The 72089-nt window shown below is 44.1% G+C and overlaps 2 protein-coding genes across 3 annotated transcripts; both read left to right on the forward strand.

Moving 5' to 3' along the window:
* The first annotated feature begins 4560 nt into the window (after window positions 1–4560).
* On the forward strand, window positions 4561–14266 carry Ibsp (integrin binding sialoprotein). Its single transcript, XM_032916335.1, has 6 exons — window positions 4561–4622; window positions 4713–4763; window positions 4854–4931; window positions 8720–8785; window positions 12109–12273; window positions 12823–14266. Exons 1-6 carry the CDS (start codon window positions 4569–4571, stop codon window positions 13366–13368), a joined length of 960 nt encoding a protein of 319 aa, XP_032772226.1. The 5' UTR covers window positions 4561–4568; the 3' UTR covers window positions 13369–14266.
* A 9344-nt stretch (window positions 14267–23610) lies between these two features.
* Mepe (matrix extracellular phosphoglycoprotein) lies at window positions 23611–33152 on the forward strand. Of its 2 annotated transcripts, none has more exons than XM_032916754.1 (2): window positions 23611–23664; window positions 31610–33152. In XM_032916754.1, the coding sequence occupies exons 1-2, from the start codon at window positions 23611–23613 to the stop codon at window positions 32861–32863; spliced, it is 1308 nt and encodes a 435-aa protein (XP_032772645.1). In that variant the 3' UTR covers window positions 32864–33152. The 2 variants fall into 2 exon arrangements, with proteins under 2 accessions (XP_032772645.1, XP_032772644.1); XM_032916753.1 differs by lacking the exon at window positions 23611–23664 and adding an exon at window positions 28995–29072.
* The last annotated feature ends 38937 nt before the right edge of the window (window positions 33153–72089 follow it).

Below are 72089 nucleotides of genomic sequence, written 5' to 3' on the forward strand. Positions count from 1 at the left end.
TGCCCTGTAAAATTCACCCACTACCTCTGGCTTTTACAATCTTGCTGTCCCCTCTTCCACACAGATCCCTCAGTCCCATTGGACTGAGCGCTCTCAAGTCTCTCATTCTCCATGCATCGTCTGGCTGGCCGTGGGTCTCAGCATTGTTTCTCATCTACTGCAAGACTAGGCTTTTCTGATGAGGAGTGAGCCTAATGAGGTGTCCTGGTCGGAGGGTCATTATTGCACTCATTAGAAGCCATGTCAGTCACTCAGCGGAGTATTAGTAGTGGGTTTCCCCTGGAGCTCACAACCAGCCTGGTCTCAGGTTCTTAGCACCATGAGCAATTCCACCTTCATTAACATACTTCCCCTCGTGACACCTTTGGACCTTGTGTGTGTTTGAGTTTCTGTGCCCTCCACCTGCACTTCTCTCCACACACAATGGTGAGCCTTCTTAAGCAAGTGCTGGGTTTCTTGTTTAGCTCCCCATGTCCTATAGAACACTTTGGTTTGGTAGAAAACTGAGCGATTCTAACCTTGCTCAACTGAGCTTATGGGGTTGAACTGAATGAAAGATTCTTATCCAATTCCTCCTTTGTGGCTCTCTCTCTCTCCCCCTCCCTCCTTCCTCCTTCTCTCTCTCTCTCTCTCTCTCTCTCTCTCTCTCTGTGTCTCTCTCTGTCTCTGTCTGTCTGTCTCTCTCTCTCTGTGTCTCTCTCTGTCTCTGTCTCTCTCTGTGTGTCTCTCTGTCTCTGTCTCTCTCTCTGTGTGTCTCTCTGTCTCTGTCTCTCTCTGTGTGTCTCTCTGTCTCTCTGTCTCTCTCTCTCTCATTTTTTAAATGCCAAAATACTTTTCTTCAGCTAAAGAAAGAACCATCTGAAGAACGTAGCTGAGTCACTAGGACCTGGGTGACAATGGCATTTATTGATTTCTGTAAAGTAAAGGCCAACGGAGAAAAACACAGTGGCAGTATAAAGATGTACGAAGTACGAAGGCAGACTTCCCTTCGCAAGCTTAGGGAACATTCAGCCTGCCTACGTACTCGGGAAGTTTATTTTCCAGTGATCCTTTCAATGGCCGTGGAACTGCTTTCTGGCAGTGCTAGTAAATCTTCTCTCCTCAGAGGGAAAGATACATAGGAAGAGGACTTAGAAATAAGCCTGAGAGTATACAGCGAGTGATGACCTCACGCGCACAACGAAAGGCCACGTCCCGGATGATGCCAACTACTTTGTTCGATGAGAGTTAAATCAGCTTCTTGGTCTGAGCCTCAAATGTTGTAGCTTTCACAGTCAGCACAGTTAGCAAAGCCTTGGCAGTCCGGCTGGCTTTACAATACCAATTCTGACTTACCAGCCTCTGAAATGCATTTCAGAAAGGAATATAAAGGGATCTTCACTGAAACACCTCTTGTCATCAACTTGTTTCCTAATTCAGTGCTTTTAGGCTCGGGCAGTGCTGTGTTTAACAGCGGCCAGTTTTCCTTTCTTTCAACATAGTAAAAGACCTGTATCATTGTGAAAGTTTAAATGCTTAAGTCGTTTGCCATCTAGTTTATTTGAAATGCAGTGTATTATTATAGATATTCAGAACTCTAACTACCGTCTTCTCCTCAGCCTTCAATTAAATCCCACAATGCGACCTCTTGGCAGCAGGCGCGCCTTTCATGTTTATTCAACTGAGGCTGAGTCTTGAAAACGTGTTGGAATTGGGGATTTTCTGGTGAGAACCCACAGCCTGACGTCGCACCGGCCATGACCGTGATTGGCTGCTGAGAGGAGGAGAAGGGTTTATAGGTCAGCAAGAGTGAGTGAATGGATGAGCGGCAGCCGGGAGAACAATCCGTGCCACTCACTCACTCGCTCTCTCCAGCCAGGACTGCGGAAGGGTAAGGTAATGGGCCAGCACCTCACAGCCAGGCGCCTCAGGCTTCCTGTGTGGCTTTGGCTTGGAATTTGTCGTTGAAGCATGGATCTTACTGCTTGGTGCACAATGGCTCTGGTTGAACTTTTGCTTGTTGTGAAATGGGACCTCTGAGTTTAGGTTCTTACGGAAGGCCAGGCTGGGTAACGTAAACATGCAGTTAAACTGCTCAGATTGGTACCGGGAACTAGAAAATGGTGCGTCTTCCTCTATCTCTGCACATCATGGCCACCTGCTTTGTTGTTTTCTTTCTCACGCTGATGCATTCAAGGTAACCTAACTGCTGTGCTGTTAACGTCTGTAAATTGCTCGCACATATGCATTTGCTGTAAATTATGCCCGATGTGTACTTGGGTAAGACACAACATCTTTTCAATATGTTCCGTGTTCAATTTCAAAGCGCTCATGTCCTATAGCTCTAAAATCAATATGGAAATGTATACTGCTACAGATGTAAGTGATTTTGCCGGCTCATGTATATTTAAGTGCTTACTGTGATCCATTGCAAGTGTTTGAGTCCCCCGAGTCAGCAGCGGCCACCACAGAAGTCTGGTGTGTGAGGAACCAAAGCATAAAGAAGGCGAGGTTAACATGGTGGCCCTCTGAGGTTCTCGGCTCTCACTTGCTGCCTTTGTGTATAAAATATGCTCATCCAGGTCATGCTTTCATTCCCGTTAGGTCATGCTTTCTTGTGAGAAATTTTATAATCACAGCTCTGCCTACAGTTCTATATATTTAAGTTTCTAGTTCTTTCAATATTACATCACATTCTTAGGAAGCTATAAAGCAACATTCTTCAAGTTCCTCCTCCTCTTCCTCCTTCTCTTCCTCTTCCTCCTCATCTCCCACCTCCTCTTCCTCTCTTCCTCCCCTTCTTCCCCCTCCTCCTCTTCCTCCTCCTCTTCCCCTCCTCCTCTTCCTCCTCTTCCTCCTCCTCTTTCCCTCCCCCTCTTCCTCTTCTTCCCCTCTTCCTCTTCCTCCTCCTTTCTCATTGCTATTGTTTTTGTTTTAGTTTTTTAATACAGAATCTCATATAGCTCATGCTTGGTTCAAATTTAGTAAGTAGCCAAGGGTGTCCTTGAACTCTGGATTCTCCTGCATCTACCTCCTAAGTATAAGCACAGCACCAGGACTGGCTACATCAATCTTCGTAAACAGGTGGACTGAACCCTTCTGCTCTCTAAATTTGTTAAACTATTCTCTCTCTCTCTCTCTCTCTCTCTCTCTCTCTCTCTCTCTCTCTCCTTCCTCCTTTCTCTTTTTTGTTTACACGCAAATAAGAATGATTCCAACACTCAAGTTGGAGAGGAGTGTGAAAAAATATATACATCAAATCAAAATTCCCACACCAGTGTGCCTCATGCCTTACTCTGCACAGTGAATATTTTAGTATCTAATACTCAGGGTAGACGTAGTCAACATTAGTGACCAGGATTTTTTAAAAAAAGAATCCCTCACAGAGTATAATGCCTGACATGGGCTTTGCCATCCCCGTTACATCAGTGAATTGTCTCCATGTATGAAGCAACCCCTGTCAGAGTGTGAGAGCTGTCGTGTTCCAGCTAGGTTTGTTCAACTTCTAGAGGAAGGATTTTTACAATAGAATTTTAGGGTAACATTCACTGTCACTTCTATTTATGATGGGGCTGTATGGAAGTGGGGAACTGTTGCTGTACCCCAAGACTGTCCACCCACCGAGAGTTGTTCCCTAGAACGTCTATACTGATCACAGTGCTCCACGCCTAATAGATGAAAACCTTAAATGGAGCTGAGGAAACCCAGTTGGAGGAGAGTTATCTGATACCTCCAGACGAGACTCTGAAGAGTTCTTCCTCAGACTACAAGAGTGGCATTGCACAGATTATGATGTGCTTTTCTCTCTCCTCCTTTCTCTTCTCTCCTCTTCCCTTTTCCTTCTCCCTTCTTACCTGCATCTTTCCCTTCCCTTCCTCTCTTTTCTTTCACCTCTCTCTCCTTCCCTCCCTCCTCTCTCCCTCCCCCTTTCCTTCTTTCTCTTCCTCTCCCCATCTCTCCCTTTCTCCCCGTCTCCCTCCCTCTCTCTTGCAGGCCCCAAGCCAACTATGAAGTATCCAAAGGCATTCATAGGAAAAAGGCTCCTGCTACCTATTTTAAGAATTAACTTTCAGTTTAGAAATCCATGCACAGGAACTGGAAACTTCCTGTAGTCCACTGTGTAAATGAACCGTTTCAAAACATTTGAGCTTTGCTTGGTTTCTAACTATTAGCAACTGAACAGGGCACACAGCTGCACTCTCAAGATGGCTGGTGTGACTGATGCCCCCTTGTTAGTGCTACTTGGGGTTGATGCACTCCCATGTGAAGCATCCTGAGTGTTTAGATCTAGGTACAGGGATCCAATGTCCTTACCTGACAAACCACAGAAAGACAAGTCAAATATGGAGCTCAGAGGTGTTCAGACACATCTACAGAATAACCAGAAGGACTTTGAAAATAAACAGAGTTTTTCAGGGCTGGGGGGCGGGGTCAAACGCCGGTCCCCACATGTGGCAGGCATGTACTCACACATCTCAAATGAGAATTAGACAAATTAAGATCAACCGAATCATTTATGAGCAAACCATGCACTGTGTTTTAATACGCGCTAATTTGATCCCTTCTTCAATGGCAGAAGAAATTGCAAAATGAAGACTGCTTTAATCTTGCTCTGCATTTTGGGGATGGCAAGTGCTTTCTCGGTAAGTTCATCGTGGAAAAACCTGTGTTTTCAGTAGTCACACACTTTTGGGCAAACGGGGTTTGTAACCGTAAAATGTTGTTGCCAACAGATGAAAAATTTCCATAGAAGAATCAAAGCAGAGGATTCTGAAGAAAATGGGGTAAGTGATTTCAGTCAGCCTCTCTGGCCTTTGCTCATTCCAGTGTAACTGTACACTAAACATGGCGATACCATCCTTCTATTTGTGCAGGTTTTTAAGTACCGGCCACGCTACTTTCTTTATAAGCACGCCTACTTTTATCCTCCTCTGAAACGGTTTCCAGTCCAGGTCAGTGCAAAACTTAATTCTCCTTCCCACTTGTGAAGCTTGTATTCCAGGGATCAGACTTAACACTCAAACATCTGGGTTCACTCTCAACACAATCCACCCAGGCAGACTTCTTGCTATGAAAGCCTGAGTTTACTATTAAACAAACAAACAAACACCTAAGTTTTCTTTCAACACAAGAGAGACAGCACACAGAGTTAAAGCATTGGGACACGCAGAGCTCAAGTGCTCAGCCAATCTGCGGATGAAAGCGAACCATTTTATCAGCCCTTGTCAATGAAGCCAGTGATAAGATCACTAATTGTCATTGGTTGATTCAGTGCTGTCAGCCAGCTGATCACCTCTGACCTTTCAGCATCTTCTGAACATGGGACAAGCTACATTCACAGGTAACAGTTGCCTTAGTCCCTCAGTGTCAGTGATAATGTTGATCCCCGGGACCCTTTCCTTGTAGATGGTAGAGCTGTAGGTCTACATGGAACATAATGATGGGACCTGACCCAAGCACTTCAGAGGCCACAGACAGGCAAATGTCGGAAGCCGGCGGGGGAAACACATCTCTAAAATTTGTAAACTAGAAGGGAAAATAACCGAAGTTAAAAATGAGACATCCCATTTTTGACGGGCTATTTGTGAAAAAAAGGCCTTTGAATACTGCAGGGTGTGGTATTGGTTCTAAATTCACGGCAAGCTAGGGTGACACTATTTTTGTCACTGTACAGTTTGGGTCCGGAGCACCAATTATGTAGCATTTGACCCAGGACTTCCAAGGCATTGAAAGCGGCAGACTGCTGAGAATTCTACCCTACGGCAGTGCTTGGCTCCAAATCTCACCATGTGTCAGGCTAACCCCTCTCTAACTCATGCAATGATAGGAAATCATAATCCTCAAGTATTTCTAGCGCCATTATAATGATAGGGAGCTTGTGAGGCCACAGAAATATGAGCATGAATGATACAAGAGTTGTGGGTTTTCAGAATTGTCTACCATTCTTTGGTTCACCCCAGGCCCAGAAATAAGCAGCGCCCATTTGGAACCTTGCTCCCTTCCTAAAACAGAAATGATACAAATTCTAGTTTGTACGTAGCCGGGCAACTTTTCTGGAATATCTAAGATTTAGATATAGCCATTTCCTCCTGTTTTCTCTTTTATAGGTATGTATCCACAGTGTACTGACACTGGTAAAGTGACAACTGTTTATCCCTGATAGACTCAAAGTCCATAGAAGTCAACTACACCGTTGTTGCAAATTATATACATAGAGTATTGGATACGTTAAGTAGAACTTGTGAGATAGTTGTTTTAAAGTAAAAAATAGAATGTCTTCTAACACACCTTCTGAGACATTTGTGACAAGCCCCTGTATTACAAAGTCTCACTTCTCCTGACTTATAATGGCGTCTATTTATCATCCAAAGCTGTCATCCTGAACCCGTGCACTGCCTTTCATTGACTTTGGAATTCATGCTTTGGTGAATGCATCTGTTTATGGGCAGTCATCCATAAATATCAACCAGCACATAATGCATCAGATGGCTGGCAAAGCCACCCATGGGTCGGCTAAAGACAGTTTCTCTGCTGCCATAGAAGCAAAACCATCCTAATTTAACATCCTAGCATATTTCAATAAGAAATCACATCTTATGATTAAGATGATATTGATTACTGTGCCAACTTATAGAGGATGAGATTCAATTTTTTATCTTTTATCATATTTAGCAAGCATACCAAGGTGGTTTTCAGAATTGTCTTCCATTAAGGCGTCTGTCCATCTGCCTTCTATCTTTCTATGTATCATCTATCATGTATCTATCTATCTATCTATCTATCTATCTATCTATCTATCTATCTATCATCTATCAATCATCTAACTTTCTATCATCTATCTATCTGTCAACTATGTATCTTTGCATCTATCTATATATCTATAATCTGTCATGTATCTATCATCTATCTATCTACCATCTATCTATCATGTATCTTTTGTCTATCTATGTATCTATCATCTATCAATCATCTATCTATCTATCTATCTACCTATCTATCATCTATTAATCATCTTTCTATCATCTATCTATCATCTATGTATCTTTGTATCTATCTATATATCTATAATCTATCTGTCATGTATCTATCATCTATCTATCTACCATCTATCTATCATGTATCTATTGTCTATCTATGTATCTATCATCTATCTATCTATCTATCTATCTATCTATCTATCTATCTATGTATCATCTTTCATGTCTCTATAAATTCACTGAAGACTCTGGAGGAATCAATAAGACTGATAAATTGATGTTAAATAAAAGAAAGGAAAGTGATTGAAAACCATAACAAAGTAAGATGCACGCCCTAAGGCATTCATATAGCTTTTAAATGGTTCCCAGCACTCACACGAACAGTAGATGCTGGTTGAGTTAGGGGGAAATTAGAGGGAAGGAACCATGAAAAATACCCAACACACTCCCAGCTGAGACAAACAGCTCCGGTTATATAAATATATGGCCCTCTATATTTGATTCAATAAATGGCTTATTTTATACCCCTCTGGGTGTGGAACAGCACAACTACCAGGTCATGGCAGTGCAGGGAAGGTCTAATGGTTCTTTTTCCACCCAAAGTTATTACTGGCCAAAGACAACACACGCTCCCTTTCCTTGGCAAGATGACGTAGCCTCCTGAAGAATGAGGCCAACAGGGACCAGGGAGCAGTATGAGTCTTTTCTCCTACCCCAGAAGATCTAGGTCTTTCTAAATAATGTTCTCCAAACAGAATGTTTTCAGCTCATCAGAATCTAAGCTAAGATTGACAGGCAGGAAATAACAGATTCTGGTCTAGGTGTGGATTCAATTCCTAAGGTCACTGGGGCTAGGTGCAGAATAAGAAGGAAGATGTAGTTTGGGTTATCTCCAGTAGAAAGAGCAAGCATTTCCTTTCAGGTGTTAGAGGTTTTGATGGAAGGTTAGACTTATATTTAGTTTTAAAAATCTCAGAATTAGGATAAGTCTAACGTGTAGAGCATTTACCCTGAGTTTGAGCCACAGCACTGCAAGAATACAACAAAAACTATAAACACGCCAACATTAAAGACCCCAGGCAAGCTCTTTGCCCCATGCTTTATGTGTAGAACACTTGGTTTAATTTATCCTCACCACACCAAATTGTAAGTGCTTTAAAAAACCTTTCATCTAACTGAACGGTGTATATATCAATTATTTTAAAATTAGTTTTAATTAAATCAAGAAGCTAGGGGCACAAATTTAACTTTTTAAAAACAAAGTATAATTTAGATTGCAGTCTTTAAGAGAATTGTCAAGTAACAATTTTTTTCTTTATAATAAGCTAAATCACTAATTTCGTAAGGAAACTATGTAAGGACTATGAAATCTATTTAGAAATTGTTAGGGAAGTCGCACTTTTTTGAGCCATTCCTTCATGGAGAGATTCACTCAACAGTTCCTGCAGTCCTTCAAAATGAAGCAATTTTGTGATTTTTTTTTATTCTGGCTTTTACATGTTACCTGTGTTTGGAAAGTTGAAAGTGAGTATCCCCAGCCATATGTTGTTCTTCGTGAGACAGCTATTTCTGTTTCCTCATAAATGTGCAAACCTACCTCTCCTCACTTCAGCTTGAGGTCCCTCGGTAATTAGTAAATCAGTCGAGCTGATCACCCCAAGTGTAAGGAAATAGCTGTGTGTTACAGTTTCATCGTCGTGGGGTAACTATGCATTATATGAGTGCATACACACACGCACACGCTTGCTCTCTGTATATTTTAGGGAGGCAGCGACTCTTCGGAAGAAAATGGAGACGGCGATAGTTCGGAGGAGGAGGGGGAGGAAGAGGTAAGACGTTTTGTATTTCTTCCGTAATAAGCCAGGCAGCACAGGGAACTGATAGGAAACTACTCTATGAATTCTAGACTCAGCAAATAACCATTGCCGCCTTGCCGGCTACTCGGGACCTGGTATTTTGGGCAGGTGGAATATTATTTAAATTAGAAACAACTAAAATAATCTGCTTCAAACACCACTGTAATTTGGGGTTAAAGCTACCTAGACATGGTACAGAAAAACAAAGGTGTCTGCAATTTTAAGGGAAGTGCGAAATCCATCGAAGAGCAACAGGAAGTGTGTTTGTATTTGGTGCCCATGATAGCAGCAAGAAGTAAGTAATTCTAAGTTTGTTGTGACTCATCTTCCTCCCTCAGCAGATGCCGTGTGAGGCCAAGCGAAACCTCTATAGTGCTTTAATCTACAGACTACAGTTGGCCTCTTTAATAGTAATTTAACAGGTTTTGTCTGATAATTAGATTACCAAAGCTAAAATACTCAGGACATACAGACATCTTCCTAAACAGTTAAAATTACTGTAATCATGGCTAAAATTCTTAACAACAGCTCGTCATTCGTGCTATCATGTTTATAATGGACATCCTTGCTTAAGGAAACATACCAATTAGGATATATTTTTCTGGGTAGTCAGTTACAGTTACTCTGGCTTGGGAACCTTCTAAATCCAGGTATTCCTGGGTGGTATTTACGAACAGAAAATGGCAACCCAACCCGGAGCATCTGTGTCAGCTATCCTGAAAGCAAAGGATGTGGTATCTTGAAAGGTGACAAAAGATTAGGCTTTTTTCTTCTGGCTAAGTAACGTTTCCGGTGCCACAGCAACACTGACAGCTTCACGGGCAGCCTTAAAATAGCGCCAAGCCTGGCCCAGAAACCATGTGGGCACTGCATCCTTCACCATCTTGCCGCGGTTCAGTCGTACCCCAAACTAAGGAAGACTCATCCATCTCCCTATAGCTGTTTTCTGTGCAGCAACTGTGACGTGGCCTTTGCGTATCCCTGCTGTACAGTGCACCTCTGGCAGCAGCGCTTGGTTTGCTGCGGTGGACGTGGTGGTGCATACAGAAGGATCAGGTCTCCGGCACAGTTATGCACTCCACACCCACGATGTTGTCCGCCATCTTTGTATACGCGGCTCCACCCACTTCTTCCGTCCACATCCCCTAAGACCCAAGACCCCCATGTTAAACTCTGTTTAAGGAAGGGACTGTCCCGTGCCCACTTCCGCAACTGCTCATACTGACTAATTCTGACGCACATAGGGTGCCTGCCCAGTGAATATCTGATGATATGGTTTTGAAATGTCAAAGGAATAGATGCTCCAAAGATCATCCCATCTGAGTCATCACAGAAAGGTGGTGGGTTCAGGAGTCTAGCATCTGCACGATTCCTGATGTGCCTGCATCTTCCTTTCTTCTTTACGATTTGATTTATAGTTTCAGCTACCTCCGCAGCCTCTGCAATCGTATTCACAAGATTCATACTCGGGAAGATTTTCTATTGGGTGATAACATCCCCCCCCCACCCTGACACCTTAAACTATGTAAGGCTTGCTTAATTTTGCATAGCCACGTACATGAGAACATCGTCAACTCACGGAAATTCCAGAAACTGAAAACAGAGGTAAAATCATCACTAATATAAAAAGTGGCGAATACTGCCTTAGCCAATCCCACCGCGGACTGCTGTAAGTTGGACGTATATAAGACTTCTGTTGGCATATATATATATATATATATATATATATATATATATATATATTACTTAATACGTACTGTACACATGCATGATCTATGTATAGGAAGACCCAGTACACATTAGTTCATAAGAGGCTTCTGTTGCTCTGACCTTCAGATTATCGTCCAGTCCTTACTGAGTATTCAGACTTCCTATCAGCATTGCATTGTATCAGTGTGTTGGAAGGCATGATTGTCTGAAAACGGACGTTTTGATAAGTCAGCTGCACATGTCCCACTGGGAACCTTCTAGGTCTTCAAGTGCTGGTACACTTTGACTTTAGGGGGCTATTTTACTTAAAGGTGTCATTTCTGAGTCAAAGATGAGCATATATTCAGCTCTAGTAAATGCAGTAGGCTTTCTGAAGAAGGAGCAGTCAAGCAGCATCCTGCCCTCAGCATACGAAGCTTACTGCTCCACAACTCTCGCCGACAGCTGCTCATTTCATCCATTAGAGGATCAATAAACCTGGAATGTGTGTCTAGCTTTTCTATAAGGCATCTGAAGCCTTGGACAGAGCACTCATTCAACCCTCTTCCCCTTTTGGTTAGTTTGCACAAGAACACTCTTCAGTTAAATTTCTGAACCCATAAAGGATCCCAAAGAAGGGAACTGCAGACACTGGGATATTGGCCCCTCTTCAGTCTTGACCCTGCCACCAATGTGGTACCATGAATTGTCACCCCTTGTGATTTCATACGAGCTACTGTGTCACTTTATCAATGAAACATGGGTACAAATACAAACCACCATAGCCTCTCGGTCTCAGAAACTTCCCAACGATGTTAGTAATGCCTCCTTTCACCTCTAAAAAGCTTAATCTGTTTGAATGAATCATACTTTTAAAGCTGGACAGTATGGCACTCATGACAGTGGGTACACACGCTTGGAAAGGTGGACTTGGCTGTACCAGATCTTTCACTAAATCTAGATCACTTACAAACATGACAGGAAAACTCCTGCTTTAAACAACTTGTTTTCATGAGTGAGACCAAGCTCAGATTTAGTTTGTCAAGTAAATTCGACTGTCCAGTGCTCAATTAAATATATACATTTAAAGAAACAAAATACAGACTTTTACTACTAGGTATTAATCACACTGACAGACTAGCTCAATTTGCAAGCTAATATCCCACAGCTAAACAAAGGACTGCAACGTTAAATGCTAAAATGTACATTCATTTGACTTAATTTTTTTTTCCGGAGCTGGGGACTGAACCCAGGGCCTTGCGCTTGCTAGGCAAGCGCTCTACCACTGCGCTAAATCCCCAACCCCTTGACTTAATTTTCAGTCATCTTCATGTAATAGCACTGCACCATACTGTGGACGCTTGAAACAATTGTTCAGCAACTGTCTACAGCACAAGCACTGTTGATCTGCTACAGTGAGAAGCTGAAGCCTCCCCCAGCTGATAAATGGGATTCGTTAAATAATGTTTAGTTCTCAGAAATAAGAAGGACCGTGGCGCCCAGGGGCAGCAGAGGCAGCTGAGAGCGATCCCGATTAGGAAAGCCCCAGTAAACCTTGAGCTCTCTTGCAGCCGTGGTAAAATTTGAACTCTGGATATTTTCACCAGGAGACTTCAAATGAAGAGGAAAACAACGAAGATTCTGAGGGGAATGAAGACCAGGAGGCCGAGGCAGAGAACGCCACACTCTCAGGGGTAACCGCTAGCTACGGGGTAGAGACCACAGCTGACGCTGGAAAGTTGGAGTTAGCTGCGCTCCAGCTACCCAAGAAGGTAATGGATTCCATTTTCCTCTTTCGGCTAGTGTCCAGGTTTCCCCGCTATCCACATAGTATTGGATACCATCTTTATTTATATTAAAGAATATATATATTATTAAAGGACCTCCTTAAAGAAGCAAGAATAGATATATTTTCACTGATTACAAACGAGGGACGATACTCTGCAAATTTCTATCCCAAGCTGTTACTTGACAATTTACATCGTAACAGAGGACAGCAGCAGGCTAATATGGCCATCAGCATAGTGCGTAAAGGGCCAGAGCAGTTAGGTCTCACATCAAATGTGCCCCTTCCAAGGCAGAGAACGTGGATAGAGCTAAGGAATCTCAGCACACAGGGCAAGATTGTCAGGTACCCCCCCTCCCCACCCGTTGAAACCCATCCCGAAGGTGCCTGTTCTAAATTCTTTTAAGTCATCACAAATTCCTTCACAAATTAAAGTACGTTCAACTCAAAACAGCATCCGCAGCTAGGCCGTCCGCACGGAAGTTTTGAGTTTCTCCATAACTAGATTTGGGTGATTTCAAATCTTCCTTTCCAGGCTGGAGATGCAGAGGGCAAGGCTCCAAAAATGAAGGAAAGCGACGAGGAAGAGGAAGAGGAAGAAGAGGAAGAAAACGAGAACGAAGAAGCAGAAGTGGATGAAAATGAGCAGGTCGTCAACGGCACCAGCACCAACTCCACGGAGGTGGACGCGGGGAATGGCCCCAGCGGAGGAGACAACGGAGAAGAAGCCGAGGAGGCAAGTGTCACTGAAGCAGGTGTGGAAGGAGCAACGGCAGGGGCCAGGGAGCTGACCAGTTATGGCGCCACGACAGCTGTCCTTCTGAACGGGTTTCAGCAGACGACCCCGCCACCCGAAGCCTATGGGACAACCTCCCCACCAGCCAGAAAGAGCAGCACGGTTGAGTATGGGGAAGAATACGAACAAATAGGCACCGAGTACAACACTGAGTATGAAACCTATGACGAGAGCAACGGGGAGCCTCGCGGCGACACTTACCGAGCTTATGAGGACGAATACAGCTACTACAAGGGGCGTGGCTATGAAGGCTACGAGGGTCAGGATTATTACTACCACCAGTGAAGGCCCCTCCGGGGAGGACTCCCCATTCTGTCTTTGCATCTGGATACCATTTTCAAAGCTCAACTCAGGAAGGTGCAATATATACATAACAGATGTGCATTTTATAGTGTGGAATGGTGCTACGGTCTCAGAGTGATTTCCACAAATGCTTCCGTTTGTAGCGGGCTTTTTTTTTTTTTTTTTTAATTTTTCCAGGTGCGTCATTGAAGGGTCATCGTAAATCAGGGCTGTTGATCAAGCAGCACACAGATCTATGAGCTGGGACCAGGTGGAATGCTTTGAGGTTGTTTTTCTATAGTGTTTGTGCTGTGTGCACCATTGTTAACCACCCTAACATACCCTGTACAAGAAGGCTCCGAACGAGAGATTTATTAACAACACTGTATACGATGTGTGTAGTTCCTTTATCACACCCCCTACCTAATACTGTATTAAGTTTGATTTTCATCCTCATGTACTTTACGTGACTTGTGCACATGCGTTTTTATCATAAATAAATATGCAATCGTTCACGTGTGTTATAATTAAAAAGAAAGGGAGAGCGTTGGAATGAGTGTGGGTCTAAGGAGCAGGGAACAATTTGGTTAAAAAGCAACGCTTCTCTCCATCAGGGTTTAAAACTCAGAGGATCCGGAAACACTCTTTATTCAGTACATCTGAATGGCTAAGGTTCGACTAAGGAGGGCAGAATCAGCTGTATACAGGAGGGAGTAAATGACTCCTCTTAGAGTTGCCAAATTTACCAAACATGAATACACGGTGTAAGACGCCCACCTCAGCTTGAATTCCAGATGAACAATGACTGGTTTTTAATACAACCCCTCCCCCACAGATAATTTGTCTCTGTGAAACATTTGGAACAAACTTATGCTAAATAAATGACTTATTCTTTATCTAATATTCATTTGTGACTGGGTGTCCTGTGTCCTTGTGGTAAACTTATCCCTACAAAATTTGATTTTAAATGGGGTAGGACCTACAATGGGGTAACTGAACTCTTAGACACACACATGCAACATAAATACAAACCACACACATATGTAACAGACAAACCACACACACATACAAACACACACAAATGCAAACACACAGACAAGCTACACACATACAAACACACACAAACTACACATACACAAACTGCCCACACACAGGTATACATGCAAATACATACAAACTATACACAAATATACACAAATTCAAACACACACAAAAACTACACATATACAAACTACACATACACATACATACACACACAAAGTAACACGTACATACACACATGAAAACATAGACAAAACACACACACATACACACACACACACACACACACATACTTATTCTACAGTCTTGACCACTGACTCCTTAATATAAACCTAAAAGTGAAATTCAAATTTGTATGTAGATAGTTGGAAGATGCTTCATGACCAGAAGTCACACATCCTTTAATTTATTCTCTATAAGATTTAATATGAGCCCCCATAATCAACAGTTAGACATCCAGCACAGGAAAATGTAGGGCCTTGTCTATGATTTCAGTTCGGGTGCAGTCGCTTGCTCATTGACTTCAACAGAGAAGTTGGAAGACTAGTCCATCAACACCCTCACAATACCTGCCACCTTGTCCTCTGACCCCTCAGTCCTCTCACTGACCCCTCAAGTCCTCTCACTGACCCTTCAGTCCACTCACTGACCCCTCAAGTCCTCCCACTGACCCCTCAGTCCTCTCACTGACCCTTCAAGTCCTCCCAATGATCTTCAGTCCTCTCACCAACACCCTCAATCTTCCCACTGATTCCTAATCTTCTCAGTGACTCCAGTCCTCCCACTGACCCCTCAGTCCTTAGTTTCAGGATATTTTTGTTTGCTTGTTTCACATTTTTAAGCTACCAGGAAGCCAAGTCAGCTTACTCATCATACTGTCCAAAATAACCCAGGTAGTGTTTGGTAAGTTGTATAATTAAGCGAGTTTCATCACTCTTCATTTCTACCAAAGTGTAGACTTCCAGGATGACACCCCGAGACCTTGTTGGGCATCAGATGGTTCCTAAACAGCAGAATGGTTTGTAGCAGGCTCTCAATGCTGCTGTTAGATTGGCATTCACTATTTATATTAATTCCACAAGCAGGAAGACAGGCAACACACAGGAGCAGCCAAAGGACGGTTCCCAGTGTTCCTAGCATTTCAAGATGATAGTGAAACAGAGGTGCTAGGTGAGAGAGGGTCGGAGATTCTGCTATTGAAAAGCTAGCTCTAATCAGAGCTCAGCAGATAGACCTGGACAGAAGGCTGGAGTTGGGGATCAAGGAGATAAAGTTGAAGACTTTCGCTCAACTGAAACTGGGGAAAGGCAGGCAGGCTGTCTGTGAGTTGGTGACCTGAGAATATTAAGAGCTCCATAGATAGGTATCTGCTTCTGAAAGAGGACCCTGTCCCTTTCCTTGTCCCTATCTTGTCTGCTCTTTTCACGTCTTTCTTAGTTTTGTCAACACCATGTCCAATCCAGTGTTCTCTCCACATGTTTGCCCAGATACAACAAGATATACACTTTGGAGGACACGAGCTCTTCTACAGTGTGATGCCAGCACTCCACGGTCATGGTGTGGGACCTAGTCATGCACCCCACTCATCCTGGCCCACTCTGACCAAGTCTGACTCGCTGACAGCTCAATTCACAAAACCAGCCTGGAACTCTCTGCTTTCTGCTCTGGAGACCAGGGCTCTCAAACGAGAAAAGGAGAATCTCCGGGGAAGGACAAAATAACAACGTGATCTTCATGGAACACACGTCTAGCTAAAGAGTTTCCAGGGCAGGGTATTTTGTGACCTTGCAAGAAATATCAGATATGATTTTTTTCTACCAAAACCCATAAAGTTTGTGTTTAGAAGAAGGAATTCAAATACTTTTATTTCTTCCACCTCTTAAGATTTTATGTAAATATTTGTTTACACACAGGCTTATTGCTGTATTCCAGGAATTTGGTGGCCTGAAGCTGTGACTCTTTTCTTTTTGGAACAATGGACTCTTTCCCCTTCCGTCACTTCCTGTGTACCAATTATTGTCCAACTAGCCCGTAGCATGAAATATTAAACAACCCACGCTAATGCTAGCTAGGCACAGGCCGGCAGTCTCAGTCTGTTTCCAGCAGGTCACATAGGCCGACACTGCATTTTTTCCCCACTTTTGCCAAAGCCTGTCCCAAGGCTGGCTCTGCCTCTCCAGAGCTCCAAAATTGCTCTCTCCACCCTGTGGCTGGCTGCTGCCTAGCCCGCTCAGCACTCCCAGATTTCCACGGCTAGCTGGGGTGCACTCTTGCAAACACACACTCTGCCCTGGTTACCTTTCCCTGGAGCTCAGTTGAATTGCTCCGAGAGAAGGAAGACACCGGACAATCTTAGTTTAGAATCTGAGATCTGCCACCCGAACTAACTGGGTCTGGCCTCTTAGATCGTGTCTGCCTTGCTCCTGCAGTCCAAACTCCAGTTCCTCTCTCCTGCCTTCCCTCTTCCTCTCCAGACCCGGAAGTCCCGCCTCCTCCTCACCCAGTGATTGGCTTCTTTTCTTTATTTAATCAGTTAGGGGAACTTTCCGCTACACTAGCCAAGTAAGTTAAGACTGTGAGGTTAGACCCAAGCAGTGGAAAAAAGACACAGGCACCACCTGAGTTAGAGTAAAACCCAAATCCCATGCTACCCTGTGTGTTTGCTTTTCCAAGCACACCCACTTGCTCGCTCAAGAGTAAGGCTGCCTTGTCCCGATACTTCTATGGGGTTGTGGTCTCTTTTACTGCAACCCCAGACTTAGTTCTAAGGCCCTGAGCCGCCATGTAGGAAGTCCAGCTTGTTCTCCTAGAGAGCAAGGTCATACATGTGCATCTGCACAAGGCACCATCGTGGGTGATCCGCCTGGGTTCCTTTGCAAGCAGTGTCCACACCTACTGTCTGCTTTTCCTGCCGGAGATATCCAGTGAGAACAGAGGTTAAACCACATCAGCGCATACAACCTTGAAAGAAATTAGTGTATTATTTGAAACTAAGTTTTGAGATAACCTATTAAGTAGCAAAAGTTACCTAGAGCAGAAACGGATGGAATGACGCTGGATCTATGAGAGTTAAGAAAGCCACTGAAGAAAAGCTGGAATAACACAGTGCAGAGACACATGAATTTAAAAGACAGAGAAACTACAAATGCCCTAATATGGTCCGCAAGTATTAAAATATGCCCATCACACAGACAACAGCGGGTAAAAGCCACAAGCTGCCCTGTGGTCTTGCAGCTGCAGAACCGCAGCCCCTGAAGGTAACATTGTTTCGAGAATAAGCAGTGTTTTCCCCTTGAGCTCACACAACAGAGTTTTGTAGCCACCTCCGGCAATGTCACCATGTCCTGAAGAAAAGACTGGTTTATCGTTCTAATTATATTTTAACTACATCCACAATGTCCTCATCTCAACTTATAATAAAACTTCTTTCTAATATAAAATTAAAGGCAAATTCTACTGGCATAGCCTTTCTTTGCTAGTAATGTCTGAGGGGGTATGCAGCCTAGAGAAATTGACAAAACTAGCTTCGTGCTGTTTTGAGGCATTCCATAGTACTGTAATGGAGTGACATGCCCAACATGGAGAGAAAAAAATCATACTTTCTAGAGATAAAAATAACTTGGAGGAATATGAGAAGTTGGTTGTCAGTGATGTTTTAGAAAGTGGCATTTTGTAGTTTAAGAGAATATTGATACTTATGAGTGAGTATATTTAAAGTAAAAACATCTTATTCTTTTGAAACAGAACAAGATTTCCAGGATTATTTTATAATTATTTTATATAGAAGACGGTTAGGCCATTTTTTTGTACATTTGTTTTAAACTCAGCAAAGATGGCAGGTCCAAAAGAAGAGAAACCAAGTGTCCGTCTCCGAAAAGCAACATTAATCACCCAGACGCCTCTTCCCAGAATGCCTCTCTCCTAACTTCTAGCTAGAATGGGGTCTCACTATTTTTGTTCTTGTCAATTGTAGGTTCTAAATTTAAGACTTGAGTTGAGTGTTACTTCTTTGAATTCATTTCAGCATCGAGAACATGTATATTTAGCTCCATTCAGTTTGCTCCTTGGTAGGACAAGAAGCTGAGTCCTAAGTCCTAAAATTCTATGAATTTTCTTTTCCTAGACTCATGTTCTTTCAGATTACAATGATATATGCATATTATTATATGTAAAATATTTATATTATATATTAACATATATTTTATACTATATATAATTTATTTAATAGATGGGAACATTTTTGAAAGGAAGACAAAACAAAGGAAACATTTGCTAGTCTATGGAATTCTTTATAAGGTTATAGCAATGAAAATGCCATTTTATGTCTATGTTATATACGAGGCACGAGTGGAGCATCCTGCATGAATCACCAAAGCTACACCTGGTGTAGAAGCATGAAACGCTGAGTGACCTGTTAGTTGTAAAATCTTTGAACTGGTCGTAGGTTTAGCAAAACATCTAAGGTCCCAACTGTGCATTTTTACCTCTCTTTTCCCTTTCCTGTCCCCTTGCTGTTTGCATTTGATTTCCTTTTGCTTGTTGCCTTTCTGGTTTTGACTTCCATTTCCTTATTAATTTTGTCCCTTGTCACCCAGATCCTCAGTGCTGATGGAGCTGGAGGCATGGATGTGTACAATATCTAGAGAAATATACCTCCAGTCTGTCTCTTTCTGTGTGTCTCTCTCTGTGTCTCTCTCCCCACCTCCCCGTCCCCTGTCTGTCTGATTTTGTGCTCTCATTAGATAAACCGTAGAATAAGGGAACCAGCAGGATGGGTCAGAAACATTAGCATGCCCACTCTACCTGGGTCCCAGACAGCTCTTAGTAATGGTAACAACAGGCGAAACAGCAGACAGTGGCCTAAGCATCTCACAGAATTTGGTAATGTTCCTGCTGACGTACAGCACCCTGCCTCAATTAGCCAAAATTGCCTGTGCTACTCCTGGCCTTTCTGTGTTGGTTATGTGACTTTAAGAAACGTCTAAAGAGAGTTACTCTGTGCTTCATCACCAAAAACTATGGTAAAAGTAATATCATCCACATCAGAATTCTTACAAGTACTAAATTGCTTAGAATAGCGTTTGGTTTGAGAAAAGGAGGTTGAAAAGCCTCCGTTTAGCTGTTAAAACAACTTATCCCCTGACTAGAGCTGGGTTTGATCTCCTGACCACACAGCTCTTCCGGTTAAATGTCTCCATTGCCAACAATAGATCCTGTATTGTAAAGTTCAGCTACATGGTTTGAGTCAACTGTGGTTCTTACACAGTGGCTTGAAGTTCTTCTAAGTCTTTAAAGTCAGCTCGGGATCCTCGGAAGAGAAGCCAATGTAATTGAATAAAATAAGGAGGATTTCGCTTAAACTAGACAAGCTGTCGTTCCCCAAACCAGAACTGTGCCACCGATATGTTACTCATTATTTTCTGCTTTTAAACTTTGTATTATTTTAATTTTGCCCGTCCTATTTGAGTTGGGGGAAATCAGAGTTAAAATTTATTACATATTATTTATAATTAGTCATAAAGCTGGTTACACTTAAGTAGCCCATATCATAAAGTGTGTTTTAAAAGTTTCATAATCTTTTATTGGGCGATTTACACGTAAGCCTACCATGAGTCATGCTAGTAGGCGCGACTATATTTTTAGACCAAATGAATACTCCCTAATTATTACAAACACGAATTGCAATTCGGTTTTAGCTCCTACCACAGGAAAAAAAGGACTCAGCACCCTACGTTGACCATTTAATAAAAATCTTCATCCAAATTCAAACCCACAAACTCATCCTCAAAAGTATCTTTTGAATATTATCCTATTTCAATAAAAGAGCAACTTTAGGTTTCCCACTGCAAGGCGAAATCCTGAGTCCGTCCTGACACTGCAGTCTCCCTGCCCTGAGTCTGCCCTGGTGCAGACCATTCCTGTTGCCTTCCCGTGAAAACACGCGGAATAGAACGCTGTTCACCCGGGCTCTGCCTCTCCAGGCTGCCTTTGCTCCTCTGTCCCGGCTTCGTTCCTTCAACATCAGCTCTGCACAAACCTCTAGTAGTTTTCACGACCTGGAATTGAATTAAATAAATTAAATCGTTCATTTTTAGCTATTTGCTTTTATTTAGTAGTGCTGAGACTGAATCCCAGGCCTTATGTAAAGTTGTCAAGTGAGCCGTCCCTCAGCTCGGTACCCAACCCTACAGCGGCTTCACCATTCCTCAGGGCTTCACCCTGCAGGCGCCTGGCCCTGAGCCGGCTAACTGCTCTCTGGCTACTTGCTGGGAGAGGCCATCAGGCCCCCATTAGTGGAGCTGGCTCTTCCTAGACCTTCTCTGTGGAATGCCCTATGTAAAGCCATGTGGCTACATTCTGTCTTAGTCTATGCTACTGTAACAGAATCCCCCAGAGGTGGTAATCTAGAGAGCAAAGGTTGATACTTCACTGTCTTGGGTTCTTGTGGCTTTGGAGGCTGGGAAGCTTAACATAAGGTTCGCTGTTTGGAACAAGATAATTACTCGCCTTCCAAGATGGCGTCTTGCTTGCTACTTCATCTTTAGGCTGCCGTGGTAGTTGGGGTTGGGTCGGGTGGGGTGAAAGCTGTGCGCTCACATGGCAGAGCGGCGGAATGCAGAAGGCTCGAGGTCTTTTCCTTTAGCCTTTCTAAAGCTGTTACTCTTGCTCATGGAGATTCTCACCCAATGACTTAGATTGCACAAGCCCTGCCTTAATACCATCACGTGGGAGTTTTATTTGCAAGATATGGATTTTGGAGCAATACACACATGTAAGCCGTAGCGAGGACTTTACTGAAAAGACACCTTCTCAGTGAGGCCATCCCAGGATTCTCTGTGTAAAACTTCAGCCGAGTGTCCTTACTCCCAGTGCTTGAGATCTCCTCCTGAATGCATCTGCTTGAAGTTCATCTGTGTCACTGTCTAACACGATGTAGTCCTCGGTCTATTTTCCTCATTAGATAGTGAGCCCCATGAGACAGGATTATTTTCTCTTTAATTTGCTGAAGCCTCTCTAATGGCTGCCCTATAGTCGGTGCTCAAACACCATTGGTGTCTGAATAAGATTCAGACATAATTTATGTTGTCCATTTTCTAAATAAAACAATGAAAATACTTTCCATTTATAAATTTGTTGGTTTACAAATATTTTCTACTTAATATGCAAGCCATTCACCTAGTTAGTCCTAGTTAATAGTTCTGAAATCAATTGTAATTATTTTGTAGCATAATGCCCAAGCTGAGATATTTTTATTTTTCTGTTTATTCTACTTTCTGGAACATTTGATAGCAGCTTTCCGCCACAGAAACATTTTTAGATTAAAATTACCTTACCCCCTGTGGTCATCTGTGGGCATTTGTGACAGACTCCGTGCTGGTACTGAGTGAGTCATGCTGATTGGACATCGGAGGCTCTAACAATCTTTAAATTTCAGCAAATGCCCAGAGACTGCTAAACCCGAAGAAGCCAAGTTTCCCTGAAGGTGAACGACACCAGGTAATTTGTCTCTCGCTGCCCCTCGTGGAGAATTGCTTTCTGTCAGAAGTGCTTGCTTTTTAAGCTTTCAGGAGCCTCGCCATCCTGCTAAGGATATTGAAAATAAGTGAAAATTACATGATCGTCTGGATTTGGAGCTCTGTTCTGTACAATAGGTGGGGAGAGCTACCCTACACTAGAGATCGTTCTTGGAACTCCATGCCTTGCAAGTGTCCTGTGAGCTGACAGCCAGTATCACCAAGATCTGTATTAACTGAGACTGCATCATTTTACAAACCAGATGCAGGACAAGCCACTCGTGGTTTTCTTTACAGATATTTCCTCCGCTGATGCATCTACCAGCATTGAGCTATTTGATGAATGATAAAAGACTGCCCTTCCTGCAATACTTAGAGGCCAAAGTTATCGCTTGAGTTTAGATGTGGATCCTGGAGATAACGTTTAGGAGGACGATTAGAGCTTACAGTTCTACCATACACCTTAACTACACTGTTTGCTGAGTGAAAGTCTTCCTATGAAATGTTTGAATGCTGTAAAAACTGGCTTTCCTCATTGAGTAGATTTTCTTCCAACAAACCGCATTATTATTATTTTCATATTGGTTTTGTGTGTTTCTATGGCGGTAAAAGAGGCACTAGCATCAGGACCAACAGATGCTGTCCAGAGTTGTGCTGGTAATTTTTCAGTGTGATGGCTACTTGAGTTAGCCGAGCTTCTGAGATCATAGTGAGACCAGGCCAGCTTTAATCAGCAACCAAATGCTACTGTTCCAAAGATTTGTCTGCTGACGTTCTATGCCATAGGGTCTTCTTTAGGTTGACTGCACGTAGCTTTCTCTTTAATAAGACAGAAGAGTGGGAACTTACTTGAGGTGACGCAGAGTCTGGGTTAGGAGCACTGGTTCTGCAATCACTTTGCCAGAATACCAAACCCAGTTCTGCATATTCATATTCATGAAGGGTGGGGTGTGTCATGTGACCTTTTCAAGTATGTTTTCTAGTCTATGAAACGATTAAGCCACCTGATTCATTAGGCTGTGGCAGGATGCAAATAAATAAATACGAGTAAACATAGAATGGTGCTCAGCTCTTTTAAATACTTAGTAAATGCTTTTACTTATAGTAAAGCTTGCTTCAGCAGTTTCTTCCTTTGTCCCCTACATAGTGACTAGTTCAGACATTGTGCTAATGAATATAATGATATACATTGGGGTACCAGCCTGGCGTTGGTAAGATTCTATTCCTTACCTCTGTATCTGCCATTTGGCACACTTAGTGATTCAGGTATGACCTGGTAGGTTCCCTTACTATAACTTTCAATTATAAAAGCACTTAACAATGCTTTTTTTTCTAAGGGAAAATGTCATGTCACCAGTAGAGTAAATAAATAAATGTGTCTATAAAATTAATTTCCATGAATTGATTATTGGATTAATTATAGTCAATATTTTTATTTTTGCATGAGAATAATCAGCAATGAAATAGAGATTAATAGATTAACCCTGACTATGAACTAATTGTGCAAAGCACATACATTTATGCAAATGCTAATTTGATAGGATGTACATATGAGGGATGTAATTCTATATATCAAAGGGAAATGAACTTATGCGGGAGGGTTGTCTGCATGTACATGCCTTCGTGTCTGCAATGCATAGCTGGCATTGCTCAGACAGGTTCTTGCTATCTTTCAGAGAATCGTGTGAAGATGCAGGCTGTGTCTGTTGGACTGTTCCTCTTCAGTATAACCTGGGCGGCACCAGTAAGCACTTGCAAATTCACTCGAGTGTCCCATAATCTTTCTTGCTAGCTTCCAAGCAGGTTTGTTAAGAGCTGAAGAAGCAGGAAGCTCGAAACTCAGAAGCTCGCCACTTAGAGTATGCACACTATAGGATAGAGCCGTGCTGTCTTTTCCAGAGTCTTTGAGAAATCCAGTAGCAGAGCACAGCATTTCAAGGCAGCAGAGGTTAGTGCAGTCTGCACAAAGACAGAAACCACAGTGAATCAAAAGAGCCGTGTAATAGTCTACCCTGAAGAATCTGACACAAATATGTAAAGCTAACTAAATACATAGATGGCCCTGGGAAGGGACTAGAATGTCTCTGGCAGCATCTTGGCGGAGTGGGATCCCCTCGAAGATGCTCCCTTCTTTGGTGAGGCCAAAATGGAGCTGATGCTCACGAACTTAACCCAGATCAAGCTCCCGCTGCCTCTTGTGTCTTCTCTTCCTCTGACTCACCCGGCTGAGCTCTCGGGATGTGACCCAATTATCCTGTGACAGAGCGAGTATTGCAGATGTTTTCTGCAATTCAGACAGGAGGCAAACTAGATAACGTCTCCCCGACGACACCCTAGCTCTCGGAGAAACCTTCTGGGTTGGGGAACTAGGGAGACATGTACTCATTCCATGCTGGCCGTGTTTAAATATAGGTCCCGAGCAAGTGGGTGAGGAGTTGGGTAACCGGACCCACAAGGGTGAACCATGGCATCTGAAGAAGGAGCAGAAATACCCATGCATATGCAGTCATGCCCACCCCCCTATCCCAACTCATCCCCCCCACCCCTGCTTCACACACACACACACACACACACACACACACACACACACACACACACACTCACACACACACACATAGCCTCACCCCACCCCATCCCCCACCCCTGGTCTCTCTCTCTCTCTCTCTCTCTCTCTCTCTCTCTCTCTCTCTCTCACACACACACACACACACACACACACACACACTCACCAAGCACCCCACCCCACCCCTGCTTCCCACACATCCTTTATTGGTAGGGGCTGTGCTGAGTGAACCAGTTGGTCCCACCCCCTCCACAGGGCAGTCAGTCGGAAGCACGCAGGGATGCACTGAAGCTGTCTGGTGGTCTCGCTGAGCCGCTTCAGTCCAACCAGCTGAGGAGGAGTTATTTTGAGCAGCCAGTTCCAGGGAACAGCCGAAGTGTCCTTTCTAACCAGCTTCCAGTAAAGGGCTAGGCCAGTGACCACCAGTCAGAGGAGGCTGCCAGCTTTCCTGCTAGGGGGCAGACGATGTCACATCCATTACAGGGCCACAGTCAAGTCCAGGGCAACTGCCAAGTGGGCGTCAGAGGAGCAGAGAGGGCTGCAGATTTCAAATGGAGGAGTCTTAGCAGGGGAACAGGGACAACACTGGGCTGTAAGAATTGCAGCGTTCTCTCTTCTCACAGATACAGTCCACCTTAACAATCACCTTAATTGTTTAATCCTAGGCTGTGGTCTGTCTGAGTGTATAGCAAGGGATGTGCATGTGCCTTGCAATTATAAGCCAAATCCATCCAGTTTTAAAGTGTCAGAAACTAGAAGGTGAAGATTAAGCAGCACAATGCAATTAATACCCATCTTATGCAAATGAGGGAGGCTTTGATCATAGTAACAATGTATCAGGAACTGCACTGGGTTCATCTATGCCAGCAAGAATGTATTTAACGTGAATGCAAGTGTGTGTGCAGTGTGTGTGTGTGTGTGTGTGTGTATGCGCATGCATGCGTGTTTGCTCTGTTAGAGGCATTATGTGATCAACATTAATTTTTTGAAACCTATCCATGTTATTTCTACATTCTTCTCCCTACAGTTTAATTTGATGTTACTAACAATGAGGTAACAGTTTACATTCACAGAATCCTGGAAGAAATAACATAGGTAGGTACAGTAAAGAATAAAGAAATGTATCTTGAAGATTTAATAGAAACTTCGGGAACATCTCTCCACATTAGCAAGCACTCTTTCAAACAAAGCTACTGTAATTTTTTTATTGCTTCAGTCCTGGGATTTTAAAGCGGGAGATTGAGGTTAGAATGACTCTGCTGCTTCTCACCGGTGTGTCTGAGTAGGCACTCTCTTTTCTACGCTCATCTCACATGGTGATTATGGAACACAAGTGAAGTTATTATGCAAAAGCCCCTTGCAAACTCTGAAATTCTCTGCAAATGAATCGAACCCTAGAAAAATAAGGTGCTACTGGCAAACTGATTGTTTCTAGAATGAAATGGAACAAAAGACAAATCCTTGCGGTCCACATAATGGGATGCTTTCACTAACCAATCGAGTTTGCGCCTCTGTGAAGATTTTGTCCATTAGTATAGAGCCACAAAAACAGAAAGAAACCAATGGCTTTGAGGGTAGTTTAGGAAAAGCACCCTCTGGGCCCCTGGTTCTCAACCTTCCTAACATGTGACCCTGTAATGTGGTTCCTCCCAACCATAAAATTATTTTTCTTGCTACTTCATAACTATGCTTTTGCTACTGTTATGAATCCTAGTGTAAATATCTATGTTTTCCTACGGTCTTAGGCGACCCCTGTGAAAGGTTAATTCAACCCCAAAGTGGTCATGGCTCACAAGTTGAGAACCACTGCTCTAGGCCAACAGGACAGGTAGACAAGTCCTTAGATTGCTGTCTTTCTTTCTTTTGTAAGACTTCTTCTTCTGTGACTATCAGTGGTGCTTACATCCACTCTAGCACACCCGTGACACGGTACACCCCACTCCTGTGACTAATCCACTCTACCACACATGAGACACCAGCACAACCCACTCTTTGTCCCCTTCACCACATCAGAAATAAGCAACGACTTTTCAAAGAAAACAGAAACACTAAGATCTGAAGAGTTGCCACACCATTTTGTGCACAGAAAACTTGCCCCCAGTGTTCTTATATCCTCTATTTTGGGTGACATTTTGTGTGCCATCTCACAAGGCCTGCAATAGCTACCTATGTCTATTCCTGTGGCTGGCCTTTATGAGTTTCAATAAGCCTTGGCAGACAAGTCACCTAATGACACTTGCACACAGGTCAGAGAGATCGTCTGATCCCTGGTCAAAATGATTTGCACGTGAGGAGGCACCACAGGTGTGCCTGCCTTTACACACAAGCCCTCAGCTTGTGTGCCCTCAGCATCCACAGCACAGCACAGCTGCTGACTTACACAGAGCAGCCCGAGCTCGGCTGGCTTCATTTTACCACCTCAGGTTCGCCAATGTCTTTCCTATGGTTCCAACGGCTACTCTCCTCAACTGGAACCCTGCGGCCGACTTGTCTCCCCATATCACAGGACACTTCTCCACACTAGAAATGGATTCTCTCGCAGAGTTAGCATTGCCATCTAGTGGGGAGAATTTCCTTTTCCTGGACAGATAAGTACTTAAGGAAAAAGTGACCCAATCTTTCTTTCAGTCAGAATGATTTTTCCATGTTCATACAATCCAGCGAAAGGCATAGAAATAAAACGTTTGCTGTTTGAAGAAATGAATGAAAGAATTTCTGTTTGGTGAGGTGGCGTCCCTTGTTTCCTTGCAGACATTCAACCACAGAAAACTGAGTAAGGGTGTATGGAGGGACAGAGGGTAAACAGAGTTATTCCTCTCAAATAATTTTATCTTTGGAAAGGAAAAAAAAAAGCAACAAGAGAAAAATTCAACACTGACATGTTCTTGGGTGCGTAGGCCAGAAGTGCTCCCTACCCAGCAGAACTGTGACGAATTCTAGTTCAGTTTAATCCCTACAACAGATGACTGAAAATTTCCAAGTATCGATTGCTTTTTCTCAGTGTGATTTCGTCCTTCCAATGAAGCAGTGGCTTGCTACACAACGTTCGAGGGATAAGTAAGAATCCTGGGACACTGTAATTAGCAAGCACTGTTCCTCACCTGTGTGCAGCATGAGAAGGCAAACTTATAGCTAAAGAGAGGAGGGAGCTGGTCAACGGCATTAATGCAGAATTGGGTTCACACAGAAGTAGTTTTCTGCATGTATTCTGTCAGACTTGCATGTCACCAAAACACAGATTATTTCTACCATGGTTTCTCCTGACCATCCCAGGTCTGTGTTCTGAATGTTAGCTAATATTTACAAAGGTTCCAATGGCAAACTTCAAAGCCAGAAGGTTCATATGCTAGCATTTGCCGGCTGGATTTTAGCCATGGGCAAAGTAAAACCTATCTTTCTTCTAATGGCATCTTCCTTCTGCTCTGGAAATATCCCCTCATGTTGCAATTCCACTGAGATGTGGTAGGAAGACTGACAGGCTGAGGAACTCAAACATTTGACAGTGGCATGCAGGAAAAATATATTTCGAGATTAGTGTGAGAGAGCCCTGTAGCTGGCTGCCTTCTACCGTGGATGGCATGCGCCCTCTTGTGGTTTTAGGTGGTACTACCTATTGTCAGAGGGAGAACTTGAGTTCTCTCAAGTTAAAAACAGTATTAGGAAAAAAATCAAGACATTTTCTTAAAAGACAAAACCATCTTAATATAATGGAAATGGTTTGTGTGTCATTTATAAGGGTCACAACGAAAAACCCATGTCTACACTGAACGTGACATGAAGGTGAGTGGCCATGGGAAGACTCCTCCCATGCAAACTGGCCAGGGGAGATGGCAGGAGACTGTGCTCTGGTTTCCAGCGTGGATGTTGCCTTTCTTCCCTTCCCCACATTCCCCAGGTCCTAAAGTCACTGTGCTGTGCAACTCTGTGTTCCAGAAATTTCCTTATCTCCATCCATCCCTTTGGCCCAAACCATGTTCTGCAACTGTGGCCATGATGGACCTTGGGGGCCAGTAACTGTCATTTTGCTGTGCATCAAAGCACTGTATTTCATAGGGAGGATTTCTGAGCGTATTCTATACCATGTAGAACAGGGTAGACTCTCGGGGAACAAGGTTACAGGCCGGAAAGAGTGACACGTGTCTCTTACAGTCATTCCATGGATGACCTCATCCTTGTCCAGTCACACCGAAGAGAGGGAACGAGGCCCTTGTCACTGGGATGACAATAATTCTTTTCACTCGGTGGCTTCTTGCAGAGTCATTGCCCAAAGTTCTGTAAAGAGCTCCAAAGGCCTCTAACTAAAAGGGGCCATTTACTTTCCTAAATCTGGCTTCATTTCCCACGGAAGAGAGAATTCTATAAAACGTTGTTTTCCTCTGCTAGAAATCCTTAGCAGGGCCATCTGTAAGGCTGCACCGTTCTGCCTATGAAAGTCATTTTGGTTTTGCTATGGCATGTGTTTTCGGTGCCTCTGCTGAGTAAGACACAGTGCACGCTGAAGCAACTGATGAATGCAATTCCTTCTCTCTCAGAATTTAAAGACAGAAAATGAGCACAGAGAACCCAAGACGGGATGGGGAAAGAGTCACGTGAGTGCCCCCAACCCCCAATCACACATTGGGGGCCGAGAGTAGAAAATCAATTCCTTGCTGGTGTTCGGAGAAGTGGGTTGGAGAGGCTGCTGTCCAGTGGAAGGATGCCCTGAGCTAAGGCAGGATGGGGAAGACAGAGCAGCCAGCTGACTCACACACAGCCAAGCACGAACTGGAGATCACTTCCTGAGCCCATGCGGGAGAGGGAGTCAGTCATTAGTAAGGACGCCATTGTTCTTAACCAAAAATTCCTCCGAGGGTAGGGAGAAAAGATAAAAAATGCGTAAGTTTACATTTAATTTAGTATACTGATTTTTCTAACCTATCCGTTCAGCTCAATATGGCTTAAGGGAAGTAAGAAGACAGAAACAAACGCCCAAGGCGAGCTTTCTGAAGCTGGATGGTGTAACCTAAGCCAAGTATTTAGAATATTTTCTACTCAGAAGCAAATCAGTACGGATCTTTCTCCTTTTCTTCTCATAACACGATCCTACCTATTTTCAGAATAAGCTTTGAGCTCTAAAAGTTAGTGAGCAGTGGTATCATTGCTCCCACATGAAGTCCATTGATAATTTTATCTTACAGTGAGAACAAACGGAGAATTTTTGGAGATTTTGGAGACTTCATGCTAACACATTCTCCCAGACTAGAAGGGACTCACACATTATCCTTACCTGCCGTTCAAGTGTCTGCAGAGCCAACAGTCTTAAAGCTCCCAACACTTAATAAGGTGCATTTTAATAAGGTGCACAGCAAGATGGCTCAGAAATGGCTGCCAACCCAGACATCCTGAGCTCTGTCACCAGAACTGACATGGTGGAAGGGAAGACCAAACTCTCACAAGTTATTCTCTAGCATTGATTCGTGGGTGTGACTCACTCAGGTCCTCCCTGCTCTTCAACACAGGCACGGGTGGGCGCATGTGAACACACACACACACACACACACACACACACATACACACATACGCACACACACACACACGCGCACACACACACACACACACACACACACACGCACGTACACACGCACACACAGTATTCTTAATTAGAGATTGGGGGACATCAAACCCCTATTTTAGACGACATTTGGTCAGAGGCCACTGGTTGTAGAACTCAGTCAAGAATGAGTCCACGGTTCTCTGCCACTACACACAATTCAATGATTTGTAGAGCCTGAGAGGACAGCTGAGCATCTTATGAGGAATTATGTGCCCTTGTCACTATGTAGGGAAGTAAGCCGGGGCCTTTTTACCGAGGGCCCCACAGGGCCCTGCACAAATGGCAGCTGCCTTCATCTACACAGAACTTGGTTAGCGAGAGACACTGTGCGAGATGCCGTATCTACATTGTATCACTAAACAAGAGTATGTCTTTTTAAAGTCCTGAAATGTGTGTGTTTTCTCATTTTGTTGTGAAAAATCTGATGCTCAAATTAGCATCCCTAGGTCACATGCTTCCCTGAGTCACGTGCTTCCCTGAGTCACGTGCTTCCCTGAGTCACGTGCTTCCCTGAGTTACGTGCTTCCCTGAGTCACGTGCCTCCCCCGGCCACATGCTTCCGTGGGTCACACGTCTGGCCAGCTAACCCAGTCCAAAGAAAGTTGACAGCTGATGGGATATTGAGCCCTCCTGTAGCACAGTTACTTCAGTGAGCACTGAAGTGAGAGATTTGGAACCATTTGGGGCCTGGAGAGACAATTCAGCAGCCAAGAACACTTATTGCTCTCCCAGAGGATCAGGGTTTGCTTCCTGATCTCAAGGCAGCTCACATGTGCATCAGACACACACATGGGTTCGCGCGTACACACAGGCAAGACATCACACATACTAAAAATAAGAATAAAAACGTTTGGCCATTTCTCCATGGCCCTGGCTCGCCTGAACTGCTTCTGCATCTTCGCGATCTTCCTCATCTCCCGAAGGTGTAAGCTTCTAGCTGAATCCTCCTTTTCTCCATATAGAAGCTTTCATTTATTCATGTCTTTATTATCATAACCAAGATGTTAACACGCTCAAGGGCAGCTAGCATATTGAAGAGTGTCAAAAATAGATTGGTCCTACCACGTAGTCTTAAAATGTCCACATCGTTTAGCTTCTGAGTATTTGACTCTTACCCGCCCATCAAATCTACCTCAGTCTTATTGTCCACGAAACCTGCGTTCCTCCTCCCATCCCTGTTGAATTGTAGACTTTACATTAAATACATTTTATACATTAAATATACTATATATTAAATAGGTTTTTAATGCTTTTTATGAATTATTGGGTTTTAAAACAACACAAAACATTCACTTTATGCTAATTTTTTACTTTATTCAAAAGGAAAATAAAGCAGAGACAGTATTGCCCTTCACCATGTTGACAAGAAAACACGAGTTAACACTGAAAGAAATCATTATCCACGAAAGAGAGAGAGAGAGAGAGAGAGAGAGAGAGAGAGAGAGAGAGAGAGAGAGAATGACTTATCTCTTTTTTGGAAGCAATGAAAATAACCGAAGTAGTAAAACTCCAACTCTTTCTGTCAATCCACAGAAGCTGAATGAAGATGGCAGCAGCGGCGGTAACCAAGGCAACATCCACTTAGCATCTGTGAAGCCTGAGCCCACGGTGGGTAAAGGAACAGAGGGTGGGCGAGATGCTCCCCTTCACCTGCCTGACCAGAACAGGCAGGGTGCCACCCTCCTCAGAAATATCACTCAGCCTGTAAAGAGTCTGGTGACGGGGACTGAAGTACAGAGCGACAGAAACAAAGAGAAGAAACTTCAGAGTGTTCTAAGCGTAATTGCAACAGATGTCCACCATGCTAACGACTACTCCGAAGATACAGAGAACCAACAGAGGGATCTACTACTCCGGAACAGCCCAGGACAAAGCAAACACACCCCTCGGGCCCGACGAAGCACGCACTACCTAACACATCTCCCCCAAATCAGAAAGATTCCCAGTGACTTCGAGGACAGTGCTTCCCCAGACCTTCTAGTGAGGGGGGATAATGATGTCCCTCCTTTCAGTGGAGATGGACAACATTTTATGCACACTCCCGACAGAGGAGGTGCTGTTGGATCTGATCCTGAAAGCTCAGCTGGTCACCCTGTGTCAGGCTCCAGCAATGTCGAGATTGTTGACCCACACACGAACGGACTGGGCTCTAATGAGATCCCAGGGAGAGAAGGTCACGTAGGCGGTGCCTATGCAACCAGAGGAAAAACTGCGCAGGGGGCAGGCTCCGCGGGTGTGAGCCTTGTGGAGGGCAGCAATGAAATCACGGGCAGTACCAAATTTAGGGAGCTCCCTGGAAAAGAAGGGAACAGAGTCGATGCCAGCAGCCAAAATGCTCATCAAGGAAAAGTAGAATTTCACTACCCACAAGCGCCCTCAAAAGAGAAGGTAAAAGGGGGCGGAAGGGAGCACACAGGGAAAGCCGGTTACAATGAAATCCCCAAGAGCAGCAAGGGCGGCGCTAGCAAGGATGCGGAAGAATCTAAAGGGAACCAAGCAACCTTGACTGAAAGCCAAAGGTTCCCAGGCAAAGGCAAAGGCCAGTCTTCTCACAGTCTTGGTAATGAGGTTAGAAGTGAAGAAGACTCTTCTAATAGTCTCAGTAGAGAGGGGATTGCAATAGCACACAGGAGAACAAGCCACCCTACACGGAATAGGGGGATGTCCCAGCGGAGAGGCTCCTGGCCCTCGAGAAGACCCCATCCCCACAGACGCGTAAGCACCCGCCAAAGAGACAGTAGTGAGTCATCATCCAGTGGGAGTTCTAGCGAGAGCAGTGGTGACTAGACCCCGGGGTTGAACCAGTTCCCAGCTCTGGTCCTGGAGAAAGAGAGGACGCAGCAGGGACTGAGCAAGGTACCAGACTTGGTCACCTCCAGGACTCTGTGCTGTTTAAGTGGTTGTAATAAGAACCCCTACTCAAAGTTCTAATGCTTTCTGAATAAAAACTTTCGTAAGAATTTATATAATAGGTAATATTTGACTAGGCGGCCCATTAAAATAGTCTGTGGATGTCACAGGTGCCTTGATATGTGATTTGCTCTTCAGACATGAAAATAAAGAGGCTTTCTCTATGGCGGTGTGTAGTTATGTGATCTACAGGCGACTGCTGGCGGTACGGGGAAGAATTCAGAGGTAACAAGGTTAGTCTGCCTCCAGCAGAGAGGTGAGGTGTGTGAACCGAATCCCCTGGACAAAACTTGAAAGCTGTCACTCTGCACTACCTGGGATTCCACGGTTGTCAGTTTAATCTGAATGCGTTTACTGTGTCCTATGAGGCAAGTTTAATTTTTGAAGCATATCAAATGTCGACCACTTTTTGCTGGTTCTTTCTTCATTTAGAGAATAATAGGATGTAGGAACTGTTAGCATTTTGTCTAAGCTCTACCTGGCAACAACCAAGTGTGCCTGATTCACTATAAAAGGGGCTGCTAGTCTTCTCTCTCTCTCTCGCTCTCGCTCTCGCTCTCGCTCTTGCTCTTGCTTTCCTGTTCCTGCTCCCCCCCCACCTCTCTACACATGCTCATGGCCAGCCTCTACTCATCTTCTTCTCTTCTCTTCTCTTCCCTTCCCTCCCCTCCCTTCCCCTCCTCTCTCCTCCCCTTCCTTTCCCTTCCCTTCTCTGTCCTTCCCTCCCCCACTCTTCCTCCCTCCCCCCTCCCCCTTTCCCTCTTCCTCTCTCTTTCTCTGCCTCTACTACCCTCTTGACTCCCTTCCCCATGCCTGAATAAATTCAGGGGGGAAGCCTCAGCATGGGCCCGCTGAGGTGTTCCCTTTCCCCATACCTCACCACACATCCACATCCATAAAATATATCACCTCCTCTCTTTATCATTTTATAAATACATCAGGAAGTGCCATGGGGGATGGGGAAACAGTCAAGATCCGGTTCAACATAATATCCATGGACCTCTTCCAAAGCATTCCCTACTCCATTTCTTTTCCCCTCTCTTTAGCATTGATGTTTTCCTCCCAAGATGGTCCTAAGATGAGACTGCTGTCTGCTGCTGAGGAAAACTTTTGTCCTATGGCAAGAGACATGTACCCAGCTGGTGCCCCGTTCCTCTTTTCTCCTGCCTGCTGTCTGGGTGTGCAGTAGCCAACACGTCATCATGAGGGAGAAGCAGAATGAGTGGTAGCTACTGAGTCAACCCTGGTCAGCTTCCTGCTCTGAGCACCTTGTCTGCCAGAAAACTAGCTCTCCCTAAGTCAGGCGTTGAGATAGTGTTGTTACTGATGCCTGCTCTAAAGTCATCACTAATACACTCCTCCATTCCTATAACTCTTCTAAAGGAGGAACGTCAAGGGAAGGGAAAGAGGGATGGAACCTACATCAAGAAACTCAGTTTGTTTTTCTCCTGTCCCTTGTAGACTCTCAAACAGTAGACACCCTGACCAGCGTGTTCTGTGCTGCATCGGTATTTTGATTCCTGGTATTCTTTCTGTTTTAATAAAAAAATTAATTTTGACCCCCACTGAAGCACACTGAAGGCAATCAAGTAAAGGAATTTTAGCTGAGTTTAAGTTGTAATTGATTTAATTGAAAGCAACCCAGTGTCTTTTCTGCAGTAATGGTCTGAGCACACGGAAAGGCTTGTGATGACAAGACAAAGCCCTAAGTGTGTAGAGAAAGCAGATGCTGTCTTAGGTCCTTCCGGGTGAGGACTCTAAAAGCCTCTTGACTCCTCTGTTTTCTAGGGGACAGTCACTTTTAAGAGTGTTCCCTCTCTCCATGTTTGAGCACGCACGGACAGTCCTTCAAGGCACAGCAAGGGTTATATCTTCTGCCTTGCAAGGGAACTAGAAAGGTTTCACGGACAATGTGCTGCTCTCGAATGCACACATGGAGAAAGACACTGGTACAGATCCAGACCTGCAGAAGCTCACAGCGCCCTCCGCAGTCGGACAGGCTATGCTTCCTCTCCGCTCCTGTTTCAGCAGGACGGTCCTCACTGAGAATTAAGTGTGCATGGTCTCCAAACGTTTAAACTCGTGGATAAATTTAGCCTCTCCTAGTCACCTTTGGAAAGATGAAAAACATAGATGCAGCCTGCCACCTTGTGCCCAAAAAGAAAAACTGCCGTCTCCCAGCATAGGAGAATCCAGGGCTACCATTTACTGCCTGTGGCCAGCGCACTCCTGCTGAGACACTTGATTGTGTTTCTCCAAAAAAGCAGGGAAGACTACCTAATCCTGTTCAGCTTCCTAACCTTGAACACAATGCACAAAAATTACCACAATTTACAAAATTCTGTGGAGATTAAAAGGGAAGAGATGTTAATGACTTTTACTGAGTAATGTAATGAAAGAGAAAAGTGACCAAGAATAAGGCGGGAGACTGGAAGGGACTACTGCGCATGCGTGAGGTCCTGAGCTATCTTAGCAACGAGTGGGTGGATTCAAAACAAGTGAATCCCAGCCAGCCTAGGTTTATCGATGAAGTTCCAAGTAAGGTGGGTGACTTTATCTCAAAAAATAGAAAATGGAGAACAACTGAGCAACACACCCGAAGTTCACCTCTGCCCTACGCACAACCATGTGCACGCACACCCTTGCTAATACGCGCGTACACTCTATGTACATGTACATACGTCACATAGATGTACACAGACACAGCGAGAGAGACGGGGAGGGGGAGGGCAAGAGTCAGAGATGGCTAGTTCAACACTAAAAAGCGATAAAGGGGTCCCTGTAAGAGTTACAGAGGTAGACAAACCTCTGCAGGTAAATAAGAACTTTGTAGATGAAGACCTCAGATCGTCTGGCATTATTTTAGAGTTTAATAAAGATCGCTTCAGTTGGAGGCCTGGGAGGCATTGTGATGAGCAGGGGCTGAAGAGGACAGAGCAAAGGGAGACTCACCGTAGATACATGGGGTGCTGGACAGGAGAGGTCAAGAACTGCAAGTGGACACTGCCACTCACCCGACAGTGCTTTAAAGCATAGGGTAGTTTATCATGCTTGTCCCCTGCTTAGAAATGTGGCTGTTGGTATATTTGAAAATTTAAAAAGGATTTATTTATTTATGTATGTAAGTACTTTATAGCTGTCTTCAGACACCAGAAGAGGGCATCAGATCCCCTTACAGATGGTTGTGAGCCACCATGTGGTTGCTCAGAATTGAACTCAGGACCTCTGGAAGAGCAGTCAGTGCTCTTAACCGCTGAGCCATCTCTCCATCCCAGGTATATTTGAATCTTTATAGGTTAGGTTGTTAATGGATTAGTAGCAAAAGTTAAATCGTTTCAATTTGAGCTTCTTTGCTTAGGACAATGAGGCAGAGGGAGGCTGGACACTGTGGCTGGTGTGTTATATTAAATCAGACAGTCATTTGGCAGAAGTGTTGCTTCTGAGGGGGGTGGTCTGGCATCAATCTTGGAACAACATGTACGTTACAAAGTCACGAATAGGGAATCTACTCTTTTTATTGTAACGAGTTCCTCAATGCCTATGACTATATTTGAATGACTATATTTTGAATTTAAAATTACTACCTTGGGAGTCTCTTCCAGTGACTATCAAATCACTTCTCTGGGTCTCCCATAGGTCCAGACTTCTTACTAACCTGGTTCTGTGGGGATAGTTTGTTTTCTGATTAAAGGGGCTGATCTTTATGGATATCTCACACGAAGAAATAACAAAAAGAGAATCAAGGGTGTAGGTCAAGGCTCTTGGGCAACAGCCATTGTTGGAAGTGTATGTGGGTCTTCCTTAGTTCCCGACTCTGTGCAAACAACCAACGACACGTGTCTCTATGAAAGACAGGAGGGAGTGTGAGGAGAAGACAGGAAGCGCTCACTCTGGTAAAGGAGCAAGAGTCATGTGCCGATGGCAGTGGCATCTCCTGCTTCTCCTTGCTCAAAGCTCCGAGTGCTGACAAGAGCTGCTCCAGCCCTGTAGGAGGACCAGCAGTCTCAGTTAACCTGGACTCCTGAGCTCGCTCAGACACTGGATCACCGACCAGGCAGCCTTGGTCCTTGGTTAGTGTTGAAGCCCACTGGTCCATGGGAGTCCAGATTATCCAGAGTTATGAGCCCTTCACGGGCATGGGCCTCGGTCACGGCCAGACTTCAAATCAAGCAACAGGTGGGAGGAAGATGGAGTATCCCGGTGAAAACTCGCCCGTTCCCCAAGACCACACGCAACCACTGGAAACAAGCCCCTCTCCCACTCTGGGATGTGGCACAAGGCTTTCCGAGAGCCCCAAGTGAATGGAGTGGCTTCATTATTTCAGCTCACTCTTGCTTGTTAAGCTCTGACTTACTAAAAAGCTAAGAAAATAAGCCTTTGACCTGCTGGTAGGGATCCATTTCATAAAATAATATCTCTGGCCGCAAAAGTAAAATTCTGAAAGTAAATATATAAAAGCAGTAAAATAAAAGTAAATAAAATAAGAAATAAATATACGTAAGCCGTGGAATAAAATTTAAAACGCAGATGTGTAAAAAGTAAAGTTGTAAAAACAGGGAAAGGGAAAACTACATCACCACGTTGTTTTCTAGCCCTTCGTCTGCGTGATACTGACATGTAACAAAGCAGCCGCAGACTTGCTCTTCCTCTTGGCATCCCCACTGCTTACTTTACTGTAGGATATGATTTACAATAATGTCTCTACCCAGCTATGGGCTGACGTGAGCATCGTAAGGAACGTAAGGTAAGCCAAGCTAGGGTGTGCACTCAGTAATTCACACACATCCTGATTGGTGTTTTCAGCCTACAGCATGAGGCTTATTGCTATGCAAGTCCATCATCTGTCATGGACGAATCTACCTCCATGACACTCCCTGCCTCTTACCCAGGCCCCAAATGTTGGTGGCCGACTTGGTCCACGTGTATCACCTGGCGCTCTCTAGTCAAAACAAACAACACCCCAAACCTTCTGTGCTTCCACAGTCCTGGGAATCTATAATTCAGGACGGTGACCAGGCGATGGCAGTGTCCAGGCGATGGCAGTGTGCAGCTGGCCCAGAGAGCTCTAAAGCTGACAGCCAGGGATTGGTCAGGAGGTGACAAACACTCCCTTTTCAAATAGTGCTTTGAAATACACTGACAGTTTTATTCTCATTTTTGATTAAATCTGGAAATTATCTCAGTATAGAAAATTTGCTTTTAAAACATTAAACATACTCATCCCCAGACTTGTCCTTCCCCCCTCCTTCCTCCCTCCCTCCCTGCCTCCCTCCGTCTGCCATTTCTTGATTGCTGTAACTCTTCATCTAAGGGTTGGGTCATATGATTTCCTCCTCCCATGTTGGCATGCCCACTGGTGCTGTTGTTCATGACTTCTTCAGGCTACTGTGCTGTTGCTGTTTCATGGCCGAAGCTTCCCTTCCCGGTCAGGTATAGAAGTCTCACAGCAGAATTCCTGGTCTCCTTCTACCGTGTTCTCTGGGCATTAGGTATGGGGTTGTAGATGTGTCCCCTGGGGCTGGGCCCCCCACAGTCTGTCAGCTGTTCTCTGTCCTTTGACCTGGCCCTCTGTAGTGACCTCTGTCTGCTGCAAAGGGAAGTTCCTCTGATGAGGGTGAGAGCTACACTTACCTGTGGACATTAGGGCAAGTATTAAGACTGAAGTTAAAGGTCATGTTGGTTTGGGAAACTACAGCAGGGGGTTCACTTCTAGGTTCCCTATCAAGTGGTCGTAAATATAATATAATACACATACACATACACACACGAACACATACACATACATACACACATACACACATAGTATACATACATTTATACATGTATTATATGTATGTACACACACACACACACACACACATATATATATGTCATGAATTTGAGGGGGCACCGGAGAGACTAAGGGAAGAGGAGCAATATATAAAATATATAAAATAGAGCCCACATGCATGAACTTTAAAAAGTAAGTTTTAAAAATGCAAGCAGGTGCTTCTCTTTATAAATCCCATCATCTTTGGATTCCACAATTTTCCGTTAGAATAACAAGCTTTGGAATTCCATCCAGTTTTCTTTCATGTACCTTTCTTTAGGAAACCCCATTTTCTGTCTCTTTATATAAATGATGGGTTTATTTTAATTGAAAATATCTCTTCTTCCTTAATAATATCCAGATCTCATTAAAACCAAGCCAACCATGCTCAGTTTGGGGATGCTGGTCCCCTCTCCCACACCCTATCCTCTCACCCCATCTCCACGGTTCCTTCCTCCTTACAATTCAGTCCTTGGAGACACGTAGCCTTTTAAAGGAACCTGAGAGTCATCTGGTCCACAAGCACCTTCTTCTATCCCCAATTGCTCCCAATTCTTCTATTTTCATACTTATTTTTAAATATCTATTTAATTATTTACATATATAATACATTATATATCGTATAAATAATAATTATTTATTTATACACATATATGTGCATATATAAAATGTGCCCGAGTGTATAGAGTGAACTATTTCCGTGCAGAAGCCGTGGACGTCAGAAGGGAGCACTGGATCTCCTGAAACTAGAGTTACAAGTGATTGTGAGCCACTTTGTGCGTTCTGGGTCCTCTGCAATAGCAGCCAGTGCTCTTAGCGTCTGAGTCATCTCTCTAGCCCATGTCTGTATTCCTACAGAGATGTCTGGACGTGTGGCACTGCGCATGTGTGGCACTGCGCATGTGTGGCACTGCGCATGTGTGGCACTGCGCATGTGTGGCTCTGCACATGTGTGGCGCTGCGTAGGGTGACTCATTCTCTTTCCACTCATGTCATCGGTTTTCTTTCCTTCTCCTCATTTCCTTAACAAGCTTCTGTCACCTTTCATGTGACCTTCAAATACACTTGTCATCTCCAGTTGGGGAAGCGCAGTGTTCCAAACGTTCTTTGGCATCGCACAGTGCGGTGGTTACTTCCTTTATTTTGTCCACTTTTGTTAATAATCATGAACTGTACTAAGTTTTTAAAATGTATTTTAGTTTTCAATTGTGTATATATGGGGATGAGGTCTCCGTATGTAGGAGTGCATTTGCGTGTGGTGTCTAAAAGAGGGTGCTGTGAGCCACCCACGTGGGTCCTGGGAACCAAACTCAGGTCCTCTGCTGTAGAATTCCTTGCTCTAAGCCTCTGCAGCCCCTGCTTTCTTGACATCCACAAGTCTGTCTGATGCCTGTGCCAAGGCCCAAAATTCAGTTTGAACTAATACCAGCTTCCCTTAAATCTATTTAACTTCTAATTTTAAAATGAACAATCTCTCACAAAAGAGAAAGCTAAGGCAAACCTGACTTTGCAAACCTTAGCTGGTTTTATTTGCAGCTTCGCCATCAGGCTGTGACAACTCAGAATCGGTTTGAAAGACCCCACACTACATGTGCTGGTTGGCTTTATACAGGGGAGGGGAAGTGACCTGCAGGAAGTAGAGATGACGTTAATTTAGCCCAGCAGCGATCTGCTGTGTTTAACCTGGCATGACCGGCTGTCTAGCTCACTTGAGTTCAGCATCTGCGACTGCATTGCTACAAGGGTTGGCTGCAGTCTGTTAGGATAGCAAGTTAGGGTATGGTTCCCTGTGTGCAGAGAAACCATTAAGCCAAACATAAAATACACGCAGAGGAAGTTTGAGGCCAAGTCTAACATGGTTTAATATTTCTTCACATGTGCTTGCTCTGTAAGAGCGCAGTATTGAACCAGCTCTATCCTGAGACCATGGGATGCCATGCACTTTCTGAAGCAAAATGAAATGGTTGGATTTCTAATGCTGCCTCGTCCCAGTGGTTTTTGATCTCTAATTTTGTCATATCCTATACATATCATTCCCACTTTTCAATATGCAGACGCTTCCTTCCTGTTTATCTCAGTTATTTGTAGAAACCTTCACCACACAGGGATCGGGTGGGGCAGTGCCATGTACCACATCGATATTGGCTGAAGCTAATCCGTCAATCACTATCTTTTGAGTGTAGCTACGTGTAAGTAGGTCTCTGTTATTATTCTGAGAGAGAGCAGGTCTACACACTGAGCTCTCAACACTCCCTAAGTCTTTAACACCAGTATTATTACCAAATAATAAAGTCAGATTAGCTCCAAAATAATATTAAAATGTGACTAATTAAGACTTAAGAAACAATAGACAACTTTCACTCCTGGGAAAGAAGGGGTCCTAGTCCACAAACTTCTTAGTAATTGCAATTAAAATACCTAGATATATTTAAAACAAACAAAAACAAACGAAGAACCCGTCCTGAAAGTGAACGGAATTATTGGCCAGAACCTTAAGATCCAGGAGTGACAGGTAGTGACTGTCTGAGCTTTCTTCTTTCCCTTATGTATCCCAGATTTGAAGCTATGTCATCTGCTAATGTGACAGCAGGCACAGACAGAAATAAAATAAAACTGAAAAGCCAGCAAAGACTTACACCCATCACCCAAGGACACAGGGAAGGGACAGCAGAGCAGGACTGGAAACTTTAGGCCATAACCATTCCTCTGCAGCCAGACACCACAGAGGGAAGGGACCCCACCTATGTAGACCAAGGCTGTGGGAAGTCTAGACTTTCCACCCTTAAGAAACCGTACAGGTGCTCCAACTCCATCACCACCAGCACCTAGGTCGTGCCAAACTGCCAAGGAAGTGGCCAAGACTCTCATCCCAGCCAAAGAGCTGGCTGTGTGGCATCAGTGGGGAACATGTGAGGAGTTTGGACTCCACCCACCCTGGCAAGGCCCTGCTGTATTAGGAGGACTGGTGGAGAATAGGGGCTATGACCACTGCCCTAAAGTAATGAATGGTACCACCTATTCATGGTGCCAGTGGGGACTGTGCTGGGAGCTGGAAATGCCAGTCCTGTCTGGAGTAATGAGGAGCTCACTCCACAATCACACACATGTCCATACGTGGATGTCAAGGGAGTGCTAGCAGGGAGCCTAGGCTTCTATCCCTACCCCAACCCTACCTATCATTGATTCCACTGAAAGCCACCCCCAAACAGAAGTTCAACAGAATGCAGGGCTGCTAGGAAGATGCTTCCATTGGTAAAGAGCTCACTATACAACTTCAAGAACCTGGGATCAGATTCCCAGCATTCAAATAAAAAGACGTGCATGACAGTATATGTCTTTCTATAATCCCAACTTAGAGCAAGTGGACGTAGATGGGGCTTCAGAGTTCATTAGGCAATGAATGGTCAGTGAGTTCTAGATCCAATGAGAACCTGTCTCAAAGGATAATGTGCGGTGAGCTGAAGACCTGTGTGTGCGTTCACATGCATGCTCATATGTACATACACACACACACATACAAACACATACACACATACACACATACACATGCACACACATACATACACATACACACCATACACACACATACATATACACATACACACCATACACACACATACATACACACATACACACACACACACACATACATACACACACACATAAACAAACACACACACATACATACAAACACATACACACCATATGCATACACACATACACAGACATACACACATACACATGCACACACATACATATAAACACATACACACCATACACACACATACATACACACATACACACCATACACACACACATACATACAGACATACACACACATACACATACATACACACATACACATATAAACACATACATACAAACACATACACACCATACACACACACACACACACACACACACACACACACACAGCCACACTCTCAGAATATGTTCTGGAATATGTATCCACGACTCTAATGAAAAGCTGTCATAATCCCGTGAGGACAGCAGTAAGTGCTATGCATCAGCGCTGACATGAAGAATGTTAGCACCCAGAACATCACGGGAAGGGAATCATAAAAAGGCTCCAGGGAGAAGGTGTTGTCGTATAGACAGAGTCAGTCCAGAAGCAGAAGATCCACGCAGAAATGTTGGCATCTAAAAACATTGCTGAAAAGTTTGAAAGCTCAGTGGACAAGAAGAGAGATGGGAGTCAAGGAAAGGACTGTGAAACTGGAAAATAGAACGAGAGACATTATCAAGTCTCAACAGAGAGAGATCCTGAAAAACAGGCAAAACTGGTAGAAACCAATCAGAACCCAAGCAATGACAGGCAAAGATGCCCAGGGGCCTCTGGGATATAGCAAAAGCTCTAATGTCTGTGTCATTTAGGTTTCAGAGGCAGGAAAAGGGGCCATAGGTGAAAAGATATTTGAAGAAATAATGGGCAAAACATGCAGTCAATTTTGGCAAAAGAGAAGAGTGAGGGGGGAGGGGGAGGGGAGGGGAGGGGAGGGGAAGAGGGAGAACATAACAAATGCTAGCAAGCACACAAAGAAAGGGGAGTTCTCACACCATCGCTGGGCTATCATGTGGAATAGCCATTGTGGAAAGCAACTTCATCAAAGAACTAGAAGCAGGACTGTCATGTGATCCAGGGATCCCACGATCATATATGTATCCAAAGTTGGAGCTGAAAGATATAAAGACATGCACGTAGTTACACGCCAAAGCATTGCTGAATGCTAAACATGAATCAACTGAGGGTGTCCACAAGAACATAGAAATACGATGGAAACCATAAAAACAGCATGACGCTATTCCACAACATGGACAAAACCAACTAGTGTGTACATTACTCAACACAGAGATACTGGTTCTGCAGGATCTCACTTAGAACATGTAGAAGCTAGACAGTTGTCCTTGAAACACCGATGGTAAAGTGGTGTTGTCCAGGGCCTGGGAAGGAGTTAAGGAGAGAGGATGGCCAGCAGATGCAGCTAGGACTGAAAAGGAAGGTTCCAGAGAATAGCAAGGTAGGCTACAGTTGGCAGCTGCGTGGTAATTTCCAGCTGGCAAGCAGAGATGATTTTTTAACATTGTTAACATCAGCAAATGATAAACACCAGAGGTCATGCTTACGGCAATCGAGGAGACATGAGTGATCGTGACTCTTTAAACATGTGTTCAAGAGCTGTGCTTGATTCCCATGAATGTGTGCAGTTCTTATTATGTGTCAATTCAAAACAAAGGATCCAGGGGGTGTGTCTACTGCTGTTTGTCTGTTTTGACGAAGTTTCACTGTATCGGCAGGCCTTGAACATGTCTCGAGCTCCTAAGTGTTATGCTGCCACACTGGGCCTAAATATATATTTATTGAGTAGAACAAACCTTAAGTAGAGGGAAGCCCAATCACTCAAAAGCTAAAAGAACACCCCCAAAAGAGATGCTTAAGGAAGCTTGTAGCCAGCCAGAAAGCCACGTGGGTTTTCCTGTCTGGATGTATGGGCAGAGAGCCTGTCTCCGTCAGAACCCTCTCTTCTAGACTAAGGTTATCTGATCTCCCTATTAATGGAGGCTTCTGTCTCTGGCCCACGGAAACGGTTAGAAAAACTGTCATTGAGCTGCTCCTGCGTTTGCCGGAGAGTGAATGGTGCAGCATGTCTGTTGGGGATAAAGAAAAGACAGAGGGGGGGCTGGGATTTAGCTCAGTGGTAGAGCGCCACCTAGGAAGCATATAGCCCTGGGTTCAACCCCAGCTCAAAAAAAAAAGAAAAAAAAAAAAAAAAAAAAAAAGAAAAGACAGAGAATGGAGACTTCACTGTTCCCAAAGGAAGAGACTGGATAAACATGCTGCCACATTCAGCCAGACTGGGTCTCCCTCGTTCATAGTGGCAAAGTTGTGGAGCACACTTTGACTCAGTTCTCAGCTGCTCCTAATTAGTGCATGCTTGCTGCCAATAATGGCAAACACCTGGGACAATCAGCTTATAACAAGGAAAGGCTTAGGTTGGCTTACAGTTTAGGACACTCCAGTCCATGCCGAAGCGAGCTCATTGCTTTTGATCATCTTTGAGACCACATCATGGTGGTCCACTGGACCCCAGGTCTTAATGCCTACCACCCCCAACTAGTGCTACCTTGGGAACCAAGCGTTTTACCCATGGCCTCTTGAGATATTTGAAAAGATGCTGCACATTGCTTGTTACCAACACTTACACACCTACTCTAGTGAAATCTCGTTGAATTTGTATGTTAGAAAGTTTAACGATACATTCCTGAAAGTGATTTAGAAATGCCTTCAGAACTCATGGCAACTCCATTCAGCTATGATTTCCTCATTCTCTTAGGAAGTTTATCAGTTTAGAATCACTAATGTATCTACTACTGATAGAAGCACTTCATGGTTCTTTATAAACAAACTCCTACAGCGTAGCTACTGCTATATATTTACACACACACACACACACATGCACACACACATACACACACACACATGCACACACACATACATACACACACACAAATACACACACACACACACACACACACACACACTACCATGGTCACTTCTTGGTTGTAAACTCTCAAAGGGTGTAGCAAAGATTAATACTAGATGCCAGCTTGTCAGGGATAACGGACGCCCAGATAGGTTATAAACAGTATTGATGAATGGGTCTGTTTTAGGCACTTCTGCTGCTTGATAAACACCAGGACCAAAAGCAACTTACAGTTCCTCGTTAAGGGGATCTAAGGAAGGAACGCACGGCACAAACGTGGAGTCAGGGCTAAGCAGAGAGCATAGAGGAACAACTCATGCTTTGCACACTCAGGTTGGCTTGTCTACTTTACTTCCACAGCCCAGGACTACCCCGGAAGGATGGCACCAGCCACAGCGGCCTAGGCCCTCCTCCACCAATGGACAACCAATAAAATGCTCCTAAACCAACCTAATGGAGCCAGTTTCTCAATTGGGGTTTTCTTCCCTGCTACGTCAAGTTTACAACCCAGAACGGCCATCACAGGTCTGTGGAAGTATTTCTGAAAGAAAACAGAATTTAAATGAGCAAGCTAAAAACAATCTTGATTAGGATAATGAAATACACTGAATGCCAGTGTGTGTGTGTGTGTGTGTGTGTGTGTGTGTGTGTGTGTGTGTGTGTGTGTGCATATGTGTGGTCTGTCTATCCAGAAGTGTGTAAGAAGGGGGCACCGTCCCTCTGAGATATCCAGCCATGCTCTGGGACATGAATTCTCTGACCTTCAGACTCAGGCCCTCAGAACTGGACTGAATCACATCACTACATACAGTGTACAAGTACACCAGGGCATTTCTCTGCTCTCATAAATTAAGTGACCCACTTCCCATAAGAAGCCTCTTCTTCCAAATCTACATATTTCCTACTGGTTATATTCTTCTGGCAAGTTCTGACTAACACAGGCACGCTATTATTCATGGGATGAAAATCTGTGGAAACCCACATAGAAACAGGACCTACTGTATAATGAGGGCTTTCGGGTGACAAGCAACGCAGGTTTTCACTTTGGAGTGACTGGGGAAAGCACTATATACCTACCACTCCGCCCCATGCTCTGCGCACTTCACCTACAGGAGTACGTGGTCCAGGGCATCCGTTGTGGCTCTATGCGATCAACAGCTCAAAAAATAACTATTAAGAACTTCAAGTTGGGGTTGGGGATTTAGTTCAGTGGTAGCAAGCGCAAGGCCCTGAGTTTGGTCCCCACCTATGAAAAAAAAAACCAAAAAAAAAAAAAAGAAAAAAGAACTTCAAGTTGCGTGCTGGTGTATAGTTAGCTGAAGAGCATAATTTTGCTAACATGAATAAGACCATCAGTTTTATATATACACAATCTCTCTCCATATATAAATATATATATACATACATACATATATATATTCCATAAGCATAAAGATTATGCCATGTATAAAGCATAAAGCTTTAGCATGTGTGTGTGTGTGTGTGTGTGTGTGTGTGTATGTGTTCCAATTTCTTTCTAAATTAAAACACTCACGAGTCACAACTCTAAACGCGTGCGAGCCTGGTTTGAGCCCTCAGATTTCCGAAGCCAGTCCTGCGCGGCTCACAGGCATGCACAGGACCAGCCTCACTGGTCCTCATTCCTCCTCTCTGCAATGGGAACATACTTTTCTATTATGTTTCCTTTCTACAAAAAAGGATAAGAAAATGTTGAAAAGAATCGCCTCTTCAGGCTCGCAAAGCAGTATGGCCACAGTGGGTCAGAGGCAGAGCAGGGCTTAGAGCCGGAGGGATAGAGCCTCTTCCGGACTGGAGAAGCAGACCAGGAAGTCCTGGAAACGTCAGCCCGTTTCCCCCTCAAATTCAAACAGAACAGAGTATTTCTCCCGTGGGTGGGTTTCAGCAAACACTGTAAAGGACACTGTGTACAAACCTTCCCAGAAACAGCGGGTGAAAACCAGTACCCACTCCTACTCCTCTGCCTCACCCCATTTTCCTTGCTTCCTGTGGCTGCCACGTCTTATTCAATAGACACTCAGAAAAACATCGGTTATTAGACAACCCGTGGTTAATTTATATTCTTAGCATGTGCTGCTGGGGCACGGTGTGGTGATTTAAAGGTGCATACTAGCTCTGACTGAGTTTCTCAAGTTCACGGAAGCAACTTCAAAAACGGCCATTCTCCCTCATTCCTTTATGTCTTGCTACAATAGCACTAGGAACCGAACTAGTTGGTCTAGCTATGCACCAAAACAATCAAACGGGGAGCACGGTGGAGGAACTGTGTAAACGCCTCCTTTTTCAGAAGTAACATTGGGTTCAGTTTTAAGTTTTAATCTGGAGGCTTTCTCGTCCCTCCTATAGTACAGCGTCTTTGTAATGCTGCTTAAATCTGCCTCTCGCCTGTATTGTATTGCAGTGGTGTTACCCTATTTCTAATCCATTACCACACCAAAACGTTCTTAGATCATACTTTCTGAAAAGATCGTATGGCATCCTTAAAGGTTCCCCCAAGTAAAGCCAGACTTGTTGTAATTGATATTAAGCACTTAGAAGTCAGAGAAAAGCAAGATGTCATGAAACCACTTAAAACAACAGTTTGCCTTTAATGTCCATAAAAGTCTCCTGCCAGTAACTCCCTCAGCCGTACCAATACCATCTCAACCTTGGTTGGAACATGGAGATCTAATCCAGTGGAAATTTGGAATAACCCCGAGGAACAGGCACTTAGCCAAATGAGCTGGAATTTCTACGAAACTTCTTATTTAAAAAAAAAAAAAAAAAGGAAAGCAGTGAGACAAACTCAGAGAGGAAGAAGGCCCGGCAGTAAAACTAAGTAGTTTCCCAAAGTGAGGCTGAGGTGAAAGGTTTTCCAGTCACGCTGAGAATAGAAGTCGCTGACAAAGTTATGGTCACATCGGACAACTTACAGCAGGGTTGTGAAAGAAATTTACAGAAAGCATTATTTATTTTTAACTGGAGTATTTCCAAACTACCTCTGGAAAGTGCCTGCCTGCCTGCCTGCCCTCCAGGGTTATTTCATGCCTTTTTCTGCCTGCTACCCCCCCTCCCCCCACAACTCACTTACTGATGCCCAGAGGTCGCCCAGGGAAGCATGAGAGCACTCGATGGCATTTAAAACTTTTAGCTAAGTTCTTCTTTAACTTAGAAAACTGATTGCAGGGAGGTGTGTATTTATGGCTGACAATGCGTTCCCTGTTAACTAAAATGGGACATTTGTTCTCTTTTAATTTTTCTAAAAAATTAATTTATTTGTTCACTCTTCATCCCAGTATCAGTCTCCCTCTTCTCCCAGTACCACCTCATGCAGGTCCTCACCCCATTTCCCCCTCTCCTTCTCCTCTGCGAAGGGGAAGCCCTCCTCTGAATCTCTCTCTCTCTGTCTCTCTCTCTCTCTCTGCCTCTCTCTCTCTGTCTCTCTGTCTCTGTCTCTCTCTCTCTCTCTCTCTCTCTCTCTCTCTCTCTCACACACACACACACCAAAACGTCACTGCAGGACTAGGTGCGTACTCTCCCACTGGGTCTAGACAAGGTGGCCCAGTTAGTGGAATGAGATCCACAGGCAGGCAACAGTCTGGGGCAGCCCCTGCTCCAGTTGCTGGGGGACCCACATGAAGACCAAGTTGCACATCTGCTACATTTGTGTGGCGGGCCTAGGTCCAGTCCGTGCTTGCTCTTTGGTTGGTGATTCGGTCTCTGGGAGCCCCCAAGGGTCTACATTAATTGACTTTCTTGGACTTCCTTTGGAGTCGCTGTCTTCAGGTCCCTCAATCTTTCTGCCAACTCTTCCATAAGACCTCCTGAGCTCCATCTAATAAATGGCTGTGGGTGTCTGTATCTCTTTCCATTGAATACAGGGTAGAGCCTTTCAGAGGATACTTCTGGTAGAGTAACAGAGTATCATTAACAGTGTTGGGGATTGGTTCTTGGCCGTGGGTCTCGGTTTGGGTCAGTCGTTGGTTGGCTGCTCCCTTACTCACCAATCAATACATGTATTCTGATACGTATCTAAACTCTTTTCCTAGGCGGTTTTGGAATGTAAATGCTCCTCTGGGTGTAACAATTACTTATGTAATCTATACCTGTGCCTTTTGCATTTAAATAGTGTTTTTTTTTCTTCTCAGTGGTCACATAGGCTCTACTTAGCAGAGCTTGCGAGGTACGCACTGGGGGAATGTGTGAGAACAGCTGTACCTGTGGCTTTTTTGCCCATTGTCTGAGATCAAATACAGACACGGGGTCTGAGATGTGAGCAGGATAAGCAGAGAAGAATTAAGACTGATGGCCAGCAACATCGGCCAGGCCAACTGCAGGTTGAGTCCTCAGAGCTATAACTCCACCCTCTTTCTCACCTTCAGCTTCTGTTTCTGCTCACTGGAACAGCTACCTACCCCACCCCCCCAGACCTCTAGACTGACTTCACTTATAAAGATTCCCAGTCAGTAAATCTAAGCTTTTCTTTCTCCGCCGGATAATACATGCTTCTTCTGACCCAACTTGAACGTTCTTTTTATTCCTGAGCTGGGAAGTGCTATCGGCTTAATACTGTAATCCTCGCACTTGCTGTACGTGAAAGACTCACACTTCAGAGTTGATGCAGTGCTCCTTAGAGGACCACATGGATATTAAAACAGTGCCTTCCTTTTTTAAAGGACTTCACCCTTTTGGGAGTGAAGGTTTACACAACATAGAAAATGAGCGGGGTAATGTGTAACAAAAATTTCGTCAAATATTCCTAACGTGATAACAATGGGTAATGCAGGTAATACATCCCTACCTTTTCTCCTTTTTTTCTTTCTTTCTTCTTCTTCTTCTTCTTCTTCTTCTTCTTCTTCTTCTTCTTCTTCTTCTTCTTCTTCTTCTTCTTCTTCTTCTTCTTCTTCTTCTTCTTTTCTCCTCCTCCTCCTCCTCCTCCTCCTCCTCCTCCTCCTCCTCCTCCTTCTTCTTTTTTTTTTTGCTACCTGTTCTGACACACTGGAAACTTGGATGGGAGTTGCTAAGGCCATCCTCATTATCTTTAAATTCCAACTTCTTCTTCATTATCTTTAAATGCCAACCAGTGCATGGAGCACAATACCTTCTAGGATGTTCCCAGTCAGTAAATCTAAGCCGAACTCTCTATTCCAAGTGGGTTTTTCTTTTAAGTCATAAATAATTCTATCTTCTTCTGGTCCTCAATCTCCATCCATCAATTCAGAAAAGTAAACCACATGTCATCTCCATGGACTTAAGATTTCTAGGGTAGGCAGAGCAGCGGGACTCTAGGTTTGAAAAATCTTGCCTCTGAAGCAGAAGAAGCACCTTGTTTTATATTGTTACCCAGTTCTCTGTGCACATAAATAAAAGGTTTCACAAAGTCATATGATATGCAGCCTAGTAAATGGGAACTCTTGTCTTTATTCACTGTAAACCAAATATGTTCTAGACTTATTTCTTATTTTATTAAATAACCATATTTCTGCAAATCTTCTCGACTGTGTCCTGGTAAAGATATCTATGGAGTATGAGGCTGAGGTTGACCATGAGTTTTCCTTCTACAGCATAGTCTCTGTTTCAGAACTGAGTTTAGGGTTATTATTAAAGTATTCGTCCAGCTCCCCTTATTAATTTTTTTCAAGTCATGTATAGCAAAAAGGATAGCATAAAATAAGCCAGAGAGTGGAGAGGGAAAATATTTATGTGACTTTGCATACATGATGAACAACTTTCATTTTAGATGATTTAGTTTTCATTTTAGTAATATGGACTTCTTCTTCCCAAGGAATAACTTAAAATATGTGAACTCCAAACCATATAAACAGTGTTTTCCAGAGGGCCACTTAGAGTGAAACTGTTAGAAAAACAAGTGCTCATTACTTGCCTTCCCCATAATTCAGGAAGTGGTGTTCCAAACCTATGTACAAAAATGGTCAACGGCAACACAACCTAAAAACAACATAGTCTCACTCTGGACACCAAGTCAGCTTCAAACTCATGCCAGTGCTCTTTCATTAGCTTTCCAAGTCCTGGGATTCCAGGGGTGAACCATTATGCCCAGCTAATACCATCTCTAGACTGCTGCTCTCAGAAATCTAATAAAAGAACTCCCAAAGAAAAAAGATAGACTGCATTCTATGAAGAATGCTCATTGCTATGAAGTCATTTAAAACAGCCAGTAAGAAAACCAGCAGCGACCGAAATCTAGCCTATCTACAGATACCCCTGTTGTGCTAGAAATATTGCAATTGAGAACTATACACCACGTGCTTAAACATGGCAGAGGACTTGGAGTTAAATTGTTTAAGAACTTAATACCTGAGTAGAAACCCTTAAAACAGAGGCTGAGTACCTACGAAAATGAGTTAGCGGAGGCTGTGATAAAATATGAGAGGTAACACGGGGAGGACGCACGGTTCTCGAACAACATCTGGATAGTCCCTAAAGCACACAGAGATTGCTGAGAATAAGGATGGCCAGAGAGAGATTTTCAATTAAAATTCAAGTCTTCACACCTGTGATGGCTACTGATTGTTAACTTGATGGATCTAGACTCACCGTGGAAACAAGCTTCTGGGCTGTGTCTTAGTCAGGGTTTTACTACTGTGAACAGACACCATGACCAAGGCAAGTCTTATAAGGACAACATTTAATTGGGACTGGCTTACAGGTTTAGAGGCTCAGTCCATTGTCATCAAGGCAGGAACATGACAGCATCCAGGTGCAGGGTGCAGGAGGAGCGGAGAGGTCTACACCTTCATTTGAAGGCTGCTAGGAGGACATTGACTTCCAGGCAGCTAGGATGAGTGTGTTAAGCCCACACCCACAGTGACACACCTACTCCAACAGGGCCACACCTTCTAATAGTGCGACTCCCTGGCCCAAGCATATACAAACCATCACATTCCACTCCCCAGCCCCCCACAGACTTTTCAAAGACATGAGTCTACGGGGGCCATATCTGGCTATCACATAATAAAAAGTACATTTAGCCTAACTTCCAAGGTCCCCATAGTTCTATAGCGGTCTCAACAGTGTTAAAAGTCGAAAGTTCAAGGTCTCTTCTGAGACCCTCTAATCACTTAACTGCAAGCCCCAAAACAAGACAGGAAACCAGATGGACAAACTCCAAACTCTGCATCTCCATGTCTGATGTCTTCAGATCTTCAACTCCTTTTTCATCTTTGTTGACTGCAACAAACTTCTTTCTCCTGGGCTGTCCCACTCTCTGTCAGCAGCTTCCCTCAGCAAATAGCCCACAGCTCTGGCATCTCGAACATCTCGGGGTCTCCAAGGCAACTTCAATGTTACAGCTTCTTGTTTCAGTGTCTGGGATCCACACATGATCTTCTGGGTTCCTTCAAAGGGCTGGTGTCACTTCTCCAGCTCTGCCCTCTGTAGCACTCTAAGCTCAGCTTGGTCCACTCCACTGCTGCTGCTGTTCTTGGTGATCATCCCATGGTACTGGCATCTCCAATATGCTGGGGTCTTCCACTGCAACTAGGCTTCACCAATAACCTCTCATGGGCTCTCTTTATGGTGCCAAGCCTCAACTCCTTTGCATGATGCCTTCAGTTCTGGGACATCAACTGCAATTAAGGCTTAACTTTCACCAGTGGCCTTCCATGGCCCCTCACAGTGCCAAGTCTCAGCTGTTCTTCATGCCTTCAAATCCAGTAGCCCCCGGGTGACTCATACATTAGCAAGTACAGCTGCAGCACTAGGTATAACCTTGGCTATCTCTAGAACACAGCTTCTTTGTGCTTTCAGAAAACACTTCCCAGAAGGTTTCACCTTAGTGATGCTGGTCTCTTCTTAATCACCACTAATATCTTAGCTCTAGATAACCAGCATCAATTGTCCCAATAGTCCCTTCTATTTCTCACTCTAAAGCCAGAGCCTTATGGCCAAAGCTATTGTGTTCTGCTGCTTGCTGGGTCTGGAACATGGCTCTCCTTATTCTATTACCAGCTTTCTCTTTTCTGACTCCCTCTTTGCCTAAGCATGGCTTTCCTGGTATTTGATCTGTAGATTGACCTTGAACTCAGATCTGCAGGGCTCTGCCTCCTGTAATGCTGGGATTAAAGGCATATACCACGGTGCCTGGATTTAAGCTTTTCTTCACCTAAAACCTGCCTTGTCACAGGCTATCCTTGAACTCAGAGATCTGTTTGGTTTTGTCTCCTGGGATTAAAGGTGTGCACCACCATTCCTGGATCTAAATCTAGCTGGGTAGGATCTTGCGCCAAAATCCCTTAGTCTCTTATCTCCTAGAACATAAAATTCAGTTCCATTTCACTTCCTGGTATCCCTTTAATACTTGAACCATATATTTTATATTTTTCCTTTCTCAGCTTACTGCACTTGTTTAAAATGTTCTTCATGAGACTTAACCAGAGAACAAAGTCTATGATGGGCATTTCTGAGACTTCCTTTGTCATTATAATTAATCTAAGTCTCTTCATCTCAGCCTCAGACAGACTCTTCAGACAAGGGCAAAAAGTAGCCACATTCTTTACCAAAATGCCACAAAAACAGTCTCTAGGCCACATACTGAAATTCTCCACTAAAACCTCTTGGGCCAGGTCAACACAATTCAAATCACTCTCAGTAACAATGTCTTCCGCGTTCCTACTAGGATAGCCCATTAAGCCCCATTTAAAGCATTCTACTGCTTTCCAAATCCAAAGTCCCCAAATCCACATTCTTCCAAACAAAAGTATGATGAGGCCTATCATAGCAATAACCCGGTCTCTAGTACCAACTTCTGTCTTAGTTAGGGTTTTACTGCTGTGAACAGACACCGTGACCAAGGCAACTCTTATAAGGACAACATTTCATTGGGATTGGCTACAGGCTCAGAGGTTCAGTCCATTATCATCAAGGCAGGAACATGGCAGCATCCAGGCAGGGATGGTGCAGTAGAAGCTGAGAGTTCTACATCTTCATCTGAGGGCTGCTAGCATATTGGCTTCCAGGCAGGTAGGTAGGATAAGGGTCTTAAAGTCCACACCCACAGTGACACTCCTATTCCAACAGGGCCATATCTCCAAATAGTGCCACTCCCTGGGCCGAGCATATACAAACTTCACCTATGGAGGATTATCCAGAATAGTTAATTGATAGTTAATTGATGTGGGAAAGCCTATCCTAACTGAGGGTGCTACCGTTCCATAGGTTGGGGTCCTAGACTACTTAAAAAAAAGCTGACTGAGGACCAGATCCTTTCTTAGCTTCCAGACTATGGATGCGATGTGGCTAGCCACCTTGAGCTCCTGTGTCTTGTCTCCTCTGCAGTGATGGACAGGGAGCCACAATGGACCCTTCTTTCATTAAGTGGATTTTTCAGGTATCTTCTCATAGCAATGAGACAAGTTATTAATACAGCATTACTTCTTCTCCCCAGTACCCCACAAGGACCATGACAGTCTGGCCCAAGCCAGGATAACCTTCCTCTAGGTGGATTTAGCTAAAGGTTTCCTAAGTATTCACCATGCTAGGATTCTAGAAGAACATAGGACATAATAGGACAGTAAACCATTTGGAATTTCTGGGGACTTCCTCCAGTTGTTTATAAATCAGAGAAGAATTGTATATTTGGTAGTCTGAGGATGCCACTCTGGCATCCGTCTAGGCTCCACAGAGTTCCCTCCCTTTTTTTAAATATAGTGGTTGTTTTTGGGTTAGACGCATGTTAAAATATGACACAAATCTTTCCTGGTGGATTGTTTAAAAACACCCAGTTATAATTAAGAAAGCACACACACACACACACACACACACACACACACACACACACACACACATACACACACAATGTTGCAAAGGAAGGAAGAGGTTTCAGTAGTAAAATGAACACTGGAATTGCCAGTGGTTCACAAACATAATTTAAATCTATTATAAGACCCAAAATCTGTTCCACATGTTTCTGCCAAATCTTGCTCTTGCTTTGGGCTAAAACATTTAAAGAGAAGAAATGTCTGCAGCAAAGATTTGGGCTTCACAGAATCAGGGTAATGATTGAATAATATTTGTCCCCAGCGACATCTGAAGGTCTCACAAGAGTAATAGAAGCCTAAGTCAATGACTTAGCCGCGTTTTACTGACTTTTAAAAATGCATTCTCCTTTGATCCAATTTTTTGTTACTCTCCTGACGTTCAGGACTCTGCAGCCCACCAAAAAGGAAATGATTCAGAGAATTAACATATCCTGTGCTTAGGAGGATCATTTGCTGTTCAACATAGTATATGTTTGTATCTGAAAGTATTCTGAGGTATCCGTACAGATATTAATAACTAGACAAACTATCAATTAACAGTTGTTGGCCTTGGGGTAAATACGGTCTGTTGTTTTGGTTTGGTTTTCAATTTAGTCATTTACTATGGAAACTCAGCAGGAGAAAAAAATACAAGTAATGAGGAAATGTGTGTGAGTTCAAGCTTTTGTCAGTGAGTCTGAGAGAGAGAGAGAGGTTGAGAGTGTACAGAGAGCCAGGTGCTTTAGTCAGCAAAAGAGAGATATAGGAAGAAGTCACATGTCATATCTGTTCCCGCAATTGAGCACTTTTACAATACAATAGTCTTCTTAAATTTCAAATCTAGGGAAGCAAGTTGACAAAAACACGAGCCAAAAGTGGGGTGTGGTTAGGAATCTGGGTGCTATGCTCACCCACTTGAGATAGATCATACCTGCTCCTCCCTGAGCTGGAAAGTCTAGGGTGAAGGAAGGGAGGTGGCCTTGTGGAAGGGACAATAACTTGAAATGTTTGAATGACTAATACGTAAGTGCACATTTCTACTTGATCTAGAGGGTCATCCTTTTAAGTCGAAATGTCAAATTGTCAACCTCATTAAGTCTTGTGGACCACAACTCAAAAACGCTGACCCTGGTTGCCGTGTCTGGAAGTCATAGAAATGAAGTGACTTTAGAGTTAAAGGAGTTGACATCTTCCAGAAAGCTGGTACCAAATGCACACAAGGTTATCCTCAGCATTGATTTATTGGGCTTCGCTTTCTGTGATAAACAAACAACAAACAAAACCCTCTGCTTCGGCCAGCGACGAACTCTGGAAATCCGTAAGTGATGCTGCCGGGCTGAGCTAACCGAAACCAAGGCTTCTGTTTCCTTCTCCCCGGGGCCCTGAGACTTGTCTCTCTTGCCTTTGCTAAATATAGCAGTTGGCTTCCTGCTCATTCGCAGCTGACTGGAGAATTTCATTATGAAGGTGGAAAGCTAACAACACCGTCATCCGATGAATAAGACGGTCAGCTGACAGCGCTCCTTGCTCTGTGGAAAATTTATGACAATGAGAAGTGCTGAGTGACAGCGAAGTTCATTAAAACAGCTCATTAGAGTGACAAGCGAGTGCAGGAGACGTCCCTCACGGTCTCCCTGTGTGGGCAGTAACTCCAAGCCTGCTGGGTTGGAGTCCAATAAGGGGGATTCCTTTTCTTCTTATTCAGACCTGTGGACCTTGCCAATGTGATTTCAAGACCCTTTCCTGAGTCTAATCCAGCTCAGGGAGTCGCTCCTTTAAGGGATTCTTCACGGACATCTTTTAGCAAGTTTCTGTGGCATAGCTACAGAACAGGCTTCCATTGTGTGTGTGTAGGCGTGTCTTTGTGACTTTGCCCACATTTCTCCCTTATAAAAAGCCTTCGTGCTAACAAAAGCACCCACAGAGCTTTGTCTGAGGACACAGTTCATATTCTGTCAACTTTACCTGAAGAATTCTCTCACCCCTCATCAGCCCGACTGGCAAAGCACAGCTCAGGTCTCCCCTCTGCCAGGCTGTTCATTAGATCCAGCGAGACCCAATTAGTCCCCCGGATCAGTTACATAATGTGTATCCTGCCCAGTGTTGGATCTCTTTCCCACTGACAGAGGTCATTGGGTCAAAAATATAAAATTCCGAATCGCTACCTACTGACCCGGGTCTATTGCAGTTAGCACTAAGAGAAGGACTTTCCTTGTGATTTGACACCAGCCGCCAGGAAGATCCCTGTGGAAAGACTGAACTCACACAAAACTCCTCCTCACCATCTGACCTAAAGCTGTAGACACATTTATCCCACTGTAGCCTTGTGTAAGAAATAATTGCATTCTCTCCCATCCCTGGCTGTTAGTGGTAGAATTATATACTACTCACCGTCTGACAATTCTTCTTCTTACCTGATAAAAGACCTCTCAGCCTTAATACATAGACATTTACTTCATACTGTGTAGAAGCTCCATATTGATCCATTATAGGAATCAAACTTTTTTTAAGGATTTTATATTATTATTAATTATTTATTTATTAACATCCCAAATGTCCTCCTCCCCTTTGCTTCTGAGAGGCTGCCCCCAACCAGGAACCCCCACACTCTGAAGCATCAATTCTCTACAGGATTAGGCACATCCTCTTCCACTGAGGCCAGACAAGGCAGCTGTCTGAAACATATGTGTCAGGAAGAGGGGGTGGCTTGGACCACTCTGTGTATGCTCTTTGATTGGTGGCTCAGTTTTAGGAAGCTCCCAGTGGTCTGGGTTAGTTGACACTGTTGGTCTTCCTATGGGGTTGCCATCCCCTTCAGCTCCTTCCAACCTTCCCCTAACTCTTCTGTAGGGGTCCCTGACCTCAGATCAATACTTAGCTGTGAGTATCTGCATCTGTCTCACTCAGCTTCTAGGTAGAGCCTCTCAGAGGACAGCCGTGCTAGGTTCCTGTCAGGAAGCACAACATGGCATCCGTAAGAGTGTCAGGGTTTGGTGCTGGCCCATGGGACAAATCCTATGGTCTGGAATCAAACATTATCTAGACAGTCTCTTGCTAATAAAAAGAAATACTGAGTTTTTTTTCAAATTTTAAAAATTATACATAGTACTTAAATGAACATTCTATTTATGCATTTTCGGAGATCTATCTATGAAACACAATTTTCCTCAAGTAGAGTTTTTAGCATATAGGAATTTCCGTGGGTTTTTAAATATTCTCCTTGCATTAAGGTATTTATCATAGTGTGCCTGTGCTGGGGCATGTGGCACAGTGTGCGTGTGGACGTGAGTAGAGAGTTTGCAGTTCTCTCCTTTCACTGTGCAGGTGCCAGGGGCTGAGCTGTAGCTGGCAGGCTTGGTGGCCAGGGCCACCCTCTAAGCCTTCTTACCAGCCTGGCTTTCAGTTTTGAGAAAATAGGCCAAATAACTCTGCTTCAAAAGTACCTAATTATTTCTTCTACAAGAGACCTATTAACTTATTTCAGTAGCATTTTAGAAAAATTTGGGGAATGAAAACCAGCCAGAAAGATGGAAACATGCAGTGGCCTTGAGAAGGAGGCAGACATACTTGCAAGAGGGACTTCAAAGAGTCCACCTTATTAGGGAAGATGGACAGAAGAACAATGTCTGACGTCAGCGCATGGAGAGGATCTTGGTTGGCGGAGACAGTCACTAAATGGCTGTCAATAAAATACTTGCTACTGATGCTGAGGGAGCAGACAAGGAACCATGTGGGACACATTGGTCAGCATGTCTAGTCAAATTGGTAAGCTCCATGTTCAGTGAGAGAGCCTGGCTCAAGAAATAAGGTGGAAGATTATTAAGAAAGACAGCTGACACCTGACATATGTATGTATACATGTGCACACATCCACATAACACATTGCACATACATAGTCACAGGTGCTCACAGACAAAGGTGGGAAGATCCTCACACCCAGAGGTTAAGACGAAAGTAGTCCTGCCCCAATTAGAGTCTGCCTGAGTTTTCTAAAAACTATCAACACAGCAAGTATCCATTAAGAATTATCTCCAATCCCGGCGAGGGACAGAACACACTGGGCTGTCTTAATAACGTTGTTTATACTGTAGGTCTACGTTTCATACCATAGTTAACCAGTGGAATGCACAGCAGCTATGACTGTGTAAATCCCTAGAGGTGAATGCTACTTGAATTGATTCATGAACTCTTCCTATGAGTTAAAATATTAATTTGTTGCTTGAAGAAGCAATACTCTTTTCTTCTATTAGAGAAGCAGGGCATTGACTCTGAACTCATTCAGAGGTGTCAGGGAACTTAGTAGAAATCTATGAGTGTTAATTCATTTGCGGTTGAAGGTTGATAAAAACTGGGCCACACAGTGACTAAGGAGATACGAGTAATTCTTGTTAGGGAAAGAGAAACTGAGTGTAAGTTACATTGTTGCCAAAGAGGTTAAAGGTCAATGAAAACTGTCACCATTCTAAACACTGGGTAGATCACTAGGTGTGAAGGAGCAGACAGATGTCCTTCTTGATAAAATACGTCAATCACCCGTGGAAGAGTTCTGCTCAAACAGTCATGAGCAAGTGGTTACAACCCACCAAGAGTCACAGGAAATTTAGAAATAGATGAGATCATGAGGATGCAGTCAGCAAACGTGGACTTTAAAAAGTCTTCATTTTTAATCCCAAGAAACTAAAAGGTAGGAAAGGAAAGAAAATTCCCCATATCAGGAGACTTGCAGAGGTACAGGAGTGGTATTTGGGTCTTATTTCAAATGGAATAAAAATAAGACAGTTGAAGAAATATACTATTTACTAGGTAATTCAGAAAATTGAGTTGCTCCCATTTCCAGATATAACAATGGCATTATTTGTCCTTATTTGTAAATATGTAGTAAAATACATAGATATGTAATAAGATATAAATAAAACTCTTACTAGAGTCCCAGAACAGAGGCTTGACTCTGGCCATTTCAGGTCTGATCTAGAGACTACTTATCAAAATGAGAAATTGTGGGGAAGGAAGAAGGATTTTGCATTTCATAAGGTCAATCAGGCAGAGAGGCAGCCTGCATAACCGCTGTTTTAACAGCCTGTTCCGATAGCAGCTCCAGGAGCATGCTGGGAAGGGAGCAAAGTGGGGAGTCCGGAAGTCTGGAAGGGATAGAAGCCTAGACCGGTTGTGTGGTTCGGTAGCCTACGACGGGAGCATATGCCTGTTCTAGCTGTGGTTAGGTGAGTTTCTTCTGGAGTTGGGTTTGGGAGCCAGCTACGCTAGCATGAAATGAAGATGAGAAAGGAAAACGAAGGAAATAGAAGACGTTAGAAGGATACATTGAAGTCTCAGGACAACAACAAGGTGTTCTTTAAATGCCCCAAATCTTAAAGGAATCCCCATTGCAGAAGTGCCTTTAGGCCTGGAACATGTGCTAGTCATCTGGGTGGGAGAAGTGAACCCTCAAGGAAGCTCAAGTATGGAAGAAACAAGATCCGGCAAAAACTGTCTGGTGAGGCTGGCCAAGAAGTAGACAACCGTTCATTATGAAGTCTATGCTTTCTATATATTTGAAATTCACAATCAAATATTTCACAACAGGAAAAATTGTATAAGGCACTTTAGAGCTTTGTTAACTGCAAATATCCATTTCAAGAGGCTGAGTTTAGGAAGTTCGGATTCTCTCAAGCAATGGCCACGAACTCAGTAACTGACGAGGGGGTGGGGCTTGCTTCTCAGCTCTGCCAACCGCAAGAACAGTAGCCACATGGTATGGGAAACATACTTACAAGTAGCTTCCTGAGCCAAACCAAAGCTGTAATTTAGCTGAAGGAACTGACAGCCCTCTTTAGCTTTCTCAATGTTTTTGAACTGGGAAGGAAGCGTGCGTATAGTCTCCAACACAAACCTGTAATCTTTGGCCCAGACAAATGGGTGCTCTTGTGGACAATCCCAGAGCAGAATCTGTCATCTTCTTCACATGGAATTTGTCCTGGTTACACCGTCTCACCACATCCTTCCTGAGAGGGTCCTTTCCCTCTTCTACTTCATTCTCTGTCCCCTTCAACTTGTACCAAAGGAACGAAAACGTATTTTCTTTGCTTAACTATTATTCATCATATTTCCTTTTAAACACACAACTTCTAGCCAGTTGGTTAGTTGGGCCTTTCCTGCAGATAACATGTAAACTGTGACACGGGACAGGTGAGGTGGTAAGCAAGACAGGAGAGAGCCAGGACTTGTGTCCCCAGCAGTCGGTAAGGAGGCTCTACACCTTTTTTTATGTCAGTGGACACCATATGTGGATCCTGAAGTTGGACTCTTCCCAACCCAGGAGAAGTGAGGCACGCCGCTGTATAACTTTCATCTCATTGCTACTCACAAACAACGTAAGGAACAGTAACTACACACTTTCCTTGTTCATTCATTTTGCTTTTCATTATAATTATAATCATTTCCCCTTCCCTTTCCTCTAATCCTTTCCATCTCCTTCCCACCCCCAATTCCCTCTAAATTCATGGCCTCATTTTCTTTGCTATAGTCACACACACACACACACACACACACACACACACACACACACACACACACGACACAGTCCACTTAGTGTTAGTGTTACTTGTATGTATATAATTTCAGGGCTGACCACTTATTACTGGATAACCAATTAAAGGCTTTCTTCCTTGAGAAAAACTATTTCTCCCCCTCTCAGCATTCATTGTTTATGGGTGGGGCCCCAGGAGATTTACCTCTTCTGTGTTAGCATGTCTATTTGTGTTGTGCTGTTGGAGTCTTGTTTAGGAAGCCGTATTACTGCAGTAACCATGATACTCCAGGGTAAAGCATTCCTGTTATTTCTAGGATGATTAATTCTCTGGTCCTTCAGCTCTTACAGTGTTTCTGCCTCCTCTTCTTCATGGGCCCGGGGCTTTAGGTTCAGGAACACTGTTACAGATGTATCAACTGGGGCTCTACATTTTGGTTGACTATAGTTTCCTGTAAGAGTTTCCATCTGTTGCAAAGAGGAATCTCTTTGATGAGGGGTGAGCGCTACACTTATCTGTGGGCAGAAGGATTCATATTTAGAATTCAGATAGAAACAGTGCTGATTTTATATAATGACCATGGCAGGTTCACTAAGAGCTGTGATGTAACTAGGCTGTATTGCACCATTAGGGGCATCATACCACACTGGACACGGCTGTGTCTCCTGGGTAGGACTATTGCTTGCTTTTCCACCTTGGCAGCTTGCACTGCACCTTGCATTTCTATGAGATCTGGTCCTCAGGGAATAGACCTCCAGGTCAAATCCAGCTCAACTCCTTAAGGCCTGTGTTTGACATGGATGGTGTCCTCAGCAATAGGGACTTACCTTCCACCTCTGGGACGCAGGCAAGGGCAATAACAATAGCCTGTATTGTTCGGGGTTGCTGCAAATGACTCTGTGTGTGTGTGCGCGCGTGTGTGTGTGTGTGTGTGTGTGTGTGTGTAAATCATTATCAACCCAACTAGAACATCACTTAAACTGTGTACGTATATGTATGTGTACATGTAACCCCCCCTCTCTCATTTCTATAGCTATACGTATGCCCAGAGGCAAATGCTACATCTCTTTCATCTATAATCCCTAGCTCCAAATCTTCATGTGAGATTATATAAGCTGGAGTGAGCACAGGTACCAGGAAAGTAAAGGGTACACCATGCAGTGAGGAGGAGACACCATGAAGTGAGGAGAGGGCACCATGCAGTGAGGAGGAGCACCAGGCAGTGAGGAGAGGGCACCATGCAGTGAGGAGGAGCACCATGCAGTGAGGAGGGTGCAACCTGCAGTGAGGAGGGGGCACCATGCAGTGAGGAGGGGGCACCATGCAGTGAGGAGGAGCACCATGCAGTGAGGAGGAGCACCATGCAGTGAGGAGGAGCACCATGCAGTGCAGTGAGGAGGAGCACCATGCAGTGAGGAGGAGCACCATGCAGTGAGGAGGAGGCACCATGCAGTGAGGAGGGAGGCATGCAGTGAGGAGGGGACACCATGCAGTGAGGAGGGGACACCATGCAGTGAGGAGGGGACACCATGCAGGAGGGGAGCACCATGCAGTGAGGAGGAGCACCATGCAGTGAGGAGAGGGCACCATGCAGTGAGGAGGGGGCACCATGCAGTGAGGAGGGGGCACCATGCAGTGAGGAGGAGCACCATGCAGTGAGGAGGGGGCACCATGCAGTGAGGAAGAGCACCATGCAGTGAGGAGAGGGCACCATGCAGTGAGGAAGAGCACCATGCAGTGAGGAGAGGGCACCATGCAGTGAGGAGTGAGGAGAGGGGCACCATGCAGTGAGGAGGAGCACCATGCAGTGAGGAGGGGACACCATGCAGTGAGGAGGGGACACCATGCAGTGAGGAGGGGACACCATGCAGTGAGGAGGGGCTACTGGAGAGGGCTTTATTTGGGAAGGGGGAGTGAGGTAAGTACAGACGGGGAGGAAAGGAGGAGGGTAAAATGACATTAGGAAGTCTGTCAAGAACAGAAGCAATCATACTGTTATTGATTTACACTACCTTCTTAACTAAAGAAACCAGGATTCAGAAAGAGCAAGGGAGTTATGCAAGATTCAAGGTCAGCAGGGGTCAGAGGGAACTTAATCTCAAGTTTTCCTGTTTTTACTCCCTTGCTTTCTCATGCTAAAAAAAGGAAAAAAGGGTAACAGTATTTACAACTTCCAAGCGACTTCTGTATGTGTCCAGTATGGCCCCGTGAACTGGGAGAAACAGACATTATTCCTTCTATTTCACGCTTCACAGAACTGGAGCCACAGCAAGGCTTGCCCAAGGTCAGCCGGTAAATCAGGATGGGAGTCAGGGCAAGGCTCCAAATATCCAATTTCCCGTGTGGGAGCTGTTTTCACAATATCATATTCCTGCTAGGGGAGCTGTGAGATCGCAAGGTCATTACATCCCGGGAACTGTCAGGAGACTGGAGCTGCTCTATGAAGTGGCATTGGGCAGGGACGGGGGAGGGTATGGCTATGACTCAGAGCCAGCCAGAAGGTCAGGAAAGCTCATCTCTGTAGGTGATGCAGCAAGCCACATCCTTGTCTATTTGTGTGGACATTCCCGAGAGTGTCTCTGTTCCCCTCCTCATGAATTCTTCTTTAGCCTAAACGTGTAATTTTTGGTTTCAGCAAAATATTTATCTGAGAGAGTTAGATACGCTGGACTTGACTGATTGACCTGGAAGTCTTTTTCAGTCTTGTAAGCATTTAGATGTTTCCTCATCCCCTAGCAGGGCGATTCTTTCACAATAATGATTCCATTCAGACTAGTGACAGCCGGGGGACCAGAAAGGAAGATGAAGCAAGCCAGCAGAGAGGCAGCATCGCAGAACCCGACATTCTATGAAGGTCCTTGCATGGATTACGTTATTTAATCTGCCGAACACTCTGTGGGGTAGGAGTCCTCCACTCTGGCTTTGCAGGTGGGTAAACTGAGGCACAGGAAAGCTGAGCCCTTTGGCTAAAGTTACAAACAGTTTGAAAGCAGCAGGAAAAGGGATTGACCTCAATTTGAACACCCAGAAATGGTATCCTCATGGAAAGCACGGACACTTGGTGACCCAGACCAGAGGAAACTATTCCTATTACCAACAATCTCCATCCATGCTCAAAGATTGTTTTATGCATCAAGCATCGGGTTAAAGCCTCTTGGACAGCAAATACCATGAAGTAGGGATGATAGTGGTAGCCAATTAGCAATTACGAAAGCAGGGACTAAATAGCTTGCTTGGGTCACACAGGAAATTGGTAGCTTTAGTCAAGGAAGACTTGTTAGCATCAGAAGCTGTTTACAGCCAGGCTCTGAGTCCAGTGATAATGTTGTCCCCAGGCCACAGAACCCTCCTGCCTCTGTTACCATGACAACTATAGCACCCACCCACGCCCACACCACTTCCCAACCCCCTTTCAATGAAGGACCTCTCTTGTGGGAACTATGCTGGCGTGATCTATCCAGGAATACACCGTTTTCAACTAACAAGATTAGATACCATGTTATAGAAAATGAAATAAAACACAGGAGGCTCTACAGCTAGTCAGTGAGCTAGACGCAAGCTCACTCCTTCCAAAGTCACTAGAACTTTGTTTTCGGAGCACGACACTCTAGGCAGATCCTTGGATAAGTTCTTGACAGAGTTTTGAAGGCAAAGATTATCTGAATGATTGATTAATCTTGCCTGGTACTGGAAACCTAGAGACGTCATGAGAGGAGGACCTAATATGGTTGTTTCATCCGAGTCATTCACATGAAAAATACCTCAACACGAAACTTTTTATGTCTATATGTGGCAGAGGTCCAAGACTTCTAAAGGCCTGTCGAATGGAGTTCCTTTTAGATTCCCCATCCACATAACATATCCACACCATAGTTTCCTGTTCACTTAAAAATTCTGGAATACAATCTCATCTCCTGCAAAGCAAAAGAAAACCTGGGTATGTCGTAATCTACAATGTGCCCAAAGGAATAAGAGAGAGAAGTAGACTTTCTGTAGTGTGTGGGGTTTGGTGATCTTGGAAACTGGACCTAACCTGGACTTGGATGTACTTACACCTTTAGAGAAAGCAGGATGAATGTGTAATGAACCAGGAGTGCCACAGACCACCCAGGGGAGTGTGTCAGCAGAGGAACCAAGGCTTGGATTTCAGGTAGACAACGGATTCAGCACGACAGACAGACACAAACTCGAGGTATGTGCTGCTGCAAAAAGCTTTCCTTCTCGGCATATATTTAAGCAGTTAGAACAGGTACATGATAATTGGCAATCATCCAGCTCTTATTCATTACCCCATCAATGTCCCTTGCAGAGAGGAAAGCTAAACATACAGTCCAGGAAACAGTTCTCAACTGCAAACAATAGTTTACAAAACTGCAGTTATACTGCTAGCTCTGTGGGCACCAGGTATGCATTCATCATTTATCTTTGTCATAATAAAGTTTAAACTCTATATTAGTGGCCCCTCAGAATAATAAGGAAACTTTTGTAACCATAGTTAACTCTTGGTAAGTTTGCTCAGCTTGTTGGAACTTGTCTATGATCTTTCTAAAAGAATCGCTACTATTCTGAATCATGTTAAACAAAACTTTCCCAAAAGGGGGAAAGGCTTTTGTGGAACAGCCATGTTGTTAGTTACTGTAATTACTCTCTCTCCTATTTGTTGGGGGCTAATGGATACAGCAGTTGAATTCATCGCAGCTGTTGAGTTCATCAGGATCATGATGGTGTGAGATGTTTCCATCTGAACTTTCAGTTCCTGAGGCATCTAAAGTACATGACCATCTTCCCACACTGCTATATTCTTAAAATCAGATATTGCTGACAGGCTTAAAGTTGCTAAGATCACCAAGGCTAGAACACAGAAGGCACCTCCACTGCAAGCATAGACCCTAGTCATCATCTTTCTGTAGGGAGACTGCAGGGACCTCCAGGAGGCCAAGCCATTCCAGGCACACGCCTCTGTTCTGGATAGAAACGAAGCATAAGAGCTTCAGGTCACACAGACTCCACTGGAGTGGGTGTGGCAGTTCCCGGTTTTTTGTTTTTAAGACGAAGCTCCAGGATATCTCGCCTGACTGGAGGGACTTCAGGATCACCCTAAAAAGAATAGGGAAGATTAATAGTACAACAATCACAAGCCCTGAACCTACGGCTGCGAAGATGCAACACTGAATCCAATCCATAGGATTCAAAGCTTTTAAGCTTTTAGTAAACGATGCTGCAAGTTTATCCTCGTTCCAGGCATCTAAATGTCTCTGCCTCATGGCTGTAATCTGTTCCTGTAATTGTTGCATGTCATAAGAAATATTTGTATCCTTCCAAACTCCTAGTAAATGAGCTTTAGTTCTACTCCAATTCTCTGATTCATTGTAAGGTAAAGGAGTCACACAGATATAATGAAAACTAGAATGACATCTGGTGGCTAGCCTGGTCTTAATAGAATCAACATCTTGTCCTAATTCTAAAATCACCTCTTCTAAGGCATTACTTCTTGCTTCTAATTTTCTGTCAATAAGATGTTGCGCTGAGAGAGCCACAGAAATTATTTCTATGCATTTCATTAACAAAAGTAGCTGTCTGCATCTCTTTAACTAAAGCTGTAGTGGGTACGACAAAGGATGTTAGGATAGCAATCAATGCCGAAATTCCTAAAATTAAGGTGGCCACAAATCTCTTAGTTCTAATTAAGTCATTAATGGTTTCTAAAGCTTGTAATCCAGATTTATCAAACCAAGGATCAGAGCCCAAATCTATCTACTGGCAGCATAACATAAGCAGGTCGTTTTACAATCAACATAACAGCAAATTTTTTATCCCATCTAGAGGAAACACAGTAGGACAAAATACAGGCTTCACAAGTTACGTGATAAGATAAGAAAAATATTAGTAGCAATCATTTCAGAATGAGCAGATGTTACGATATCCTTCACTTCTTTAGTTAAATTCTTCAGCTGCATCAGAGTTGGGAACTTTCTCTTCTCTGCGACCTCCTCTAGGGAAAGTCCCTGTAAGGCTGCTTGGGTTTTTCACAGAGTCTGTTTCTGTCTGTGCCTTCTTCTTTTCGACAGCTGAACTCGGGGCCAGTCTGATGAGTCTGTCGGGCATCCAGATTGGGGAGTCTGCATCCTGTGGAAACATAAAATATCGGGACCCTTCCAGGCTCCTGAAAGTAAGTCCTTCCACAGAACCAGAGGTTCGGGAATTGTACTTCCTGTTTCACCATGTCTTGTCACAGGAGTTACTCCTTCCTCACTTGTGGTCAAATAATTTAGAACAAAGCATGAGTTAATAAGTGGTAAGGAGAGAGATATGAGTTAGCATTTTTTCAATCTCTGTACTTGAGCTTTCAATGTCTGATGTGCTCTTTCCACAATTGCTTGTCCTTGAGGATTATATGGGATTCCAGTGCTATGTTCTATGCCCCATGTGGCCAAAAATTTCTTTAAGGATTTTGACACATAGGCTGGAGCACTGTCTGTCTTCAGCTTTCTGGGTCTTCCCATAGAAGCGCAGCTAGCACATAAGTGTTGAATAACATCTTTTACCGCTTCCCCTGTTCTTGCTGATGCATAAATCATATGTGAATATGTGTCTACAGTGACATGCACATAGGAAAGCCTTCCAAACTCAGGCATGTGAGTAACATCCATTTGCCATAACACTTGAGGCTTTAAGCCTCTGGGATTAACACCCATTTTCTGTACTGCCCCCACAGGGGGGCAGGTAGTACATTGGTTAACAATCTGCCGGGCCTGTGCTCGAGCTGTGCCAAAGACTCTTTTCAAAGCCAGAGCATTCTGATGATGTAAATATGGCTCTCCTTAGCCTGTTCCAAGGCCAAAAGATTCTGGTATATGAATCTGCCAGCTCATTACCCTGAGCTAGGGGTCCAGGTAGTTTAGTATGTCCCCTTATGTGTCCCACATAGAACTTATAAGTTCTACTCTGTATCAACTTTTGTAGTTTCATCAACAGGGGTGAAATAACTGAGTTTCCAGCTAGCAAGGCTGTCTCTATAGCTGGGGAAAGTGCAACTATATATTTAGAATCTGTATAAAGATTAAAAGCTTCATTAAACTCTTCCAAGGCCATTATTACAGCAATTATTTCTACTTGCTGTGCTGATAGTCCCTGATTCATTTTTTATGAAAGGGGGTTTTCCTTTCTTGTAGTCTTTCCTTATATGTCCTGTTTCCCCACAGTCAAAGCATGTGGGTGGAGGTCTATTTTTTCCACCTCCATAAGTCTGTTTTACAAAGGCACCGAACTGTTGACCTTTCATCACTGCAGCATAGGCCATTCCCTGTACCACTGCTGGTGAGGCGTCCATACAAGCCTTTATATAGTCGTGAAGACTCCCTGATTTTCTTATAGGTCTGATCAAGTCCTGACACAATGAGTTGGCATTTTCCCATGCTAATTGTTTCAATAAAATGTCTGTCCCCTCACTGGGGGGGCAGCATCCTACTTATTGCCTCCTCAGATCGTGAGACAAATGTCTGATAAGGCTCCTCATTAGATTGCCTTATCCCTGATAAGGTAATTCCCTTGGTCCCAGGAGGAATGGCCTGCCATGCCAAGACAGCATTAGCAGTAATTTCCTTCAATATTTGTTTTGGTATCGCCACCTGAGCATTAGGTGCTAGGAAGGACCCAGTCCCAAGTAGCACAGCCATGGTAACCTTAGGACCCTTCTTAGCATTAGCATACTTCTTCACTGTGTCTTTTGATCTTTCCTCATAATCTGTTCTCCAGAGGACATAGTCCCCTGGGGCCAATGTAGCTTTAGCCGTCTGATGCCAATCATGCGGAGTCAACCATTGACTAGCCACCATGTCCACAATCTGTACTGTATAGGGGGCAGAAGCTCCCATCTGCTTAACAGCTGATTGTAATTCTTTTAGGGTCTTAAGAGGGAGAGGTTCCCATTCAGGCTCTTCGTCCTCACTGTCCAAATGATGTATCACAGGGAAGGCAAAGGTAGCATCCCCTTCTTGCCTAGCCTGAGCAATGGCTCCCTGGAACCCTATAGGAGTAAGCAAACCTTTCTTCCTAGGAGCGGGCTTGGGCTTTGGCCTCTTCATGGACAGAGCTGTCCTGTCATGATGATGTCCTTATCCTCACGGGGCTCATACCTAGAAGCCTCCTCCTCCAAGTCTTCCTCATCTTCTGTATCTAAGATGTCATTCTCCTTATCCTTTTTTTTTTATTGCTGCCATATGACTTGGAGGTGACAGGAGTCAAGGGTACAGCATCACGGCTCAGCAAAGCTGTCTCCTCTACTAAAAATTCCAAATCTGTTATGTGAGTTAAAATATCTCTGATTTGTAGCCAGAGTGGATATGCTTGCCGAGGGATGGAGCCCTCCCCCATTTTCTAAGGTGTACTTCCTCATCTCTTTTCCCACTCTCTTCCAATCAGGGAGAGTGAGACTTCCATCCTCAGGGAACCAAGGCGAAACCTTCATAAGAAAGTCATAAAACTCCGAGACTGTGTCACCTGAGACTTTTAGCCCCCGTTCTGCCAACATGTGTTTTAGGACTGATAAAAATAATCTTTTACCTTTTGAGCCAGACTGCCCCATGATTTCACTTTGATTTCTCACCCTTAACCAGCCGACCTTCGCTGGCGGGACTGCTGCTCCCTCGGTGAGAGCCTATCCGTTCTCTGAGAAAAAAGAAGAGTAGGGGGGAAGGAAGAATTACCTGTCCAAGGGTCCCTGTTCGGGTGCCACTTGCCGCAGACCACCCAGGGGAGTGTGTCAGAAGAGGGACCAAGGCTTGGATTTCAGGTAGACAACGGATTCAGCGCGACAGACAGACACAAACTCGAGGTGTATGCTGCTGCAAAAAGCTTTACGTCTTGGCGTATATTTAAGCAGTTAAAACAGGTACATGATAATTGGCAATCATCCAGCTCTTATTCATTACCCCACCAAATGTCCCTTGTAGAAAGGAAAGCTAAACATACAGTCTAGGAAACAGTTCTCAACTGCAAGCAATAGTTTAAAAAACTGCAGTTATACTGCCAGACTTGTGGGCACCAGGTATGCATTCATCATTTACCTTTGTTTTAATAAAGTTTAAACTCTATATTTATGGCCCCTCAGAATAATAAGGAAACTTTTGTTACCATAGTTAACTCTTGATAAGTTTGTTCAACTTGTTGGAACTTGTCCATGATCTTTCTAAAAGAATCGCTACTATTCTGAATCATGCTAAACAAAACTTTCCCAAAAGGGGGGAAAGGCTTTTCCGGAACAGTCATGTTGTTAGTAACTGCAGTTAATTTCTCTCCTACTTGCTGGGAACTAATGGGTGCAGCAGTTGAATTCATTGCAGCCGTTGAGTTCATCAGGATCATGATGGTGTGAGACGTTTCCATCTCTGAACTTTCAGTTCCTGAGACATCTAAAGTACATGACCATCTTCCCACACTGCTATATTCTTAAAATCAGATATTGTTGACAGGCTTAAAGTTGCTAAGATCACCAAGTCTAAAACACAGAAGGCACCTCCACCGCAAGCATAGACCCTGGTCATCATCTTTTTGTAGGGAGACTGCAAGGACCTGCAGGAGGCCAAGCCATTCCAGGCACAGGCCTCTGCTCTGAATAGAAACAAAGCACGAGAGCTTCTACTGGACTGGGTGTGGCACAGGAGTTCTTGTTTTCTGTCTATGGTAGGAATCTTTCTTTTAGGTAAAACACTGGATTTGGCATCAAAGTTAATGGTTTTTTGGTCATACACAAATGTACTGCCTAACCTGCTGTTGGGAAAAGGGAAGAGAAGAGAAGCCAGGCAGCTCATTCAGAACATTTAAAAAGCTCATGAGTTACTGAAGGAAACCATACAGCAAAAAAGAACGCTGTAGAACTCCATATTAAGATAGAGCTGGATTCACACGGCAGATGGTCACATCTACAGGTCAGTGGCAGGCCAGGGACATTTCCAGGGGTGTGTCCCCTGTTCCTGCATGCCAGACTGTGTGTGATTAGGACCCTCCATGCCCAGTCCCAGCTCACTTCTTCATCTTCATCAGAACCACAGTATTACAGTTAACACAGCAGGGGGTAAGTCCTCTCTTCTCAATGAGGAACTGAACTATGAATCAGGTAAACTGGTGACATGGAAACACACACACACACACACACACACACACACACACACACACACACACACACACACATTCTCTGACATTGTGTTGCTGCTGGCTTGCTCACCCCTCCCCATTCTGTCCCGTATATCTACTCTTTCCTTCTAGAAATCTCCACGTTGACCCTCCTTCCACTCCTTCCACTCCAGTAGAATATGCTCCCCAATGCTCCCCAAACCTCCTATGATTCCATCTGCCCTCATTTCTTCACACCTTCGCTGACCAGCCTTAGGAAAGCAGGAATGAAGTCCCAGTCTCTCTAGTCCTGTAGCTCCCCCAAGGGTGATGAATGGCTATTTGACTGAACAGCATCCTTGACAGATACTCTTCCGTATGGACACTTTGCTGCTCTGGTCC

Source organism: Rattus rattus, chromosome 11, assembly GCF_011064425.1.
Source record: "Rattus rattus isolate New Zealand chromosome 11, Rrattus_CSIRO_v1, whole genome shotgun sequence".
Classification (NCBI taxonomy): domain Eukaryota; kingdom Metazoa; phylum Chordata; class Mammalia; order Rodentia; family Muridae; genus Rattus; species Rattus rattus.

Bases quoted from the DNA above. Each gene is read 5' to 3' on its own strand.
- Ibsp (XM_032916335.1), top strand. From the start codon at position 4,569: ATGAAGACTGCTTTAATCTTGCTCTGCATTTTGGGGATGGCAAGTGCT. The intron at 4,764-4,853 runs GTAAGTGATTTC...CTATTTGTGCAG, and splicing joins AGGATTCTGAAGAAAATGGG to GTTTTTAAGTACCGGCCACG. The intron at 12,274-12,822 runs GTAATGGATTCC...CTTCCTTTCCAG, and splicing joins CGCTCCAGCTACCCAAGAAG to GCTGGAGATGCAGAGGGCAA.
- Mepe (XM_032916753.1), top strand. From the start codon at position 28,995: ATGCAATTCCTTCTCTCTCAGAATTTAAAGACAGAAAATGAGCACAGA. The intron at 29,073-31,609 runs GTGAGTGCCCCC...GTCAATCCACAG, and splicing joins CGGGATGGGGAAAGAGTCAC to AAGCTGAATGAAGATGGCAG.